Source organism: Lactuca saligna, chromosome 3 (assembly GCF_052625555.1).
Source record: "Lactuca saligna cultivar CGN05327 chromosome 3, ASM5262555v1, whole genome shotgun sequence".
Taxonomy (NCBI): domain Eukaryota; kingdom Viridiplantae; phylum Streptophyta; class Magnoliopsida; order Asterales; family Asteraceae; genus Lactuca; species Lactuca saligna.
In genome coordinates, this window is record NC_136419.1 from 21,914,267 (window position 1) to 21,986,355 (window position 72,089).

The 72,089-nt window shown below is 35.7% G+C and overlaps 3 protein-coding genes across 5 annotated transcripts; 1 reads left to right on the top strand and 2 right to left on the bottom strand.

The window, feature by feature from the left end:
• Positions 1-10,822: 10,822 nt before the first annotated feature.
• Positions 10,823-12,909, bottom strand: LOC145034726 (Fumarylacetoacetate (FAA) hydrolase family). Of its 2 annotated transcripts, XR_013678191.1 has the most exons (8): positions 12,753-12,909; positions 12,502-12,667; positions 11,927-11,979; positions 11,691-11,753; positions 11,528-11,578; positions 11,337-11,454; positions 11,014-11,203; positions 10,823-10,982 (listed from the first exon to the last, which is right to left on the bottom strand). XR_013678191.1 is itself a non-coding variant. In XM_078983228.1 (7 exons), exons 1-7 carry the CDS (start codon positions 12,843-12,845, stop codon positions 11,091-11,093), a joined length of 657 nt encoding a protein of 218 aa, XP_078839354.1. In that variant the 5' UTR covers positions 12,846-12,893; the 3' UTR covers positions 10,911-11,090. The 2 variants fall into 2 exon arrangements, 1 of the variants encoding a protein (XP_078839354.1); XM_078983228.1 differs by having other exon boundaries at positions 10,911-11,203; positions 12,753-12,893.
• A 773-nt stretch (positions 12,910-13,682) lies between these two features.
• On the bottom strand, positions 13,683-16,888 carry BCE2 (2-oxoacid dehydrogenases acyltransferase family protein). Its single transcript, XM_078983229.1, has 8 exons — positions 16,369-16,888; positions 15,632-15,778; positions 15,423-15,548; positions 14,966-15,348; positions 14,628-14,875; positions 14,435-14,523; positions 14,107-14,334; positions 13,683-14,014 (listed from the first exon to the last, which is right to left on the bottom strand). The coding sequence occupies exons 1-8, from the start codon at positions 16,552-16,554 to the stop codon at positions 13,901-13,903; spliced, it is 1,521 nt and encodes a 506-aa protein (XP_078839355.1). The 5' UTR covers positions 16,555-16,888; the 3' UTR covers positions 13,683-13,900.
• A 28,074-nt stretch (positions 16,889-44,962) lies between these two features.
• On the top strand, positions 44,963-50,713 carry LOC145034728 (cullin-1-like). Of its 2 annotated transcripts, XM_078983230.1 has the most exons (18): positions 44,963-45,082; positions 46,415-46,583; positions 46,645-46,744; positions 47,168-47,353; positions 47,444-47,491; positions 47,596-47,799; positions 47,885-47,962; positions 48,048-48,137; positions 48,219-48,299; positions 48,398-48,496; positions 48,601-48,687; positions 48,776-48,929; positions 48,996-49,047; positions 49,119-49,239; positions 49,310-49,471; positions 49,541-49,903; positions 49,979-50,146; positions 50,301-50,713. In XM_078983230.1, the coding sequence occupies exons 2-18, from the start codon at positions 46,447-46,449 to the stop codon at positions 50,400-50,402; spliced, it is 2,232 nt and encodes a 743-aa protein (XP_078839356.1). In that variant the 5' UTR covers positions 44,963-45,082; positions 46,415-46,446; the 3' UTR covers positions 50,403-50,713. The 2 variants fall into 2 exon arrangements, with proteins under 2 accessions (XP_078839356.1, XP_078839357.1); XM_078983231.1 differs by lacking the exons at positions 44,963-45,082; positions 46,415-46,583; positions 46,645-46,744 and adding an exon at positions 46,914-46,930.
• The last annotated feature ends 21,376 nt before the right edge of the window (positions 50,714-72,089 follow it).

Sequence of the window (72,089 nt, forward strand, 5' to 3'; positions counted from 1 at the left end):
GGGCTGATTTTATGGATTCACGTCGTGAATCTCAAATATTCACGTTGTGAGTTCAGTTGTCATCGCATGCGTATCACAAGTTGCGTCTGTCAGGCTCCAGAAGTCATAAATATTGAGTTCACATCGTGAACTCTGGCAGTTTTGGGGTTTCGCGCCCCGAACTTCAGAAATTCATAACTTTCACATACGAACTCCGTTTTCGATGTTCTTTATATTGACGCGGTAAAAGCAAGATCTACAACTTTCTTTTAGACTTCGTCGGCTAACTTTGACTTTATTTTTATTATTTAAATATTACTAGATTATGACCCGCGTAAAACACGGGGAACATATAAAAAATACATATAAAAGTATAAAAAGTTGGCACAATAGTTAAAAAGAAAGTAACAAAAATAGAATTAGTTTTATTGGTAACATTGAAAAAACATTGAAATGTCTGAATATCTATAACCGATGAAGGACCTTTTGTAAACAACGTTTTTTGTTTTATTAGTTAGACGACCTTGTCACATATGAGTACCTTCAATACGATTTTTTTAATTTATACTCTTCTTAGGTTCGGGAACCAATGTCAATTGTCTTTTTTCTTTCTTTTTGATGTATCAATTAATGAAATACAAATTGGCGCTACATTTGGAGCTTTTAGTGCTATTAGTCGATTTGTTAATGATCTTCCAGTAAGTTCATATGTTTTTCAAAAAAATTACAACTTTTTATATTTTCTTCGAGTTAATGTTTTATTGATTTGTAATAATAATAATATGATTGGTGTAGGAGGGTCCTCAAACACTTGTGGGAATTACATTTGACTCATTGCAACAAGTTATTCTTTTTTTTTTAAAAAAAAAATAACCTTTCAAAAAGAATTATTCCTTCAAGCTCTTTTGCATTTTTTATTGCAGCCATTGATTTTCTTAGTTCCAGACATATATGATGTTTACACTCCTCTCCCCTCTGATGTTATTGTTTAACTTTCTAAGGTGATGAAGTTACCAAAGACTGGTGTTGACAATCATTGGACATTACCAAATAACATAAATGCTTTTTCAAGAATCCTGTAAGTAAATCTACTTATAACTCAAGTTACGACAACACCCTTGTGTTTGTATGTCGTGTATTTATCATAACATTATTTCAGGGTATAAGTATCAATGTATACGTATCTCCAAATATAAGTCAATTTTAATCAAGGGGCAAAATACTCCTTTTTCTTGAGCTGACAAAAAAGTTTAACCTGGAGAACACAAGTGCGACCTATATGAAAACTGTCAAATGTCCTCTAGAATCTGAAATGTTATAAGTTGTCTTTGTAGTTGAATTATCTGTTATTTTTCATTTTCATTCAAGTTCTTTTTGGGATTAAAGAAAAGGAAAAACAACATAATTTCGTTGTATGAAAAAAATTCAGAGTACAAGGCTACAATTGGTATAAAACCCTAAAATGATAGCTCATAACATTGACCTAACTCATCTAATTTTGTATCATACACTAAAAGAACAAATAAAAGAATAAAAAACAATTGCAATGAAAACCTTGTTTTGTGTACCAATAAGTTGGCATAAAACTCAACAGTTCTTGAACATAGGAATAGTCTACTCTACAAAAATAAATTGGAAACTATAATAAGGAACCAGTTCGTGTACATATGCAGTCCATATTCAAATCCAACTGTCAGAGTATACCTGAAGGGCTAATTTTCTCATGTAGAGCATGACAAAATCACCGATGAGAAATTCATTTGGTGGCAAGTTAAAAAGATTTTTGAATGTCGAATTCCTATGAGGTGACTTCATATTGAGCTGTCAAAAAGTTACAATAATTCGTATAGATGTGCAATTCATAATCAATACTCCTATAATGCAAAAGGTAAAAGATTTTACAAACAAAAAAAATGAAAATAAAACGCCCTAAAAAAGAAGTGTAAAAGGGTCATTTACCAAACTTTAGATGGCTGCAAAAAAGCAACACTCTTTGTTCATACTTACTTCACACATACATCATTTTAATAATGCAAATGTCAATTTACCTATAAGGAAATTAAAAATAAATAAATAAGCCAAAACTGAGATCCTTTTTGACAACATATGCATCCAACTTAACTATATTGGATCTTGGAAAACAAATGTATTGGTTAATGCAAGTGAAGGATATGAAATTGATTTTCCAACATCCATTTTTGGGTAACATCCACTTTCATATCCCTTTTACACATACTTCGGCTCTCCTCATATGCGATTCTTGCTTCTGTTAAAAAACACAAAGTCATACAACCATATAAATCATATAAGAATTGCACTTTTAAAAAGCATGCATATTATGAAATAAGGTTAGAACACGTGTGGTATTCAAATGTAAGAATCTTAAGAATGACCTAACTACAAAGATTCCCAAGTATAGTGTCTCACGATTGGTTTTTTATTCCAATGAAGGGGATTGTATCGCATTACCTCGATGGTATATTATCTTAGAAAGTAAGAAATAAGGCCAAATGGAACTTGATGGTAAAACACCATTCTTTCGTTGGTTATACTGAAAAATATATAAATTTTATAAATTCTTAGAAGTGGATATATTTTGTTTTGATAATCAACCTTCTATACATAAAAATCCCAAATCTTCTCGATGATAAACTTTGATAGTACACGGTCATTACAATTTTTTTTTTGTCTCAATAGCTTAAGCATCTAATAACGGCTTAAGGATATGAATATAAACTAAAGAACTACATACAGTACATACCTAATAACCTCAAATGCTCCAGAGCTTCAAATATTTTTCTCACACCTCTTCTCTCAACCTTTTCATATTGACGGCATGTCTCCAATGGGTTGAAGCGCTTCAAGACTTATGAAATTGTTCATAATCTGTAATAATAACATAATATTTTAATCTTAATCCAAATATAAATTCTATTCAAGTACCTAAAAAACTACATTATGGTGTCCCTGCTTTACAGTATTAGAGAAATAAATAAATAAATTCATACATTTTTTGCAACTTTTTCATAATTTGCATGAAAAGATCTATCAATCTTTTTCTGGTCAAGGATTTAATCTTCCTCATCATACAAAAATCATAGCATATTAATAATTCATGATTCATTATTCATCCGAGCCAATTGCAAGGTTTCTAGGATGAGGATCAACATGAAAGAAACTGGTTGCTATCTACATAAAATAGGAAAAATATATTAGAAATTCAGTAAAAAAATAAAAGCAATTTTTATTTTTTTTAATAAGCGTGTTCATCCGAGTGCTGGGCGTCTTATTTTGAGAGTTTTTCTATACTCTTTTTTAGTCCAAAAGAAAAGTTCCATCTTATTTTAGAGGCAAAATTATAAAATTATCTACTTCTATTTTTTATGATCATACAGACAAATGTTGACCACTTTTTTATATTATTTTACCAACTACTCAATCAATCTGAACTCTGGATAACTCACCTAATATCTTTTGACGACAACTTCTTTGTCTATTCTATCGTTTTCTACAACTAAAAGCAAATACAAAAAAGAGATATATTTAACTCTCATATTACTTGTTCCATCACTAACAACAAAAAAATCTAGCAAGAAACATATTTGAAGATTGAATTGTTACCCGATGCAAATCAACTCCTTTTTTATTCCCTTTTTTTGTTTATCTTCATTTGCTGATACCATAAAAAATGGTATTTGCAAGATGGCGATAGATATTCTTAAGGTACTGAGTGAATGCCAGTCAGTTAACATCAAGAACACATATCATAATTGTGTTCAACAAAAACCAAAATCAACATCAAGATAGACCTGAAGAAAAAAGTAAGCAAACAAAAGCTATATATATATATATATATATATATATATATATATATATATATATATATATATATATATATATATACAAAATGGTGAAAAAAATGAGGGAAAAGAAGAAAACAGTAACAAAAATCGTATAAAATGCAAAGCAAGAGGTTGGAGTGGTGTAGAAAACAAACCTATGAATAAATCAAAAAGACAAAGGCGTTAACTGTGTGTATGTCATCTTTCTAGTTTCTGCAACAGATAGAAAAAGGGAGGCAAAGAAGGAGCGGCGATTCCCTTAATTCCTGAAAGCAAGGGTAGAAATTAGGTTTTTTCATCAAAAATGAGAAATAAACACCATAAATCCAAAACATAACAAATCTTTTATAAGTCATCGTGTGGAGAAATAAATAATTAGCTGGAAGAAGGAGAGCCCTAAGGTGAAACGCAAGAAATATAAAGAAATAGAAGGAGACGAAATGATGAGTAATTGCGGTTGTGATCATAAGATGAAAGGGATTCGAGGTTACATAAGGAGGAATCAAAGAGATAAGATTATGGATTGTCTACACATAGAGACATGGGATGAGAAATTGTATATGGATTCGAGGTCGTAGAAGAGATAATCGATTGAATCATTGTGAAAGAAGTGTACGCATCATTGAAATTAGTGGGAAAATCTTTATTATGTATCTTCCAGCACCATTGTTCTTTATATTTTCTTCCCTGCAATAAATTGAAAAGAAAATAATGACTGTGTTAGTGATTTTCAAACCAGAACAAAAGAAACGGATAATGAGGGATGAGGTTGACCAAATGATGATGTCATTAATAAATTTCTTAATTTTAAAAATAATTTTATTTTTGGTGAGATTTAATCGTCATTAATAGATTTCCTAATTTTAAAAATAATTTTATTTTTCGTTAGATTTAATTGTAATTAATAGATTTCCTAATGTTAAAAGTAATTGTCATTAATAGATTTCATAAAATTAGTGGATAAAAAAAAAGTTGATCAAATGATAATGTCAGCATAACGATCTAATGGTAGAAAATATATTATGAAACAAATCAATGACCATGATTGTTGAAACTGATGTCACAATGTTTCTCTTTTAATAATATTTAAATATTTTTAGTAGGCCGAGACAGGAAAACTACGTTATAAACTCGTAACTTCTTCATCTGTCGTCCATTTTCGTCTTTCTTTTCACCATTGAACTACAATCGAAAAGATCTTCAATTCTCGTTTAGATTGTTTCAGCTAAATATCGTTCGATCTTATATTCGAACTGCGGGATGTACACTGCTAAGCCGAAACTTCGAAAAATCATAACTTCCTCATACAAAGTCAGATTTGGGCGTTCCTTTCATGCACACTCTCGGTTTAACATATTCTACGACTTTTGTTTAGATTGCTAAATCCAAATATCGCTCTATCGTAAATTCACTATTTATGTCGCGCTTTATCGTGTCGGTGCTGTCGCAAAACTTTGAGAAGTCATAACTTCTTCGTTATAACTCGGATTTCAGCATTCTTTAAATGTACGAAATCCTTGTAACATATATTAAAGCTTAGTTAAGATTACTCCTTCTAAATATGGGTTCTATTTATAGGGTGAAAAATGGCTGAACTTGGTGCCACATGTCATCATCTAGTGGCAAGACTTGGAGAGAAAACAATGGCCAAGATTGTGCCACATCAACCATTTTCGCAGAGCACACTTCCGACTTCTAAAATCCGTAACTTTCACATACGACCTCTGTTTTTGACGTTCTTTATATCCACACGTAGGTAAAAATAATATCTACAACTTTCATTTTGACTCCGTCGGCTAATTCTCGACCGATCTTAAATTTAATAGTACGAGGAGATTATACTGTTAAATGTCCGCGTAAAATTCATAACTTCTACATACAAATTCTGTTTTCGTCTGTCTTTTTACCGTTGAGTTCCTATTAATGAGATATTCAATTCTCATTTAGGTCGCATAGGCCAAAAACCGCTCGATCTAAAATTCGAGTTTCGGGTCGTGCACTGTCACACCCTAAAACCATAAATGGCGGAAACATTCTGGGGCGGAGGACGTCATGTACAATATCACAACAATGAATAATAGTAAACAAGCAACAACATCATCCATTGCATTAATATTATAATTTCATACATGTGTGTTCTGTCAAAGTTATAGACACCAAAAATATACATATCAAAATAAAAGATGAGTCTTGAATGAACTCCATCTTCTCAAAAGTCTGGCACCTGTACCTGTTTAGTGGTGACCTGAGAATACAAGTTATTTTGAAAGCAAGTATCAACTTAATGTTGGTGAGATCATAAGTATATTAATGTCTGAGTTTGTATGAAAACGTTTGAAAGTTGTTTCTGTAAAATGTTTTGTACAATGTTTTGTATAATGTTTGAACTCTCCTAGAAAACCCTATGTTTCCTACTAACTGTAGCCTTCTACCAAGGCATCTCATGTTCGTATATATGTCTCTTGTTAGAGTGTGTGTTTCCCAAATTCTGACTATCATTAACCAAAAATATAGTTACCACATTACCGTGCATCGTGTTAATATTCACGAAGTGAATGTAAATGGGAAAATATTATCGCACCGTAGTATTTGTAATAAGTGACTACTGTGGTACTAACTACCTTAATACAAAAAGGTGTTTTCAAATAGCATGTGATCGACCTGTATCCTGCTACTAACTCTAGTAAAACGACGATGTAAGACGCTATAAGAAATGACATTTGACACCCGTAGACTTGCAAGTCCCACTGTAGCGAGCAGCAAGGTGTAGGATAGTCAATCCAGTATAGAACTATACGCAAACTCATACACTCTCCAATTAAGGAGATTCGGGATACAAGAACGGTTGTGGCAGGAAGTGCCATGACCCGCTCAATGGTTCACATAACTGCATAAACGTATATGTAATAAATGTGCTAATTGAAAGTGTAATCTTCCTCTATCTAGCCTGTGTGTACTGAAATGTTCTGCGTGTGCTAGCTGTAATGTACATTCTCTCTATCTAGCATGTATAGTAATGTATTGTGTGTACTACTCGAACTGACTCATGAATGAACTGACTCATTGTATGTTTCTTTGTTCTAGTTATAGTCTGTGCTACCCCTATGGTAACTTACTAATGATGTATCTGGTACGTATAAACCTGGAAGTGTACCCTTGCTACCCAAGGGTACTGAATGAACTGGAAGGACCTTTATGACTACATATGTACACATGATATATAATTAATATTTAAATGACCTTCGGACGGATACCCGATATCCCACCAGACCACATCTCAAGCGCGAAAAAGACATAGGGCGGGCAGGCCTTCCTAAGCCTTTTAAACATTTATTATATAAGTATACATACATAGACATGCAATTGATAATAAGTATTGTAGAGTTTAAATGAAAGTATTTGATAAGTAAAACAGTTTGTAAAACAGTTTGAAACAATACGGTTTGATAAACAGTTTGAACAGTAAGAAATCACTGGTTTTGTAGTTATTAATCACATGTGATTGATGTAATAACTATAAGTATTTAACTTGTATTCCCCCCATAAAACATTTAAAAACATTTAAATCATTGGTTAAGGGGTATGAACTCACTTGTGGTGAGTGGATTGGATTGAAGTGTCGGATACTGTGCTAGGTGGCAAACGGAGACTTGTTCACACGCACGAGCCTAGTTATCATATAATGAGCATATATATAACTAATTAGCCAAATAATAAATAATAAATTAAGTTGGGACACTCTAGAACATGAAAATACTTTGTATAAGTGTTATAAGTCCTAAGGGTTGCCTCTAAGTTGTTGTGGGACAAGGCTAAAGGGGTTTAGGGTTCCAAAGGCCCCTATATATGTGTTTACTCTTCAATAAACTCCACACAAGGAGTTTATGGTCGTAAACCCTTGAGTTTACGGCCGTAAGCTCTCAAACATGTTGACATTATTTGTTTTGAAGTGTTACTTGATTTCTAGAATAAGTTCTACTTGGTGGTTTAATCCTTTGGGTAGTTTAGGGCATTAATACACTCCTTTTAGGAATTTTCGGCCCAAAGACCATTTCCTTTAGATTTTACTGCCGTAAACGCTCATGGGATGGGTATTTTTATGCTTTCAAGTCCCAAGCACATGTAGGATAGTTTCTAGGCATTTGTTTTAAGGCTAATGAAGTCCCTAGGCACACTTTGGTGCCCTTGGTTGATGTTCACGGCCCAAGCACAATCATAGGGCCGTAAACTCTCAAAAGTGGGGTTTTTGGAGGTGTTTAAGTCCTTAATTTATCTAGGAGTAAACCTAGGTAATTGTCCAAAGCCTTAGGAGTGTTAAAAACACTTTTTGGTCCTTGTTTTTGGAGTTCACGGTCCAAGAACTCCTTGGGCCGTGAACACCTAAACTTGGGTGTTTCTTTGGTGTTTTCTTGTCTTAAATACACTTACATACCATCCTAAGATCGTTATTTAACATGCGGAAGGGACTAGACATCATATAAGCCTTATATAGGAGTTTACTCCCCAAGATGTTCTTGGGCGGTAAACTCCCGAATCTTGCAGTTGTGCTATGTAATCGAGGTTATTAAACATGTTATAAGCCATATAATGTAACTAGAGAAGGGTACTCACGATTTGGGATGAAAACCCGAAGATCCGTGAGAGAGAAATGACTTTTCTCTAGTTGGAATTGTCAATAATGAATGAATATCGCTCAAAATTTTATATATAGTCTTGAGATTTTTGGCAGAAAATATTTTATTCCCGTAATGAACTCTAATGTAATAGAGTTTTGGAATAATAGTGTTGCACAAAACCCTAGTGCGTCCACTCTCCTGATATCTCCTTAAGTGATAAATCCCGAAATACTCAAACTTCTACAGAAAAGTCTGAAAATTTACTGTGACTGTTAATACTTCTATTGACCTTATAAAGTTTGTACATAATGGAAATTTCAGGTTGTCACATGCACTGCTATGCAAAATCTTAAAAAATTCATAATTTCCTCATACGAAGTCGGATTTGGGCGTTTTTTTTTTTTTTTTTTTTTGATATTCTCGGTTTAACATATACTACAACTTTTGTTTAGATCGCTAAGGCTAAAAAATACTTTATCAAAAATTCACTATTTACATCTCCCGATGTCGTGCCGGTTTTGCCGTTAAACTTCGACGGGTCATAACTTCTTCGTTATAACTCGGATTTCGGCATTCTTTATATATACATAACCCTTGAGAAATATTCTACAACTTTGTTAAGATTATTTATTTTAAATAATCTTTTGTCGAAAAGTCGTTTTTGACCCCTAATATCTCTAAATTCACTAGCTCGGATCTGCGGGCGTTACAACAGATCCACATGATTAAGATAAAAAATCTTTGGGACATAACATATGTTATACTTAATGTCCAATCAACCACACTATAATGAAATGAGGTCTTTCACTCTTTTTTTATGATTACTTTAAGACAATTTGCACATACAAATAATGTTACTTTTTCATTCGGACTTTAGATTGTTTCCTTTAAAAACTATAAAATACAAAGCCTTTTTGTTTTTGACTAACATGGTATCTGATCATTTACTTGTGTGATTTTACATAACCATATTTTAAAGAGTCTGATTCCACCACCCTGTACACAAGAATATGCAAACATCAACTCCCAAAATTGAATCCACAAATACAAAACCCTACCATACATATACAATATTTAGGTACAAATTTATTTTTTATCAGGTTAATTCTTCCAACATTTTATTTCCAATCATGATATTTGAATCAAGACTTCATTGCAACTTTTTAAGAAAAAATTAAAAAATAGCAATGTCTTTAATTTATTTGTGACGTTGCGTATCAGATCATATTCCTTCCATATATGTGTTTTCCATCACATCATGGTGTTTTCAACTTTTTCTTATAAAGAGATTGCATCTTGAAAAGTCCTAATATTTTACCCTAATTTAAGAAAAATTTCAAAACTTAAATTTGTTTACAAAAAAACATGAATTACATGTAAAAATGACGATTTGATCAACTTTTCCGGTTTACCGATTTCATTACTTACCTGGTTTCATTAAAGTCCTATATTTTACCCTAATTTATGAATAAGTCTCAAACTAAAATTTAATGATGATTTCACAATTTTCTCTATGTAACACACATTTATCGGTTTCATTGTTGACTTTGACACCTATCATTAAATTAGTTAATAAGATGGATACCATGGATTATATAATGATAAATTTACTGTAAAATTTAATATTCATCTCATCGACTTAGTTATGACTATATATCTAGGTCAACAATGAAACAAATAAAATGTGTGTTTTCAAGAAAAAAACAACAGGAAATGAGTTGATGTCTGATGAGATGGATATATTGGGTTACATAAATTTAGATAGATAATTTGAAATTTCTTATAAACTTAAAAATGACAAAGTTGATGCTGGTTTATGTAATTATTGCAATGTTCGTTGGATGGATTTTATATTCCAAAAAATATACAATGCATTAGGATAGCAAGTTTTGTGGTAAACATATCATTATATAATCCAACATATCCATCTCATCAGCTCATTTAATAACTAAACATCTAGATCAACAATAAAACCGATAAAATGTATGTTACAAGGAGAAAATGGTCAAATCATCACCAAATTTTAATTTGAGGCTTATTCTTAAATTATGGTAAAATAATATGATTTTAATGAAACCAAATAAGTAATGAAACCGGGAACCGGAAAAAAAAAAAAAGGGCCAAATCACAATTTTTATGGTAATTCATGTTTTTTCTTAAACAAATTTTAGTTTGAGACTTTTTCGTAAATTAAGATAAAATTTTAAGACCTTTTCGAAGATTTCCCTTTAAAAAATCTACCAGATTATAGCATTCTGTTTTTTTACTTTGAAAAATCTTATTTATTTAGAGCAAAAAATTTGTGTTTTTTTATAACTGTTTGTATGGTGGATTTTTCATAGTATGATAATGTAATAGGAAAAAAATGGGAAAAAAAAAAACAAATCAATGAAAGTACATTTTTATTTCTTGTATTTAACCTTATTTCTTGACAGCACAAATTCCGTTTGGAACCTCCAATCAAAGACAAACAAACAAAATTTGTCATGAAATTAGTTTAAAGCCAAGTAGATGTTTATTCTGAAGCCATCATCATCATCATCATCTAAATGTAGAATAGATGTTTATTCTGAAGCCATCATCATCATCTAAATGTAGAATAGAAGTATCTGTTTAAAAGTTACAGAAATGGCATATGCACTACAAACTTGTTTCAACTTATGGTCTTTTGACGCCTTCCAACATCAAACTGCACATCCAATATGCCTGTTATGCCAGCTTCTATCTTTTGACCAACTTTGACTGGGCCAACACCTTTTGGTGTTCCTACTCAAATAATTCATTAAGTTTAGGTAACTACATTTCCATATTTTCTAGGGTAATTAAATGTGCATTCATTTATGCAACAAAATGATTTTTTTTTTTAAACAAAAACTCAAAACACGTTTAGAAATTTTACCTGTGAGTATGACATCGCCTTCAAGAAGTGTCATAATAGAACTAATGTGACTGATCAGAAACGGGATCTTAAATATCATATCTTCTGTTGACCCTTTTTGTCTTATTTCTCCATCAACCTGAGGGGTAAAACCGTAAAACACTAATTTCAACATATAAAAGTGGATTATTATTATGGAATGGAGGGGCTACCTTTAACCACAATTCCAAGCTATGAGGATCTGGCACCCTTGACAAAGAGAGCTGCAAATTATTTAAATATGTCTATTAATTATCAACTAATATAATAAGATAACAAAATCATAATCAAATTAACAATTTACCAGAAAAGAGTGTAGTTTCTAATAATTCTTACAATGGAGCTGATAGGTGTGAAAGTGTCCTGTCCTTTAGCAACAGTCCAGGGAAGACCTGCAGACTGCCATGTAATTACACAACATATTTAGTGAGAGTTTTACAACTTTTGTCTTAAAACTGTATTCCTGATAATTTCTTCCAAGTTCCAACTATGTTTGACATTCTTATAAAAAAGATTGCATAAACACATAGATAAGAATCCTGATATCAATAAGCTTGAGAATAACTGATTACCTTTGCAGAAGCCTGGATTTCCCTTGCAGTCATATCCAGTGCAAGTGCATAACCTAAAATGAAACAAGCTTCCAGCTATGAGACCTTTAAAATTCTAGAAAATTGAAGCAAGGTTGACATTACTCCATTGTATAAAGAATCTTCTTTTTGCTCCTTTTTTATTGTTTTGAAATTTGAATTGATTCAAAATAAAAGATAATTTAGTTTGGTTGCTGATACTTGAAAGTATGAAAATTTTATGAAACTGCAGGGTAAGAACAAGCATCAATATCACTCACTCCCTTTGTCTTACGCATTTAGACTCCCTATCTAGTGGCTGGCCTAGTTGATTCTTCTTTGACCACGGAATTTCTTTAAGGTCCTCTCTCCAATTTCTTGGATTAATTTTGTTCTATAGTGTCACCAATTAGTGTATACCCATTCTATTATGCAATGTACTGTACTTATCTGGAGCAGTCAATTTGTAGGAGATATAAGAAGAAGGGAGGCAAATGAACAATCGGAGACCTAAAATCTATATATAAAATTCTAGAAAACTGAAGGAAGGGGGATATAAGTTAATAAAAGCGCGTTACCTCCGATGTAATTCATGGCAGAAGCTTCAGGAACATCGCGAGCCTTTTTGCTAATAACGACCGCCAGCTCCACCTCGTGATCCAGCGATTCCAATGGATGCGGAACTTCGATCGTTCCCCCATTTTCCAAGTAGGAGGATGTAGGCTTCAAAAACAATACCGGCTCCTAAAAACACAAACACACACAGAATCACAATAATTAAATCGCATATCAGCTTCAACAAGGAGATGCAGAACCACATTAAACAAACCTTAGGGACGGCGTTTCCGAGTTCCTTTGCATGAGCGGCGTAATTACGGCCGACGGCGACGATCTTAGTCCCGACGCTTAGCAGTTTGTCCATACTTGTCAATACTTCTGCTTCCCCAACACGGATACAACAAAAGATATACACGGCAAATCGGCATCTTCAACGATCAGTGACTCGGTGGCAACTCAAACTCGCAGGTAGTCAAACTTTACTTGCTGTTTGGGCTTTGGGCCAACCCATGTTAAGTTTGTAAAAGCCCAATTTGAAGTTAAAAGTTGAACTATTGAGTCTGAGGATGATGGCTATATTTTCTTTTTCTTTTTTTTTTTGAAAGAAAAGTTCGTGTAGAATTCTTTATTTATGAAAAAATATGTTATGTTTACATAACTAAATGAACGAACACAAATAGATTTCTAGTTTTTTTAATTTATTTTCATGAACGTTTATTATTTAGTTTGCATTCATTTATTCTTGTTAAAGTTGGTAATTAAAATGTTTTTTTTAAATGTCTCGTTAGGAATTGTTTAGATATGAATGTTATAGAAGTTTGGGTTTGCAACATTTTATGTCTGTAAATATACGTATTCATTTATTGGTTCGTGAACATGTCTCGTTTCTGTTTGTTTGGGCCTTAATGAATGAATATAAATGAACAAAAACAAACTCATTTTCATAGTGAACAAACATGACAATTTACTTTCTTGATATCAAACACGGATACAAAAAATGTTACTTTATGATTCATATTCATTTATTTGTGTGATTAAACTTAAAAGAACGAATACAAACAAGTCTTGATAATATTTCATAAGCTGCTGCACCCTTTCGTGGAAATTGCAGAAATTTAGTTATTGCAAAGTACATCACATGTTCAACAGGAGACTTCCAAGAATGGAAATTGTATATCATCTTTATTAAAAACAAAACGCATTAAAAAAAGTAAAAACACACTTTTTGATTCAACAAGTTACAAGATTCCCGCAATACATTCATTCTCTTTTTCAGTTTTGAAGCAAGAAAGGTTCACACACAACACAAGAACATTTAAATTTAGCATACATTTATGTTAACTTACAAAGATGTACTCCACACATAATCTGTCTGCATATCTTTCTTTTTTTTTGGCCTAAAAACATGATTATGACAGATCATCGCATATGCAGCAACAACAACTCTGGTTTTTCAATGTACATCTTCCACTCTTTGCAGAAAATCGCAACATTTGCTCCATCAAGTATTCTATGATCAGCTGCTATATTCACCTGAATTTAATTCAATAAAAAAAAAAAAAAAAAGTTAATTTACGCTAATTGTCAACATATAACTTTTAAACATTATCCAAACAGGGTCTTACTGTCATAAGAGAGACAGGGTAAATGCTTCCATCTTCCCCAAAAGATGCAACTTTCTGAATTTTTCCAAGGGCAATTATGGCAACTTCAGGAACATTAATCAAGGGTGAACCAAATTTCCCACCAATTGATCCGATATTGCTTAGAGTTATAGTTCCACCAGCTATATCTGCAGGAGGAAGCTTGTTTGCCATTGCTAACTTTATTAGACGCGATAGCTCCTTAGTTATCTACAAAATAAACATAATATCATATAATAATATATTCAGTTAACTGATGTAAAAAATAACAATACTTTCATTTTTGCTTAATTGTGTAGATTTTTCTAACCTCCAATATGGAAAGAGATTGAACATTCTTGATGTTAGGTACAACTAGTCCAGAAGGTGTAGCCATGGCAATTCCAATGTTGTGAGAGCCTTTTAACAAATAAACAAACCACTTGACAGATTAATCAATTGAAAAATAAAAGCTAAAAAGAACATGTGAAATGGGAGAATATACACTATACAGAGTTACAGACCTTTTAGAGTGACTTCATAATTTTCCAAGTTGAAGGTGCTGTTGACTAATGGATGTGTGGTCAATGCCATGGATAATGACTTTATTAAGACAGGAAGGAATGTGAATTTAATATCTGGATCAGTATTCTCTTTCTGGAAAGCTGATTTAAGTTTCATAAGCCCATCACAGTTTATTTCTTCCACATAATGAAAATGAGGAACACTAGCAGCTGCAGTCATTGACTTAACCATTGCACGCTGATAAGCCCTAGCAACAAAGAACTTGACAACTTTAATAACATGTTTACTCCAATCAAATTCATGAAATTGTTTATTGTTTATATAATAATAATAATACCTTAGAGAGAATATCTTATCATGATAAAGTGATTCAGCCATCTCTTGAAGTTGTTCTTCAGGTCCAGACATGGGTTCGATAGAAGTAGGATTAAAAGCAGGTTTATCATCGATAATTCCTTTTTCTACACCATATTTTAGAACATCTTCTTTCAATATTCTTCCATGTTTACCACTTCCAGTGACATCAGCTAAATCAATACCATGTTGCTTTGCAAGACTTTTAACAGCAGGGGTGGATAAATTGTCATTTGCAAGACTCTTTCTGAGCTCAAGCTTGTGTTCATCAGACTTTGATCCATCAGAACCTACTGATGCATCATCAGAATCATTAAATGGAACAGCAGAATCATCAACCACCAACTGTAATAGAGTTTCTCCAACCTGAAATCAAAGTCAGATCAAAATTACTTTACCATATTTATGGAAATTGTTAATACTACTACTGGTGTTTTTACCTTTATAATGTCACCAGGAGCATGCAGAATCTTGGAAACTTTCCCTTTATAGCGGCTTGTTATTTCTATAGTTGCTTTATCACTTTGAACTTCACAAAGAGGTTGATATTCTTCAACATGGTCTCCCTGAAAAAAACAAGTTTAGTTTGAATGATTCAATTAAAGGAAAGGAAGATGTATTTATTGTAAGACCAAATCAAATCACTCACATCCTGGACAAACCATTTGAGGAGTTCACATTCTGCAATGCCTTCACCAGTTTGTGCTAAAGGTACATCTATAATGCCACCAGCTTGTTGACTACCCACTGCATTACTTGAAAAGTAGTGCCTCTTGACATTGTACAGTTTGTTCAACTACATAATAAAGTACAACCAAATCATTACCTTTTATGATAATTGTATGAAGTTTTATCAAGATTCAGATGAGAAATACCACTAATTTAATGGAATGCACCCTTGTTCACATAGAAACATGTAAAAGTTACTCCAAAAAGGTAATAGAAACATCAAATTAGAATGGGATGCACCCTTGTTAACACGTGTGTAGAGTTTAGTCACTAAAAGTGACTCATTTGACCAAAAAAGGTAATAGAGACATCAAATTAGAATGGGAGTGATGAATCTTTAGGAAAGATACAATCTGAAAAAAGATTATTAAGCGAATATTCTTCATCAAAAGTTCAAAACCATAATCCTTTTGGAAACAAAATCAAAACCTAATAGTTTCCTTGAATCTAGTGAGAAATTTTGAGAGAAGCAATTGCATAAATGTAGTTTCTTGTTCGATTTCGATATCTATGAGATCGAAAGAAGCCTATGCATGCACATAATTTAGATCGAAAACACCCACCCACACGTAGATGTAAGTTATGCCTGAAGCAATTAAATATTAACCTCTTAAAGCATATCAAATTTGTAAAAGGAAATTTTCAATTTATACTAACCTTGTAAGACCCGTCGAACTTTAACTTGGCAGAAGTTGGAGCTGCGGTTGAGAATTGGGTGATTGTAGGAGGCTTTAGCTCAGTAGTGGCCACCGCCGACGTTGAAGATGTAGAAACGAGATGACACAAGCAGCTCCTACCGGCATTCAAAGACCTTCCACGAAGAATCCGGCGAGATAACAGCATCTTGTGAATGATCCGACCCGATCGACCGGCAAAAATCGTCAAATAGGTTGTGAAAATATATCAATCGAGAGGTAAGAGATTCGATCAAAACATCGGAAGTTTAAGCAATACGAATTGCTTCATATGAACAAGATGTGAAACGATGAAAAGATGGATCGGAGTGTGACAGTTGCGTTTCCATAACAGCTCTTATATGGTCAACGAGCTCATGCCCACCAGGCACCAAACACCTTCTTATGTTTGTTTAATGGCACGACTTTGATAAAGATGGAAAAAGCTTTGTTAAACAACTCGAACGGTTCCAAAAATAAAATAAAAAATCATCTTGTTTTAGAGCCCGGAGATGCGCCGAATCCAGAAAAATGCATATTGATAAAATCAGATAAAAAAAAAAAGATTTGTAACCTGTGCTACGTCGATTCCAAAAAAAAATGGTATATGCCTTATTAAACGCTAAAATATGTCCGACCTAATTTTAGAATTAGAATCTTATACTTATCGAATGCCTGTTATGAAATTCTGTATCTCTTAGTTTTTGATCACCTTGATGGTAAAATGAACTTAGTAAATGAGAATAACTATAGCTTTAGTAACCACAATGAAGCAACACAAAGGATAAACTAGGCCTCTCAAATCGGGCCGTCGTGTCGTGTTTTTGTCTGACACGACACGACACGACAATATTTTTTGTAACACGAACACGACACGACACGATGTCGTGTTTTTTTTCACTAACACGAAAACGAACCAATTAAAAAACGACAACACGACACGACACGACAAAGATAATAGGGAAAATGACTTAAAAGTCCAACGAAGTTTCCAAACCGTTTAAAAAACTCCAATCATGTTTTGTCTGTTCAAAAAAACCCAACAAACTTAACATTTTATCTAAAAAGTCCAACTAAGTTACACTTTCTCGAAAGTCAAATAAGAGAAACAGATGACATGGCTTATTACCGTATCGGAAAAATAACTTGTTAGACCAACAAAGTTTGCAAAACGTTTAAAAAACTCCAATCATGTTTTGACTGTTCAAAAAAACCCAACGAACTTAAACAAAACAAAATTGAAATTTTCTGAACGGTTTGAAACTTTGTTGGACTTTTTAGACAAAATGTTAAGTTCGTTGGGTTTTTTTAAACAGACAAAACATGATTGGGGTTTTTTGAATGGTTTGGAAACTTCTTTGGGCTTTTAAGTCATTTTCCCAAGATAATATTACATAGCTATTATTTTATTTAATTCATATTTAATCATATATAACACGATAAAAACGACAAACACGACAAACACATGCTCAATCGTGTCAATTTCGTGTGGATTTTTAAACACGAATACGACACAACACGATATCGTGTTTTTAATACTTGACACGAACACGACACGAAAACGAATTCGAATTTTGATTTCGTCCCAATTTCGTTTCGTATCGTGTATTTTTATCGTGTCGTGTCATAAATTAACACCCCTAGGATAAACTCTAAAAAAAACAAGAGGATATATCTTTTAACCTATGTATAAAGCGTGGCTTGTAAATTGATTAATTAAACAAGCTTCCCTTTTGGACATATCAAAAATGAAGGAATTAATAAAGAATTTCACTAAGAAAGTCTTAAAATTTCGAGATATTAACCAATGCCGTATTAAAGAAACAAAATTGTAAGCTACATTATATTTTTAATCGTCAATTTCTATTAAAAACCCGTATTTTGGTCTTTTTTGAATGGCAATGGTAAATATAATTATTTATCTAAACATAAAAATAAAATAAGGTTATATATATATATATATATATATATATATATATATATATATATATATATATATATATATATATATATTTGGTTGTGTTTTTCTGCATATATCCCTTACAAATAATAGATGCCCAAAATTTTAATATCCAACTACCATGAAAACAATGAACAATATTATGAATCGTTAATTGAGATAGAAAAAATCATTTTCCTACAATTTCTGTTACGAAATATGGGGATTTATCTATTTATCCAACAAAGATCATGTAAATGAAACCTATAATCATATATTTGAACACGGGGAAAATATCAATAAACAAAAAACTATTTTCATTCTAGTATTAAGACTATTTCCATTACTGGAAAAGTGTCAACAATAGCATGTGTCTTTGCGATCTTCGTCATTGTAACAACCAAACTTATTTCAACAACTCAAATCTAAGATATGAAAACTGAATTAGCATGATCATCTAGGGTTCAACGTAATCCACACGTAGAAATAGAGAATTCATCACCTGAAACAACAAATTGGGGCCAAACGTTGTACAAAGAAATTGTTTGAAAATTAGAGACAATGCGGAAGCAACAACCAGAAAAGTTAAAATCCAAAGTGAACCTGAAGAAGAAGGCAAAAATAATGTTGTCATCTGATAGTAGAGTAGAAGGCTGAAGACAAAACGCATATTACTTACAAATAGCAATCGGCAATGAGTGGGATTAGCATGAATGCGTCAGAAAATGAGAAATCCGGAGGAGTCAGAGGATAAAGAATACAACAATGGGCATTGTGAAAGTAAAATTGTAACATCCCGAGATCAGGTATATCTCCTTGGCCCTTCTTCTTTCCTTGAGTTGTTAGTTTTAGCCCTTGTGTAGTTTGTGTGATAATCGAGTACGTTGGGCGTAATAGGGAGTACGTTGCTCGTACTCGTGAGCGTATTCATGACGCGGAGGTTTCCAGGTACGCGGGGCGTACCAAGGTGTACGTGGGGTGTACTAGGCCCAGAATGAAACCCTAATTCTAAATGAACCCCCTATTTAAAGAACGTTATGGCCTCATTGTTGGCCACCATTTCCAGAGACTTGTCTATCCAAACCCCTAATCCTCTTACTTATAGCTAGAGAGTGCCCTTGAGAGCTTTTTGGTGTGTTCTTGAGCCTTAAGAGTGGAAATGAAGCTTTGGAGAATAAGGAGTAAGAGCCCAAGCACTTGGATCTGAGCTTAGCAGTGTGAGAAGCTTCATTTGGAGGTATAAAGCTTCAAACTTTCTTCCTTTTCTGTTGTGTGTTCTTATATGGGATGTTTTAGGGTTATTTTCCTAAAAGTTGATGGCTTTATGAGCTGATGAGCTTTAAGAACCTAGATATGTCCCTTGCTAGTGTATTTCGTGTTATAAGGTCATAAAAATCCAATCTTGGTCAATAAGAACTAACCATGCATGGGATATGAGCTTAAGGAAGAAAATGGATGATGGTTTTGAGTGTTTAAAGCCAAACTAGCCATGCAAAGGCGTAAAGTATTTAACTTTATGGACTAGGAGACTGTAGGGGGTCTAGATCTGTATTTTGAGCCAAGTTCTTAACTGATTAAGACCATAAGTGAGAAAATAGTGAAACTGGGATGTACGCTGAGCGTAAATCCTAGTACACGGGGTGTAAGGTTCGATCAGTCCGATACCAGCAAAGAGGACGAGTACGCCCAACGTAGGGATTTGTTACGCGCAGCATACTCGCAGGCGTTGACTTTTGTTGACTTTTAGGGTTCGGTCAACAAATGGACTTTTGGACTCACGAAGAGGTAAAATGGTCTTTTACCCTTCTGAGAGAGCATAATGGGGGGTCTAGCTTAATGAGTGATGTTATTAAACAAAAATTTTTGTTTATGTATTAGACGGAGGCTAGACCAGAGATTTGAGTCTGAGATTATTCCGAGATAGTTCGAGGTGAGTCTTCTCACTATACGTTACTTAGAGTGGAATTTATATGTGATAGGAAGGTCTTATGTATTGATATGAATTATGTGAACTTATGTGATATGTATATGTCGTATGTTTTGGACCGGAAGGTCTTATAGAGTTATAGCATCGAGTGGCTAATTTATATGCATGTGGTATTTTGGGGGACTCACTAAGCATTCGAACTTACTGTGTTATGTGTTATGTGTTTTAGGTACTTCCGAGGATCGCGGGAAGGCACCGGCGTGATTGTCCACACACTTTGGACATGGAGCTATGATTGTGGATCCTGGATTTGATATAATGTTTTGAAAACTTTTTTTGACTATTATGATGTTTTATATAAAATGACATGTGTTTTATGAAATTAAAAATTAAAATTTTATTTGAAAAATTATGTCGTTACAAAAACAGGTGTGACGGAAGAATATGAAAGCAGTAGGAGACAATGACCATAATCAGCTCTATGTAAGCATTTCATTGGACAATCAATGACGGTGTAAGGTGGAAATATGTTCGACTTTAAAATTTAACACAAGTCGATGAATAGTAATCAGCTCGGCCTGTTACTGTTCATAAGCCTAATATATTATAATGTTATATATAATGTGTGAATAATATAAAATAGTAGAATATAAATTAATTTGTAAAATAACGGACCACATGTAACATTTATTTATAAACAAATGATTGTTTATATTATGCAACAACCCGATATTTCAGGTCAATATAATGTAACACCAGTCAAATTTAGGTCAAAATTTAACATTCCTAAAAGCTTATTTGGGTTGAATGAAGTGGTAGATACCGTAACAAGGTTTTTAGAACTATAGAGAACACTAAAATCCGAGTTATAACGAAGAAGTTATGACCAATCGAAGATCCGCGACAATACCGGTAAGACACTGTTAAGCGTAAAATGCGAAATTCCAATAAAATACTTTTTAGCCTTAGGTATCTAAATGAAAGTCGTAGATATCCCAAAACCGTGAACATACATAAAAAGAACGCCCAAATCTGACTTCGTATGAGGAAGTTATGATTTTTCGAAGTTTCGGACGTAGCAGTACACAGCTAAAAACTCAAAATAGAGATCGAGCGACTTTTTGCCATCCTGACCTAAATGAGAATCGAAGATCTCATCAATAGTATTACAACAGTAAAAAGTCTGACGAAAACGGACATCGAATGAAAAAGTTATGGATTTTTAACGGACTTTTCCTGTCTCGGCCTGTTAAAAATATAATATTAAAAATAAAGTCAAAATTAGCTGACGAAGTCTAAATGAAAGTTGTAGATATTGTTTTTACCTACGCTTCAATATAAATAACATCGAAAACGGAGTTCGTATGCGAAAGTTATGACTTTCTGAAGTTCGGGGTGCGAAACCCCATGTTGTCAGGTGACTCACGAGGTGAGCATTAGTGGCTCACGAGGTGAACAGATGATGGACGTCTTCTAGGGCAAGTAGCCATGACGAACGCAATGACTTATCGAGCTCACAAGGTGAACATATGTAGTTCACGAGGTGAGCCTAGCTCACGAGGTGAACATTAGAAACTCACGAGGTGAACCCAGAAAATTCACCCTATAAATAGAATTCAAGGGGCAGCCGAGTTTGGTTGCTCATCTCTTCCTCTCCCACTCCCGATACTCTCTTTAAGCCCTATTTTAACCCCCCCCCCCCCCCCGATGCCCCGGTATCATCCGGAGACACGATGCAAGTCCGAAGTCCCGAGATTTTCGAGAAATCGACTTCTTTCCAGTCGAAGTGCTGCCCGAGCAAAGCCTCATTTTCATCAAATCATCACTCCTAACAAGTGAGTTCATACCCCTACAACCACACTATAAATTCTTTTTAAATGATTTTGAAACACTTTTAGGGGGGGGGGGGGGAATACAAGTAAACACACAGTTAAAATCGTGTGAAACATCAATCTTTTGCTTTACTTTTCGTACTGTTAGTTTAACTATCATATAAAGTTGTTATCATGCTAAACACCTCACAACACAACTTTACCCTCTTGGGATACAATATGTTTTATAAATAGAAATATATTTTATTTATACATTTCCATACTACATCATATCAAGGGTAACCATTTCAACTATAACATGATACTTTTACAAGAAAACTCAACTCATCATCACGCCTTTGTAACACGGTAGAAAAGGAAATCATTTCATACAAACGATTTTTCATCATATTACTCGTGAACTTGTTGTTAGCAATCATGTGATGTCATATGGATTTGTTTGTACCAAACGAAAGTCCCCACCTATAACCAGATTCTCTTGGAGGGAGGGCGTGACAAGTGTGTATAGATCTATACGGGGCTTACGACTTCGCACCCTGACTGTTAGCTACAGTCCCCGGGGTGACAAATGTCAACATTAGGTACTGCATCTAGTATGGTTATGAGGAACTCACAACATGCGGAAACAATGACTCATGCACGTAGTAATACACAACTTAATCATGTTCGGGGGTAATAACTATATTCTAGCGTATTATCGGCATGTTCAGAATTTAGGATAAACACTTCCACAACTAGTTTTATTTTAATACTCCTTCCGTCCCAAATTGATAGTCCATTTATGACTTTTGAAGTCTTTTTTTTTCAACTTTGACCTTAAATATTTTTATTTATGTTATATATTAGTTGATAAAACTTATAAAAATGAAAAAAAAAACATTTAAAATAGAATCCATTCATATATTTTGCATCAAGTATTATCTATCAAAAAACAAAAATATTTAAGGTCAAAGTTGAAGAAAAAAGACTTCAAAAGTCAAAAGTGGACTATCAATTTGGGATGGAGGTAGTAATAAAACTATACATTCTCAGTTTAAGTATGACATATTTATTTACATTCATGGTCTTGGTTCATATCAGACTACACCTCACTATTAGGAAAATATAGAATTTTCCTGGGTTCAAACATATTCATTTGGTACAATAACGATTTACAACATCATTCTTGTGAGCATGTCATAGTTGCTTACAGGTTATGGTCTTGGTCATTTGAGATTGCATTTCACTTTTAGGAAAATATACGATTTTCCTGGTTCAAATACACACAATTTATACAACAAACACTCATAGTCATTTCATACACTCATAAGAAAATATCGGATTTTCTGGAAAACGAACATGAACTTTCGAATGGCATACATTTTCTCAAAATATTATTTATGAACTCACCAACTTAAATGTTGATACTTTTTCTTTGAAATAACTTGTATTATCAGGAAATCGCTAAACCAGGTTAGCAACAGCTTTTGAAGACTTACGCTCAGGCGTTAGTTTAGTCTTTTGGACATCATATTGTAATTGACTTTTGCAAACATGTAATACTACAATCATGTAAACTTTTCAATTATGTATATGATGGTTGTGTGTAATTTCTTAACTATTTATTTGTTATGATACTGTACATGACGTCCTTCGCCCCCGAATGTTTCCGCCGTTCGGTTTGGGGGTGTGACATATTAAAAATACAATGAATCAAAATATGTTATAATAGATAATATGAGAGAATATATATATATATATATATATATATATATATATATATATATATATATATATATATATATATATATATATATATATATATATATATCTTTACTACTTATAAAAGAAATCTAACTATTTCTATAAATAGATTGAATATAATAATATTATTTTTTTAAGACGTCCAAACTATTAAGCTTGAAGTACAACCCATTTATAATATAATAATATTAAAACTTTAACCCTATCTTTTATCCCTTAAAAATCTGGTATCAAATTAATATAAGAATTCATTTGTAAATTGAACCCACCAATCTCAACACTTCAGCCATTTAAAGCGGTCAATGTCAACAATTTATAGAGGATCTCTTCTCTCACATTGGTAACAAGCCATCTCATAATATCTATCTTCGTAATTCCTTCAAAGTAAGAAATATACGCACACTCTCTGGAAGAACCCTAACCAGTAACCAAGACAGTATAACCACCACCACCACAGCCGCTCTGCCTCCTTCCGCCTTCAACTAATAACTATCATGACTACCGTCCTTCCTTTCACCCACGACATAAACTTTCTTTTGGAACATAACATTTTTCTTTAAAAAAAATATCGTTGAAAGAAGCTATTTGTCCCCGCTACTGTGCGCGGGTAACGGCTAGTGTATATATATATATATATATATATATATATATATATATATATATATATATATGGAATTATTCAAATGAGAACCCAAAAAGGTTAAAAACCATAAAAACCATTCTATAAATAATTTCATTAAAGCCATTTTGGACAAATCAAATATAAATATTATATTAAGCAAAAATTTCCATTCCCTAGTTTACAACTAGTTGTCGGACCACCGTCGGTGTAACGACCCAAAGTAGTACTAAAAATTTTCATTTAAAAACCGTTAATTTTCATTCATTGATTGTATCAAAAGTCATCATTCATTATAGTATTCCAAAACATCCTATTACAAATAAATCAAGTGCGAAAATCATGTGAGGAGAATGTTGTGTCATCATGTCGGGTCATTCCCTTTTGAGCTGGAAGTACCAGAAAACATAAACATAAATTGTAAACATAAAGCTTAGTCAGCTTTCTAAATTACCACATACAACATACATATAATATAACAGCATGTGGTTGTGTCAAGTCCGTATCAACCAAAAATAACAGCAAATAATTGTGTCGGGTCTGAATTAACCCCCGAGTTTGTATCAACCCAAGGTCTGTAATGACTCCAAGCCCATATAGCTCAATACATAAATCATACAAGTACATCAAACAGGATCATAAGATATCATATAGTTCTACTCATATAATACTATGGGTCGGCCTAGGTGCCTTCGGTGCACTTAAGGTGGTAAGAAAACTCACCTCACAGACAAACGAAAAGCTGAACTGACACGTTGCTCTGAAACTCATGCTACTGGTCATCTTTACAAATAACAGTAACCAAAACTAAGACTGCCATTCAAATACCTAAAATATCCCTAGGTCAAACCCTAGTCAAAATCAAGGTCAAAGTCAACTTGGTCAACTCGATCAGTACACAGGGAATACTCCTTGTGTATGTAGGGCGTACTTCGCAATTGACCAAGGATCAGAAATCTAACCACGTATGCTTAGGGTACCCCTCGATATGCCCTGCGTACACGGTTGCTTACCACCCCTCTTATTAAGTGCTTAATCCTTTAAGCACTTACGTCTAAACTTCAGATATAGGAAACAAAAGATGTTCTTAACCATAATGTTTACAAATTTATGGTCTAACATGGCTATAAAGTCCTTAACTCCAAAAACCCTAGTTTATTAACCTATTAAGACCATCTAACACTAGCATGAAGGGAAACTAGTGACCAAAAATCCAACTTTATGACTTAACACCCATTAAAATCTCTGAAAGGCAACTTTGAGCTAAAACTAGATCCATGAGATTTCTACATCAAGGTTGAAAGTTTTTACCTCCACAAGGTGCACAAGAGGGATAAGATGTTGGTTCTAAAACCATTAGTGAAACATCACCGCCTCAATGCTCTTCCTTCTACTCCAAAAGCTCCAAATAACATCAAAAATGGCTCAATAAGCTTCACAATGCACAAACACTCTTTAGGGTTTCGAAATTATGAGGGAGGTTGAAGATAAGAGGCTGCATGCGGCCATAAATGTGTTTAAATACGGTCCAAAACCCTACAATTTAGGGTTTGCACCCTGGCTGCGTACGCCCGACGTACCAGTGTACGTGTTGTGTAATAAGCATTGAGCATTAGACTTATCCAAGTGGGAGACTATTGGATTAGTTGTCTAAGCGTATAAATATAATTGGTACAAACTTGAATTGATAGTAGCAATGTCCTTTTGGGTTGCCTTCAAACCTGACAATGGAATAGGATGACTGTTAGAGAGAGAAGAATGATTTATTAATTTATTACTTGGTTGATAAATTAATTTGAAATAAAAAAATGATTTAATTAATGTATTATGGGAATAATATATTAATTAGTAATCATATAGTTTAATTAATATTTAATCAGAAATTAACTTGGAGTTAATTTTGGGATTAAAGGAATTAATTGAAACAACAGGGACTAAAGGTGACAATGTTTGATAGTTGAGCATTGAGCATTCTAGAACCTCCCTTAGAGGGGGGGGGGGGGAACAAAATCTAGATGCTCCCAGGATTTCCTTGCGCTCTAATGATGCCTTGGAAGCCTTAGGGAGGAAGTTAAAGGATTAAGGTTATCTAAAATACACTGCCTTATCCTAAACCTTCTTTATCACCTATATAAACTCCTATAGGGTTGGATTTCGTCTCATGCACTCCAAGAAAGACTTAGAGCCAAATTTTCCACATCCCTTCGCTCTCTCCATAGTAATCCTTGGTTGCTAGATTTGTTTGTGAGCCATTAGAGGAGCGACATTTGTGGCGCTTGCTACCAAAGTTTATTTTCAATCAAGGTTTTTAGATTGTTATTACACTATAACAATCAAGGTATGTATATTAATCCCTATTGTGTGGATTTGATTATAATACATAGAACATAGGGTTTCTTGTTTTGTGTTCAATACTTGCATGTTCAATAGAGAAATCATAGATCCTAAAAATTAAGGTTGCATGATCACATAGGAACAAGGTTCTAAAAAGCTCGCCATGGCTACAAGGCTTGTATGTGTCGTCAAGCTTTACTAAAACGCCACATTGACTCATATATGTGTATAAACATAAATAATAGTTGAAAATACATATAAAATATGAATTATATACATAATTTTCGCCTTAAGTCACGCCTTACAAAGGACGTAACTCACCAAGGCTCGAAAAAACTTGAGGTTTGACATTGCCGTCAAGTCACGCCTTACGTTATTTAGAACCTTGCATAGGAATGTAGATATGCTCAAAACCTAACAACTAGTTCTTCCCGTGAAGAGCTCCAAAAGTTACTTCAAATAATTCGCCAAACTCCATCAGTTTCTAACGATTCTCCAAAATATGTAAAGAATGAATTATTTCAAAACGCTCAAGATCCTTTTGATGATCCTTATGAAGAATAAATAAATTAATTAATTTTGGTGTTAACCGTTCAAAATAAGGTATTTTTTTATCAAAAGTGTAATCTTCAAATATGTGTGTGAGTATACACTACGTAAATACACCATGTAAAAATATCCATTATCAAAATTTTATCAAGAAAATTGTAGGAACATTATTCATACTAATCAATTATGATGAGAAGACAAACGATTTTAGAGGTTATTTGATCATTACAAGATGACAATCTGACAAGTGATGATTAATTCCACTATCCATCGACGGAGATAGTAGGGAGTTGAATGCTTTGCCCCCTAAATCTCATTTTAAACCATCAAAGTATTATATATATATATATATATATATATATATATATGTATATATATATATATATATATATATATATGTATATATATATATATATATATATATATATATATATATATATATATATATATGGAGATGATCAAATGAGAACACCTAAAAGGTTGAGAACGCGAGAACAATTCTGGACCAATCAGTATATAAGGGCATATTAGTAATTGTATATTTTAATCAAAATCCCTTAAATTTAGGATCAGTTACCAAAAAAGAAATAAATATTCAATTTTTTTATTTTTCTTATTAATGGAATATAAAAACCATTTTTACCAAAACTTATTTTAAAACTAAAAAAAAATCTTACAAAAATCAATTTTTTTCTCATATTTCACGTTTATTATTATTATTATTATTATTTATTTTTGTGTGTGTGTTCAAAAAAATGAATAGAAATTGAACACCAAATTAGTGCATTTGTATTCATAAATGATTTTTTTTTTCAAATAACCTGATACTATTCCGATCACAAATAAATACACATCAATTTACAAGTAATTTAATTTCTTTTTTTAATCAACTGAAAATAAAAAGAGTGTAAAAATTATCATTCTTCATAAAAAATACCTCTAATCATAAATAAATATACTTATTAACACATGCTTACCTTGTTATTCACAAATGAATACAGTGCTATTAAGAAATAAGTACCGTGTTATTCAGAATTGAATAAATGAATATCTCTAATCATAAATAAATACATTTATTCACTGTTATTCACAAATGAATACACTACTATTCACACATGAATGCACTGCTATTCATTCACTGTTACTAAAACATGAATGCACTGTTATTCACAAATGAATACACTGCTATTCATAGATAAATACAATTTTTTCATTCTTCCATTTCCTCTCACACTCCCTTCTTTTTCGCCTGTCTTCGAGGTGCAACAAAAACACCCCCACCAAAGGTTTTTGTTGGTGGTTTCCAGCGAACCAAGGGCAGCAGCCCCCTCTGTTTTCTCCCACTTTTTTACGACACACGAAGAAACCCAAAAACCCCTGTTGTCGTTTTCTTTTTGCCTTCCTCCCCCTCTCATCGACAGTAAATGGAACAAGAAAACAAAGTGGTGGAGGTGCTCCTTATTCTTATTTATTCGCTCCTGAAACAATTTCATACTTCATCATTTCATGTTCTTGATAGAAAACCCCAAAATCGGAAAAACAAAAAGTTAAAAGTGAAAGAGATGGATTTGCGACTCAAACATCGAAGGGTAAAGGGTATGATTAGGGCATCTCGATTTCCTCTGCGTACCGTCAAGTAAAGAATTAAATACAACTAACAACCAATTAAATGAAGAGACTAAACAAAATATAAAATACATATGAATTTCTATAATTGTAATTATATTCATAAATTAACATATATACCATTAATTAAAAATGAATACACTTCTATTCATAAATGAATACACTTCTGATTTGATCAATAGAATGAAAATGAGATGAAAAGGTGGAAATGAGTGTAAGGTTACCTTTGAGCTTAATGGATAGGGGTTTTTTCCCAAAAAAAAAAAAACAAAAAAAAAAAAAAAACAAAAACAAAACAAAACAAAACAAGAAAAATCAAAGCTTCCAAAAAATAGCCAATTGATCTACTCAATCCACAATCATGCTCCAGATATCCCTTACCCATCACTATCCCAGGTTTGTATTTCAACTTCATCCCTATCAATTCAACGAGTAAATCATTTTCAAACTATCGTTCACTTTGAAGGAACATAGAGTTAACTTCAACTACAATACAAATTAGCCCTATATTCTCTTCAATTTCTATTTTTCTATTACGTAAACAAGAACATTCAAAAATTTGGAACATGAAATTAGAAAAAGAAAGAGAAAAACTAGGATTACTAGTTTCGTTGATTTCGACATGACAGTCATCGGAGATTGTCTCGAGAAGGTGGGGAAATGAGACCTCATGAGGAAGGAGTCCAAGCCAGGTGGCGTCGGCATGGATATCCTCGATTAGAATCGGTGTTGAAGCGAGAGTTGATAGAAAAGACTGCGAAAATGGATTGTGCGTTCATCTGGTCTCATCGGCGCCACTTCTGGTGACCGGTAATGGGTATGACGATGGTGGCTGCGGCGTGAGGTGAAGATGCTGAACAAATCTTTCATGGTAGTATGTATATGATGGAGCCGGATTTGTTATAAAACCCGAGAGAGAGAGAGAGAGAGAGAGAGAGAGAGAGAGAGAGACGAGAGAGACGAGAGAGAGAAAGAGAGAGACGAGAGAGATGGGGGAATACGAGAAAAATGAGAGGAAATAGGTGAGAGGGTGAGAAATTATAGGAAATAGTTAAAGTTGCAATTCCTATTATGCCCTTCTGATCATTTCAAAGTTACACTTTAATACCATTAGTTTTAGAATTTTTCATAAATAGTCCATTTAATAATAACCTTAGATCTAAGTATTTAAATGGTTCAGATCTGTTCTTACGTTCTCGACCTTTTAGGTGTTCTCATTTGATCATATATATATATATATATATATATATATATATATATATATATATATATATATATATATATATATATATATATATATAAGCAATGAGCCTATGATTTATTTAAAGCCAACGTCTAATTTTTGTGATGCCAAGGCCTCCCAATATCTTTAAAAATTCACTTAGGTTATAGGGAGTGGTCACATCCACCCCACCGGAAAAGTGTTGACACATGTGCGTCATGTCAGCTTCACATCCAACCCACCACTAACCCACTAAAGACTGGAAATTGTTACCACTCCACAATATTTATCTTTTTTTAACATTAAATTAAATAAAAAAACATAATTAATAAAAACATAGATAAGAATCATAATAATAATAATAATAATAATAATAATAATAATAATAATAATAATAATGCAAAAGTCTAGGGTGGAATTTATACATTTTATAAATTACTTTTGAGGAAGAAAATTAAAAAGGTTGTTTCTGCTTTTGACCCAAACTCAAGGGACTATAACTGACAATTGTTTAAAATGTGTCTCCTTCTTCATGATCTAAATGACGTCTCCATTCCTCCATTTCAATACCTGCAACTGTGATTTTTCTTTTAAGTCTGTGGGGAGTGAATGATTTTTTTTATTATTTTTTTAATTTGTTAACTGTGAAATGGTGCCCCAAAACGGACGAAATCAATTTCCACCAATTAAAGCCTCCGTCTTCTTCCGTCTTCCCACTCACGCCCACTCACGCCACAACCAAAGCACCGGCCTTTGTGACGGTGTTCACGTGTCTTGGGACTGCCAAATCAGCATTCACGCATCTTGAAGAAGCCCCATACCGGATAGCCTATTATAAAGTAATGCCCAGACTAATCGACTAAAAATGGAGGCTCACAATTAGAATTTCATCCGTCACCCTATTTATTTTAATTATTGATTTACTTCCATTTATTTTAATTGGTTTTATTATTATTTTTTATATGTCCATTAATTGGTTTGCCCTTTAAATGAGTTCGAATATGAATGATTGTTGAATTGGTGCGAGGAGACTTCTGCTTAATTCGTTTGTCATTTAAAAAAAATTGAGAAAGCAACTAACTCTTTTATCTTCGTTTGTAAACTGGTTTCAATCAGCCAATATATTACCTAACTCCTATTTATACAATTTACTTATTTTTTCATTTTTTTACTATCGTCGAAGACCTTTGTCGGACACAATTAAACTCCCCTTTATCTTCAAATTTTGGCTCCGTCTCTACCACTATCAACTATTTCTACAATGATAGATTGTTGTTGATTGCAAACGATACAAAAACTTTTCTAAAAAGTGATTCAAAGAGTGACAATAGATCATTAATTTCACTATCTTTATAATAATTGAATTTTATTATTCTCAAAAACAGTAAACTTCCGGTTTTAGGTTTTAAGACTCCAAGACTAATATATATATATATATATATATATATATATATATATATATATATATATATATATATATATATATATAATTTTATAGTTTTAGTCATTGGGAAAAAAACATTTAATTGTTCAAATGTTTAGCTTATGTCTAGAAAAACACCAAAAATCTCTTTATCAACAACTAGATGTTTAAACTCTTAAGATTTTTAAATAATTGTTTCTCTAGATGTATCTACTGATTGTTCTACAAGCATAATCAAAGAAGGTATTTGATAGAACTTTATTCAATTACTGTTATTGCATTTATTTTCTATGATAATTACATTGCAAGTTATTTTAACCATTAATTCTACAATATTTGAAATGTTTATAAAAATAGTATTTACTCTTAATAACCAAGCTAACCAAATTCATGTTAGATTATTTAATTATGCCTAATAAAATCTGAATGAATTGTATCTCTAATAGAGATATTTTATTAAGAATACAACAAATTCAAGAATTTATTAATAATTCTCAGCAAAATCTTAAAGATTCTTACAAACCTACCCATCTAAGTACAATTTAAAATAATAATCATCTTAAATATTCAAAATTGTTATAAACAAATATGTTATCTCAAAACTTTTTGTAATGACCATTTGGAGTAAAATGGTTAGTTTTGAAAGAAAAAAATTGCAATTATTATTTGGGACAATCACTAAAGTAGCCATTTTGATTAATTATTTTTTGTTTTTAGTCAAAATTAAACTATTGGCCGAAAATAGCCTCCAAAATTGTAGACTAATGAATTATCTATGGTCAACGCACATTTAACTACGGGCAAAGGCTCTTCGACTACGAATTTAATGGGATTGTAGACTAATGAATTATCTATGGTCAACGCACATTTGACTACAGCCAAAGGCTCTTCGACTACAAATTTAATGGGCTGCCTACGGTTGGTGAGCCGACTACTGTTTCGCGGCCCATTCTCCAACATATATAAAGCTAAAATTTTTATTTTTATCATTTTGTGTGTTTCGAGTCCGAAATTCTCTTTCAACAGGACTTTCAAAAAACAATCATGTGTGTCTCCGATTCTAGAAATTTTTTTGTTTATCTTGTTTATTAATGTATGGTAGTATATGCATTTTTTTTCGGAAAAGCGCAAAAACAAAATTTAAACTCTAGGGTCCTAAGAAACATACAGTGTACAAGCGTTCAATGTACAAAACGTGCATTGAATACTAGTAAACCGTAGGTTTCATCTGCACCTATGTTTTTCTTATTTTCTTATTTTATTTTTTATTTTTATTTTTTGTTTGTAGCTTGTATAAAGCTTTATATATAATGCAAGGTTCTAAAAAGCTCGCAATGGCTCCGCCATGGAACACCACAGCTCCAAGGCTTACACCTGCCGTCAAGCTTTGCCAAAACACCGCCTTAACTCATATATGTGTATAAAATGAATAATAGTCGAAAATACATATAAAAATATTAATTATATAGAAAATTCTCGCCTTAAGTCACGCCTTCCAAACGTCACGACTCGCCAAGGCTCGGAAAAGCTTAAGGCTTGACATTGTCGCAAAGTTACGACTTACGTTATTTAGAACCTTGATATAATGCATTGTTGTGATTTTTGTTAAAAAAACAATAAAAACTACCATTTAAGATCTACAGTTTGGGAAACCGTATAATTTTCAGAGGATACCGTAGACCATAAAATGGTCTATGGTTTTGTTTTGAAAAAATGAAATATATATATATATATATATATATATATATATATATATATATATATATATATATATATAGTTGGGATGAAACCATAGGCGAAACAATAGATAATCTTAGAGGGCTACAGTTTTAATGGCAATTTCCGGTTAATGGCTTAATTTTAGCTAAAAACTGAAAAGTAATAAGTGAAACTGGTTAGGTTAATAATTATCCCTTATTATTATGTAACGACCAAAAATTTCAACAAAATTTAAACTTTTCAAAAACAACCCATTTCAATAATGTTATTACAAAAAGGTTTTCAATACATTTATTATCAGAGTATTCCCAGAACCATGTCATAAACATAATCACGAGGAGTGGTACGATCACGCCTTCGCCTTGCCACGGTCTCCTGAAGAACATGAAAAACATTTAAACCACAACTGTAAGCCCGAAATCTTAGTGAGATACCCCCAAATTACCAACCACATATACGCCCTTCCAGGCTACGACCTTCCGGTCCAAAACATATTGCCTTCCGACCCATAACATAGTGCCTTCCGACCCAAACATAAATAGCATACATAACATAACAGAACATAGAACATCCATGCATATCGGGTCTACTGTTTGACTGGTTCGCCGTATCTGGCCTTCAGTCCATCGGGTCCACCCTCCGAGTCTAGTCATGTCCTTCGAGTTTGCAGTGTGGTTGGTCCGCCCGCACCGAGCCTTCAACTCACCTGGTCCACTCTCTGAGTCTACAGTATGACTGGTCCGCCCGCATCGGGCCTTCAGTCGGTCTGGTCCACTCTCCGAGCCTTGGCACGTCTGGTCCGCCCTCGTGGGGCCTACAGCCTATCCGGACCGCTCTCGTGGGGCCTACAGCATATCCGGACCGCTCGTTGGGCCTTCGGAACAACCGGTCCGCCCTGGGTATCTTGGCCTACAACACAAAGCAGGACCCGCCTTAACCCAACTCCAGTCCAAACATCCATTTGCACATAACATACAATCATATAACAGTTCATAGTCAACAAGCCAATCAAGCAGATCACATAACATATCATTACCCTAACCAGGATACCGACCTAACCGGTCACTAGCATAGCATCACCCTACATATCAGGAAACCGACCTTAACCAAGTCTCTAACATATACCGTCCTAGCTACCAGGATGCAGACATATCAAAGCAATAACATAGCAACAAATACCCGAATCTCAATCTGATAAAGGGTCGGCCTTGGTGCCTTAGACCCTATTGATATAGTGAGGATAACTCACCTCGCAACTGCTGACTGAAAAGGATATGATCACGCTGCTGCAACCTCCGACCTGAACTCCACAACTGTCAATACCCAAAAGACTGAATTCAATAAATACCAATAATTACCAAATTACCCCTGAAAGTCAACTGGTCAACCCTTGGTCAAAGTCAAAGTCAAAGTCAACCTCCTGACTGACTCTACTTGCCGAGTCAACCCAATGACTCGTCGAGTCCCCATGCTTAGAACTTCCCCAATCCGCGACTCAACTCGCCGAGTCTCGTAACTCTGAGTCCCCTCGCACTCAACTCACCGAGTCCTCCATTGACTCGCCGATTCATGACTCAACCAGAAGAATATTAGGACCTCACGACCAGACTCGCCGAGTCCAAGAACAAACTCGTCGAGTCCGAGGCTATCTTCAACCTACTCGCCGAGTTGTTCTTCCAACTCGCCGAGTTCCAATCAATCTTCAAGCAACTCGCCAAGTACACATTTGTGACTCGCCGAGTACTCCTAGTTCTTAACCCATATATAAGCCTTCCAGGCCATGCAATCGATCCAAAACATAGATCTATGTGACATCCCCAAAATCTTAGCCAGAAAAGACCGATTTCATTTATGCTTTTTAAAATAATTTTTAGAGTAAATCCTTTTAATTTTAAAAGAGATGCGGAATTCGTTCCCAAAAACAAAACATGATAAAATAAATATTTATCAAAACGTTTCATAAAGAAATATGATTTCATTTCATAATCAAAAGTTGGGATGTCATGTTCCGATACAGATCATAAAGCATAAACGATAACATTACAAGTCGTTCAACAAATATATACATATACAGACTTGTAAACAAAAACAACTTGATGATTCGCCCATCTTAAGCTCTTGCGCCACTTCCTGTAATACAAATAAATCAACTGAGTGGGTCAGGCTTGGGAGTCTGGTGAGCATATAGGGTTTTCAACCCACAATAACTATATTTAATTTCAACAATCAACAATAAACCCGATTACCCATTCCCGTTATCCTCACCTTACGTTCCTAAAAATAATGTCTATTATAAGGAACCTATTTCAGGATTTTTCATCGGGACGGACATCACTGCAGAGGGGCTTCCTCAACAATAAGTGTCCTAAAGGCAACCATGTGGGGGATAGAGTACACCGGTGAACACGTCGTTCACAACACCTACAGGTAATGAGCCTGCTAGTGTTCCACATAACAGTCTAGAATAGTCCGTGGTCGTCATCCATACTCTTCTGAATGACTAGAATAACACCAATAACACCGAGGCCTCTCATCTGTTTATTACACACCAATTACCTACCCATGTTCTACCCAACATATTAGTAGATAAAAATATACATTTTTATACATTGTTTAAAAACCTGTATAACATGCTTTAAGCAATACATATTCCACATAACAGATGAGGCATACACACATAACACGTATTTCATAGAGAATACATCAGATCTATAAGATAGAAGAGAGTGAATATACACTCACACGTATAACAACCAAATATATACACATAACACGTATTTTATAGGAAATACTTCATAATATTGCGTTGGAATGAAAATAACTACACACTCACTTGATCAGAAGATGATCGGGCAGCACTACGGCTTGCAGAAGAGGTGTTTCTCCGTAGATCTGGAAGATCTTCACAAAACCGGGCTCCTCGCGGGCAGCATTTCGGCTCGGGAATAACGCTCTTCGGGATCCTTGGGGCTTCAGATCTTGCTTCGGGGCTCGGGAATATTACCGGGGCTTCGGGGTATAAACAGCATGCAAAACGAGGCAAAACTTAGAGAGAGGGAAGAGTTTGAACAAGAGAAAATGGTTGAATTCGAGTTCTATTTATAGGCTGAGGGTCTGGGATTACGCGGGGCGTAATCTCAAATTACGCGGGGTGTACTCGGGTTACGCGGGGCGTACTTTGACGTCACTGCGTGCGTCGACTGGTGGCGCTCGAGTATCGGTCAGACAAGTTGCATCCGACTGAGTACGCTGGGCGTACTCAAATTACGCGGGGCGTAATTGACTCGTCGAACTTCTAAATTGCGTAACTTTCGCATACGAGCTCTGTTTTCGACGTTCTTTATATCCACGCGAAGGTCAGTCTATACTCTACAACTTTCATTTAGACTCCATTGGCTAATTTTGAATTTTATTTTTATTATTTATTTTTAGAAGGCCGGGACAAAAAAACTTCGTTATAAATTCATAACTTCTTCGTCTGAAGTCCGTTCTCGCCTAACTTGTCATCGTTTCGCTACTAACAACGAGATCTTCGATTCTCATTTAGATTGTTTCGGCTAAAAACCGCTCGATCTCAAATCGAGTATTCGGGCTGCATACTGCCACGTTGAAACTTCAGAAAATCATAACTTCCTCATACGAAGTCAGATTTGGGCGTTCCTTTTATGCACGCTCTCAGATTTAACGAAATCTACGAGTTTCGTTTAGATCGCTAAGGCTAAATATCGCTCTATCTTAAATTCACATTTTACGTCACTCGGCGTCGTGCCGGTTCTGTCTTGAAACTTCGACAGGTCATAGCTTCTTCGTTATAACTCGGATTTTGGCATTCCTTATATCTCCGAAATCCTTGTTTCAACCACTACAACTTTATGCAAAGATGTCGGGCTTATCTCACACTTTAATTTTGATGCTTATTTTATTCTTAATTCATTAAATTTTAAAAATTAAGAAAATACACACATAAATCACATAATTCAAATAATTCAGAAACAATACATTCTTATTATTTCAAGTTGAGTTACAAGGTTAACCTAGACTATTACATTGCTAAAAATGGCAAGCCTAGAAACACGGGCGTTACAATCTACCCTTATACAAACCATCCATCACGTAAAGTGGCAAACTTTACGTGAATCCAAAGAGATCTATGCATTTTACACTCTAGGGCTAGGGTTTGGGACAAGATAGCTCCACCAATCACTCAATAACAGGGACTTTAATGCACTCTAGACCTTCTCCACTTCAGATCTGAGGTAGCAACCTCAGATCTATCCTTCAAACTCAAGATACTACAATCTAAGCTTCCCACACAACCCCAAGATGATGAATCTAGAAGAACACAACCCAAGAGCGAGATATTACCTCAAAATGAAGCCCCCAACAACAAGGAATCCGAATCTAAGCAAATCCCCTTGCTCCAAGCCTCCTAACTCTCCAAGATCTTCTTCCAACTTTCTTCTCCAAGGCTCCAATGCACTCAAAACCTTCACAAACGCGTATCTAGGGTTTCTGGACTTCAAGTGAGATCAAGGAGGCTGGGGAGAGGGTATAATGTCCTTTATATAGGGCTCATCCCCCGAATTTAGGGTTTTCCTCGCACAGTGCCTACTCACCAAGTCCAGCTCTGGACTCGCCGAGTTGGCCACTTAACACGCGACCTGAGTCGCGACCCTACTCGCCGAGTCCACCCATGGACTCGCCGAGTTGCCCTTATACATTTTCACTTTTAGCCCTTCAACTCTACTCTTGATATTCTGGGATGCTACAATTCTCCCCCACTTAAATTAGGCTTCATCCTCGAAGCCTGTGGCAACTCAACTCTAGAAATTATCTCGCATTACAACTCCTAGCATTAACCCAACAGGTTCCTCAAAGCACAACCATAGAAACCATAAACTCACTTTCTCCTTTCTTGTGGTGTCCTGACCACCGTCACAAGCCGGCCACTGGCTTTACCCTCTGATAACCACACCTAAAAACTGAGTACCACCCATGATGCAACACTGCTCCAAATCACAACCATCACTCGACCCATATGAGCTAGAAATAACCATGCACCATCGGATTCCCGATCCGAGTCCAACTCTATCCATTCCATGCTGGCAGAAAGACACATTCTTTAGAGCAACTCCCATGAGTTCTCCTCTTGCAATCACATGCACATGCTGAACTAGCTTTAACACCCTCGGGTTAGGAAAACCCATCACACTGACGACCCTCAAAACATCCCTCAGGATGAACCACTACTACATACACAATTTCTTAACCAAAAATCGAGTTGGGAATCCAAGACTCCATCTCTGCATCCCTTATGAGCCTCTTGACTTTACACCCTTGGAATTTCGTTCCGCGACCTCGGCAAACATCCCAACCAGATGTGATTCCATATCACCACCGCACACACTGCATAATAACCATAATTGAAACACTTCAGTCATAACTTCACACTACTGATTTCACTTCCGTGACTTACACTCCCTCTCGGAGCTACATTCATTTCCTTTTTCCTTACCAAGGAGATCCACTTGGCTGCCTTGACACTACCACAAGTGCCATGGTGCTCACCCAATACTACACCATTTCCTTATGGCATAACCGCCATCCCATGCACCATACATACTCTGAATCCACTCGCGAAATTCTCAAGTCCATGCACTACCTCCACTAATCGTGATCAATATCCAAGGTCAGACCTTTTAACGCTATCATATCGCGACATACTCATCCATTTCCTCGCACCGATCTAACAACACATGCAAAGTCTTCAACATGATTGGACCACCTTACCCGGCCTTCAGCCAACTGGACCACTCTCATAACCTTCAGCAGAACTGAACCGCCCTCCAGGGCCTTCAGTCTAGCTGGACCGTTCTCCGAGCCTTCAGCCTGACTGGTACGCCTACTGGCCTTCAGTCTATCCGGACCGCTCAACTAGCAATCAATATTCCGAGTTACTCCTTCGGGAAACTCCTCCCATGCATACTTTTCTAGCCCTCTAGGGTTCCGAACTCTACCTCCATCCCATATACTCAGTCCCGGCCTAATCCTAGGCCTTCCACAATCAATCGTTAATGGTCTGTATCCCGCCCCGCACGCCTGCCATTTACTCATACCAGCCTATGCCCTTGGCTGACCAAGACACTACTGAATCCCATGCAGCTAAACAACCTTTCGTACTCGTCGATCCTCCAGAGAATTCTCCAATTCTCCCCCACTTAGAGCACTGACTATAAATCACCGGTCGCCATCACCGACCTCCCTCAACAACCCTACACAACACAAACACTTGCACGCGAACTGATTCCCACTAGCACTAGCAACCTTCACCAAAATCACATTTCCACACTGATCATCCTGCTCGAAAGAAACTCAATCTTCAGCTAACCACTCCTCAGACTGCAGATGCTACCCGACATTCAAACCAACGCCAAATTTCCACTAATAACCCTCCTGAATGATGACTAATGAAAACCCGAAACACTAACCCATAACCATACCAAACCCTCAAAGAACAATAGATACCAAAACGAAAAACCACACAATGAGACTAGCAGATAATAATACTCCACAATAATCACAAGATAACAAGATATCAAGAAAGGAACATACCCGCAGTTGCATCCGATACTGCTCTGACCTCCTCTGCTGAAAGCTGAAAAGCACGACCCTGAGCCCTTGGGGGCTCCGCTCCACCCTCACCTCCACCTGTGATCCTCAAAGTGGCCGGTGCTGGAGCATGCACCGGTCCCGCAACAAGCTGTGGACAGTTGACCATCAAGTGCCCAACCTGATGCCAATGATAACATATCCTCAAATCCCGACCCGGGACTGCGTGCCGACAATCCCTCGCATAGTGCCCCTCCTTTCCGCACTTGCGGCATGTACCACCGGACCTACAAAATCCGATGTGATCCCTCCCACACTTCCCACAAACGTGGCTGCCTTGATCTCCCACCCTGGAATCAACGGTCTTGGACCGTTTTGACGCCGGCTACGACTGCACCGAAGCTTGCCTCACCTCACGCAACTGCAACTCAATCTCCAACTCACGCCGCCTGGCGGCCTCCTGCAACTCCAACAAAGTCTCGCACCTCTGCGCGGATACAACCTGTCTGATATCTCTCTTTAGCATACTCAGATATCGGGACATCTGAGCCTGCTCCGAAGCGAACTCAGGGCAAAACATCACCCTCTCAGTAAACATCCTGGTGATCTTCGTCACCGGCTCCGAATCCTGCTTCAGTTCAAGGAACTCCTGAGCCAACCTCTCCCTCTCGACCTGCGGAACATAACGAGTGCTGAACATCTCTCTGAACTGATCCCATGAAACCGCAGCCCTGTGCACATCCGAGTATGACCCCGTGGTCAATCTCCACCAATCATTTGCCCCGAGCCTTAACAGGTTCAGAGCAAACCTCACCCTCTGATCAACAGGGCATGAACACGTGAAGAAACACCCCTCCACGTCAGATAACCATCTCATAGCAACGATGGGGTCCTGAACTCCATCAAAGGTGGGAGGCTTCGTATTACCGAAGTCCCGATACTGAAAACCTCTACCAGCTCCTCCCCCTGCCGCTGCTACAGCCGATGTAGCCACCGCGGCAGCCGTCTCAGTAAGAGCCGCATAGCGCTCATCAAAATACTCCACCATGGCGGTCTTGATCGACCCAAACAATTCCGGAAGCTTGGCCCGGAACAACGCAACAACCTCATCATGCCGGATCTCACGAATCCTCGCATCCAACTCGCACGTGCTCATCTGACCGATAACCTCGGGCGGTACTGACCCGCCCGAAACTCCCTCTCCTGCTCCCGATCCTGACCCGGATCCACTCCCAGCATGCCTCGAAATCTCCATACTGAAAATAAACCACAAAATTCAGACACTTCCCAGTACCCCGGGGACCAACTCTCAACCCAACACTAGAGGTCATGGTTTCCCTGATACGCGTATGGGTCCTGTGCTTTCAGTAGTACGGGCCCATACTGTCTTCCACACCTACCCATATTTGTATGAAGTACTACCACAACACCCTAGTGACAAATATACATAGCAAGCGCTCAATCCTCACTCCTAGAGGAACACTGGAAATCTCATACAGAGAGAAACCCTAGGCTAACAGGCATCATAAAACAGACAACATTATCATGAAATCCTGAAGATCCCTAGCCTAGTACTAGCATGTTGTTCTATCAAAGCTCGAAAACAAATATCATGTATGGTATTTTGGGGTTACTTACTGGCTCCGGCTGATCGTACCTCTGTGTCCTCCTTTTACTTAATTTGAAAACCATTTTAAATTCTCTTTTAAAAACTCTCCCTGATTCGAGACTGGATTCACACGAATGTTCCTCCAATTCACTCAAACCAAGGCTCTGATACCAACTTGTAACGACCAAAACTTTCAACAAAATTTAAACTTTTCAAAAACAGCCCATTTTAATATTGTTATTACAAAAAGGTTTTCAATACATTTATTATCAGAGTATTACCAGAACCATGTCATAAACATAAACACGAGGAGCGGTACGATCACGCCTTCGCCTTGCCACGGTCTCTTGAAGAACATGAAAAACATTTAAACCACAACTGTAAGCCAGAAAGCTTAGTGAGATACCCCCAAAATACCAACCAAATATACGCCCTTCCAGGCTACGACCTTCCGGTCCAAAACATATTGCCTTCCGACCCATAACATAGTGCCTTCCGACCCAAACATAAATAACATACATAACATAACAGAACATAGAACATCCATGCATATCGGGTCTACTGTATGACTGGTCCGTCGTATCGGGCCTTTAGTCCATCGGGTCCACCCTCCGAGTCTAGTCATGTCCTTCGAGTTTGCAGTGTGGTTGGTCCGCCCGCACCGGGCCTTCAACTCACCTGGTCCACTCTCTGAGTCTACAATATGACTGGTCCACCCGTATCGGGCCTTCAGTCGGCCTGGTCCACTCTCTGAACCTCGGCACGTCTGGTCCGCCCTCGTGGGGCCTACAGCCTATCCGGACCGCTTGTTGGGCCTTCGGAACAACCGGTCCGCCCTAGGTATCTTGGCCTACAGCACAAAGCAGGACCCACCTCAACCCAACTCCAGTCCAAACATCTATGTGCACATAACATACAATCATATAACAGTTCATAGTCAACAATCCGATCAAGCAGATCACATAACATATCATTACCCTAACCAGGATACCGACCTAACCGGTCATTAGCATAGCATCACCCTACATATCAGGAAACCGACCTTAACCAGGTCTCTAACATATATTGTCCTAGCTACCAGGATGCAGACATATCAAAGCAATAACATAACAACAAATACCCGAATCTCAATTCGATAAAGGGTCGGCCTTGGTGCCTTAGACCCTGTTGATATAGTGAGGATAACTCACCTCGAAACTGCTGACTGAAAAGGATATGATCACGCTGCTGCAACCTCCGACCCGAACTCCACCACTGTCAATACCCAAAAGACTGAATTCAATAAATACCAATAATTACCAAATTACCCCTGTAAGTCAACTGGTCAACCCTTGATCAAAGTCAAAGTCAAAGTCAACCTCCTGACTGACTCTACTCGCCGAGTCAACCCAATGACTCGTCGAGTCCCCATGCTTAGAACTTCCCCAATCCGCGACTAAACTCGCCGAGTCAACCCGAGTCTCGTAACTTTGAGTCCCCTCGCACTCAACTCACCGAGTCCTCCCTTGACTCGCCGATTCATGACTCAACCAGAAGAATATTAGGACCTCACGACCGGACTCGCCGAGTCCAAGAACAGACTCGCCGAGTCCGAGGCTATCTTCAACCTACTCGCCGAGTTGTTCTTCCAACTCGCCGAGTTCCAGTCCATCTTCAAGCAACTCGCCGAGTACAACTTTGTAACTCGCCGAGTATACTAGTTCTTAACCCATACAGAAGCCTTCCAGGCCATGCAATTGATCCAAAACATAGATCTACCCTTATACAACCCATCCATCACGTAAAGTGGCAAACTTTACGTGAATCCAAAGAGATTTATGCATTTTACACTCTAGGGCTATGGTTTGGGACAAGATAGCTCCACCAATCACTCAATAACAGGGACTTTAATGCACTCTAGACCTTCTACACTTCAGATCTGAGGTAGCAACCTCAGATCTATCCTTCAAACTCAAGATACCACAATCTAAGCTTCCCACACAACCCCAAAATGATGAATCTGGAAGAACACAACCCAAGAATGAGATATTACCTCAAAATAAAGCCCCCAACAGCAAGGAATCCGAATCTAAGCAAATCCCCTTGCTCCAAGCCTCCTAACTCTCCAAGATCTTCTTCCAACTTTCTTCTCCAAGGCTCCAATGCACTCAAAACCTTCACAAACGCGTATCTAGGGTTTCTGGACTTCAAGTGAGATCAAGGAGGCTGGGGAGAGGGTATAATGTCCTTTATATAGGGCTCATCCCCCGAATTTAGGGTTTTCCTCGCACAACGCCTACTCGCCGAGTCCAACTTTGGACTTGCCGAGTTGGCCACTTAACACGCGACCTGAGTCGCGACCCTACTCGCCGAGTCCACCCATGGACTCGCCGAGTTGCCCTTATACATTTTCACTTTTAGCCCTTTAACTCTACTCTTGATATTCCGAGATGTTACATATTATAGAAGATTCTAAAATATGGTTAGATTAGTTAATTTTCTAAAAGAAAAAATTAACTGTATAATAGAAAGTCTTATAGAAAATTACAAATTTAACAATTTTCCTTAATCTCTTTGTAAAAAATAGCCAAAAAAATCCACCATTACAAAAATAGTCATCACAATCGCTGATGGATTAGAGCCATCTGTGATTTTAAGTGTTGCTCTGCGAAGGTACAACATCGTAAAGGATGATCATGCATTGTTGACTTGTACGTTTGTAGTTAATTTCATTTTTTTTTGCTTTTTTCGGGTATAAATATATCTCCCTTCCACACACGATTCGTATATGAAGTGAAGTGAGTTCATTTGTGATTTTCTCTCACTTCATCTGCGATTTTTGCGGTGGTAATGTTGTTGTTGTTGTTGCTTTTTTTTTTTTTAATTATGATTATGAAAATTATAGGTTTGATGAATCCATGAGGTAGTTATTTGTGGGACTTCACATTCGATGATCTTTATGAGACTTGGAATAAAATAAATATGTTAGACATTTGTATAAATATGATTTATGGTATGAAAACGATTTCTGATGCATCTTCATGTTGTATAAGTAACTTTTATAATATGTTTTTTGTATAATTAAAACTTGATTTGTGAAACCTAACTTTCTCAAGGCTTGGGAAAGTTTTCCTAAAGAAAAATCAACAAAAATGAGGGTTTTAAAAAAAAGTATGAATTTATATTCTGAAAAAGCTTAAATCGTAGGTGGTCGCAGATGAACACTGTCCATCTACGTACAACACGTAATGCACAAACACGCTTTGAACATTTGTATGTTCGCATCAAAATTGCAGATGACTCTAATCCATCTGAAATATTGATGGTTATTTTTGGGACGTTGGGTTTTTTTGGATATTTTTTATAAATAAATTAAAAAAATGTCTAAATTTATAATTTTCTCTTCTTATTTTTGTTCTTTTGTTTCTTATAAAAATAAATGAAATTTAAAAATAATTAACGATCTGCTCATCGGCTTCGAGAGAAAACAGAGCAGACGGAGAGAGAAAGAGGGGCATCTCTCTCTATCTCTCGAAACCCCATCCTTCGATTTCAGGAACTTATTAGGTACATATCACACTTCTCAGTTATGCCTTTTTCATTTATGAATCATCTCTTACCTATTAATCTATAATATTCCATGTATCTTCGTTGTATTGTTTTTGCATTTTACGAAAATGCCCCACACAATCATGATCAGAGTTTCCGGATCATATTCATATGACGATTTTCTATGTTCAATTATAATCCTTGTTGTTGTCGACATGTAATGTGATGAACTGCTGCTTATGTTCACATATTCGGAATTTAGAGCTGAAACTGTTAATTACTTAATTGTTTATGGACGATCTTGCCTCTTGGATTTCCTGTTTGTCGTTTGCTAAGGTTTATGCCTGAATTTTGTTTCTATTTTAGTTTAAATTCTGTTATCAGGGTTTTGTATCGATCCTTGGTAGGAACGACATTGAGGATTGTTTTAGTTTTGCAATGCAATATGCCCTTGTTGACTAATTCTATGGAACTTCAGTTAGATTTTGGATATTTGGGTTCATTCCTTTTAGTTGAATGTTGACCACTGTCAAAGAACCAGAATGCTAACAAAGTCCATTCTTGACATAATTGATTCAAGTTATCCGAATCATTTTTCTTTAGTTCCCTGTTTCTTCAATTTGTAGCGTGGGTCATAAAAGTTTTTGAATAATGATCAAGTACCTAAATTACCCATTAATAATAATTTAACAATGGAAAAAAAAACTTGTGGGCCACTCACCAATACCTTGTAATTATTGTTAATGGACAAATTAGTAGATTTGAAACTCAAAAAATATGTTGCATTCATTGTTGAATGCTGCACAATTTGGATGATTGATGATGATTATCAAGTGATATTCTTTTGAGTAAAAGTTGGACATATGTATATAAGAACTTGAAAAGAATGGACTTTTTTTTGTATGCTTAAAGTCAACCTTCATGTATTGAAGAATATTAGTAATTGTGTCTTGGTATGTTACTCATCATTCTTTGGGCCAAATGGCATTACTAACCCTCCATAAGTTCAACAAAGACTCTCAACTTTAATTTATTTCCTAGACATACTTTTAACATGCTTATCATGAAAACATAACAAGAAACATGTGAAATGAGCATATGTTTATTGTCATCAATGACCTAATAGATTACTAGATCCTTCTTAGTTTTAACTTGCCTTATCCTTATCAGCTAAAACTTTTCAAGAAAGTTAACCATGTGCAGCCTCTTTTTTCCATCCACTTTTCATTCTCCTTTACATCCCTAATGTTTTTTGTCATTAAAGATAGTGTGTAGTATATTTACTTGTACTCTATGCATATGTATTTGTATTCTATATGCAAACTATTGATGATAATATTTCTGTTTCAGAGCTGTGAATTGATGCTACTTTGCATATCAAAATGAATAATGAACGAAAAACAATAGACTTAGAACAAGGATGGGATTTCATGCAGAAAGGCATAACAAAGTTGAAGAATATCTTAGATGGTCCAACTGAGCAACATTTCAGCTCAGAGGACTATATGATGCTCTATACGTATCCTTATTTCATATATTATTTGATGCTATATTTATAAAAGTCCTTAACTTTCTTCTAGAACAATCTACAACATGTGCACACAAAAACCACCACATGATTACTCTCAACAGCTGTATGAAAAATATCGCGAGTCTTTTGAAGAGTACATTACTTCAACGGTAGAGCAAGTCACATCTTTTTTTTTTTTTTTTTTTATGCTTTTGAATACTTTACATGTAAATGCTTTTGAATACATTTTAAATCACCAAAAGTAACTATTGATATACTATATATACAATTTCATTTCATTTCCTCATAAAAAAAAGGCTTACTTTATGTACTTGATAGAAAATTGAATTTATTGTGTAAGTGATGAAAAACACATCTTGAATGTCATTCATATGATTAGCTGAAATTGATCTTTACTAGATGAAAGTTTATAAGAGGAAAGTATAAAGTTGTAGACTGTAGTTGGTTATCTATCCTTAGTAATAAATAAAGAAACACAATAGATGTAAACTTTTCTTAGAAAAGTTGTGAAAAATCATATGTGTTTTAGTTTTGGTTGGATCTGAGTTCTAAATCCAATGTCTCTGCTTCAGGTTTTACCTTCTTTGAGAGAGAAACATGGTGAATTCATGCTCAGAGAGCTTGTTAGAAGATGGTCAAATCATAAAGTCATGGTTCGATGGCTTTCTAGATTCTTCCATTATCTTGATCGATATTTCATCACCCGAAGATCTCTTCCTGCTCTAAAAGAAGTTGGGCTTACCTGTTTTCGTGATCTGGTACTTCTTCATCTATAAATCATACAAAAAAAATGTTTTTTTAAACATTAACTAATTGTAAATATGTATTTCTTTAATAACTTTTGCTAGGTATATCAAGAGTTGCATGGGAAAGTGAGGGATGCTGTAATATCTCTGGTATGTTATTTTTTTCTCTTACAAATGTGGTTATCTTATTATTATTTATTTATTTTTTTTTCTGTAGAAATAAGTCAATGACTAATTATTTGTTCAAACACCAGATTGATCAAGAGCGTGAAGGAGAGCAGATTGACCGAGGTTTATTAAAGAATGTGTTGGATATATTTGTTGAAATAGGAATGGGGGATATGGAATATTATGAGAATGACTTTGAAGCATTCATGCTTAAAGATACATCAGCATATTATTCACGCAAAGCTTCAAGCTGGATTCTAGAAGATTCTTGTCCAGATTATATGCTCAAAGTAAATTTCTACACCTATTTGGTTTTGAAATTTTCATCTTTTCAATTCTTCTTATAAATTATAATCACCCTTTTTGGAATATCAGGCAGAGGAGTGCTTAAAAAGGGAGAAAGATAGAGTTTCTCACTATCTTCATTTTAGCAGTGAAACAAAGCTTCTTGAGGTTTGCTTTTTCACTATTTAAATTTGAAAAGAAAAAAATGGTGACTTTATTTTTTATACTTACTGTTATTGACATTTGTGTTTAGAAAGTTCAAAATGAGTTGCTATCCATGTATGCAACCCAATTGCTTGAAAAGGAACACTCTGGTTGTCATGCTTTACTTAGGGATGACAAGGTATGCTGTTGTATTGTACTAAATTACACTTTTGGTCCCTGTACTACATTTGTTTCTTCCCTTTCTACCCTTCACTTGCAGGTTGATGATTTGTCAAGAATGTATAGACTATTTTCCAAAATACCCCATGGATTGGATCCTGTCTCTAGTATATTTAAACAGGTTTGTAATTCTGGAGTTGGATTTTATTTTTCTAAAGTAAAATGCATTTATCTGTATATTTTATCATCTGTTTTCACTTTCTTTTTGACATAATGTAGCATGTTGCTGCTGAAGGCACAGCCTTGGTGAAACAGGCAGAAGATGCTGCAAGTAATAAGAAGGCAGAAAAGAGAGATGTGGTTGGCTTGCAGGAACAGGTAAATTTTTTAAAATTTTGAACTTTCACAATTTTTTAAAAAGAAAATTAAGTTTTTAATAATAATAATAATAATAATACAATTGCTTGTGGTCTGGTTTCCAGGTTTTTGTGAGAAAAGTGATTGAGCTGCATGACAAGTACATGGCTTATGTAAATGACTGTTTTATGAACCACACCCTATTTCATAAGGTTTTGTATATTTGCATTATTAATTTCACTGAATTATAACTTCTTATCTACTATTTTATTCCTTATATTATGCTTATTTACCCTCTAGGCGCTTAAAGAAGCATTCGAAATATTCTGCAACAAGGGCGTTTCCGGAAGTTCAAGTGCAGAATTACTCGCCACATTTTGTGATAATATTCTTAAAAAAGGTGGAAGTGAGAAATTAAGCGATGAAGCCATTGAAGACACACTTGAGAAGGCATGTTCCTATATAACTCCAGAAACTTATGTCTGAAAATTATTTAATATTCATTTACATTTACAGGTAGTTAAACTGCTTGCTTACATCAGCGATAAAGATCTCTTTGCTGAATTCTATAGGTGAATAAATCACTTATTTCACATATAAACAGTTTTTGCATTTATTTATTTTATTATGATTGTAATTTTAGGAAAAAACTTGCTCGAAGGCTGTTGTTTGACAAAAGTGCCAATGATGAACATGAAAGGAGTATCCTCACAAAGCTGAAACAGCAGTGTGGTGGTCAGTTTACTTCAAAAATGGAGGGAATGGTAATTGTCAAATTCATATTCTTTTTATATATATTATATTATATTATATATTTCATATATTTTTTTTCAGGTAACAGATTTAACATTAGCAAAAGAAAACCAATCCCATTTTGAAGAGTATTTAGGACATAACACAAATGTGAACCCTGGGATTGACTTGACTGTAACTGTATTGACTACTGGTTTTTGGCCAAGTTACAAGTCTTTTGATCTCAATCTCCCAATAGAGATGGTAATTTTTTTTATATATAAGTTAAAAACACCGTTTTTTGTGATATCTAATTGTATTTATTTAATTTAGGTTAAGTGTGTTGAAGTATTTAAAGAATATTACGAGACAAAAACAAAACATAGGAAGCTTACGTGGGTGTATTCATTGGGTACATGCAACATCAATGGAAAATTTGATTCAAAAACTGTGGAGTTAATTGTGACAACTTATCAAGCATCTGCTCTACTTCTATTCAATTTATCAGACCGATTAAGTTATCAAGAAATCAAGACACAGTTAAACTTATCAGATGATGATGTCATCAGGCTTCTTCATTCCCTCTCTTGTGCAAAGTACAAGATTCTTACAAAGGAACCAAATACAAAAACAATATCTCCAAATGATTACTTTGAGTTCAATTCAAAGTTTACAGATAAAATGAGGAGGATCAAGGTAATGGATACATTAATAATACCCAAATACCCAATTTTTTAATTCGTTTTTTTGTTTAAATAAATAAATATGTAGATCCCTTTGCCTCCAATGGATGAAAAGAAGAAGGTGATTGAGGATGTTGATAAAGATAGAAGGTATGCAATTGATGCATCGATTGTTCGGATTATGAAGAGTAGAAAAGTTTTGGGTTATCAGCAGTTGGTTATGGAGTGTGTTGAACAGTTGGGACGCATGTTTAAGGTAAAAAGTTTAAACACAAATTATATATATATATATATATATATATATATATATATATATATATATATATATATATATATATATATATATATATATATATATGTATTTTTTATTAAAAAAAAATCTAAATTGAATTTTGTGAATGTTTGTGTAGCCTGATGTAAAAGCAATAAAGAAGAGGATTGAAGATCTGATTACTCGGGATTATCTTGAAAGAGACAAAGATAACCCAAATTTGTTCAGGTACCTCGCATGATTGCATATAATGTCTCCTTTGTTGAGGAAAATTTTAAGATGTTTGACCTATATATATATATATATATATATATATATATATATATATATATATATATATATATATATGTTTGACATGCAATATATGAAAATATTTAGATTTAAAGGTTGTGTTGGTGTATATTATATAATATAAGGGTATTTATGTATGCCAAGTGACAAGACTTTTTGTCGGTTGAATTTTTTCGTCGGTTATGGTTTTGGTAGACAAAGAATTGATGGAATTTTCAAATCAATAAATGCTTGAGCCTTGAGCCTTGAGCCTTGATGTGATGATTGTGATCTTCATATTCGGTTCTCATTTAATCCACTTTGAAAAATCAAATTGTACCACGTTCAAAACCAAAAGTGCTTTGCTTGAATGATTAAACGTTAAAGCCCAATTTCAAGAAACCATCTAAGGATAGTTTATAATTATCACATGTTTTATCCCTTTGTTTGTGCATGCAATAGTTTGAACCATGGACCTTTTATGTGAATTAAGCACCTTAACTTTCGGGTACTCATAAAAAAGTTAACTTATAAGTTATAATTTATTATAACCCATTTTAATAGTTTTACCAAACAGTAAATTGTAATAATCTAAAAAAAAAACTAGTATATAAGCTTATTATATACGTTAAACACAATCTAATCTAACTATGGTATATATATGTGGATGGTAATTGGTTGAGTGTCCGACGAGCCATCATCATAATAGTGGACCCATGGTGTATTTCTATCACGACAATAATGTCTAGAAATTGTGAAGTTTGTACCTTTTGTTAATTAGGTCTATCTCTCTGGTACGGAGGACAATAAATCGGATTGGTATGTTTAATTAAACAATTTCGGTCTTAATGTATTTAATGAAACATGTTTGAGATTTTTAATACAATCCAACATTTTTAGGTAAATGGGTTAAGCTCATGTTATACCATTTGTGTTTTTCAATCCAATCCAATCCTAGTGCAACATATGATTGGGTCATCGGATCTTTGTACGTGATATTTTATTATACAGATTTTCTAATATGTGTCCTAATGGCACATATAAGAAGCATTAATTGATGATATATATTATCATAATTAATTATAAAATACATTAATTATAAGAAATATTACCATAATTAAATGTGAAGTGCATTAATAATTTCCATAATAAATGTATTTTGAATTTAATTATGGTAATATTTTTCATAATTAATACTTCTTATATGTGCCCTTAGAGCACATATTAGAAAATCTCTTCATTATAAAATCAAGTACCATTTGTTTTAAATATAACTATATCATAATTTAAAATATATATATATATATATATATATATATATATATATATATATATATATATATATATATATATATATATATATATATATATATATATCATATCGACATATACTAATACACCATATTATAAATATTTGACTTTGAAACTAATATAACAAATTTTCTTGTGGCATATCATATCATAAAACAATACTTTTTTTTCACCAAATTCAATCTTTTGCTCGTTAATAACCATCGAGAAATTAAATATTCTCATATGTTTTTTTTCTACTATCTTCCCATCCATATTAAATGGTGATAAGTGGATTAAATTATTATTAATTTCATTAAATGCGTCATTAAATGTGACGCATGTTAATATTTAATATGATAGAAGGATAAGTAAGAATAAAATGTACGAGGATATTTAATTTCTCATAACGATCATATGATAATTGATGCATTTGACATTGTTTTGTTTAAAATTTGTATAAATCACATAAAAAAACTATCTTGATATGTATTTATATTTTTAAAAAAAGGAAATATTAGTTATGAAGAGTTTAGTAAATTGATTCATAAAAGAAACATATTTATTATTTGATGTTGATAAACCTTAAATTGTTACAATTTTATATACATTGTATAGCTCATTTAGTTCATTTATGTATAACTCTTTTATAATCAATGATTTAGAACTATGAGTCTTCTTCAAGTTGAAGCATACGATGATGTTTAACCCTCAAGTAGTCATTACTAAACCATTTTACGATTCATGCATTTGCCTATTTATTGAGATCACAGAGATAAGTTTATTCACAAGTAAATAGTATCTTATATGAAATCGGAGTGTAGTACTCTCTTTAAATCTCAACATTCACTATCACTTTCTCCTTCTGTTTCGACAACTTCCTTCTCTAACCCTAGCTCTTGATCTCCGATTATGATAGGCACCTCCAATATTGGAAATCATTATAGCATCACAAATGTAAAGTTTTACATACTACTCAGTCTTAACCTAGATTGTTTGAGTTATGAACCTTGTGGGTTTTATTTCAAACACACTGCATGAGCTTTGGTGTCGTGGATTACCAATGAAAAGTCTTCTACTAAATGTGATTATATCGGATGAAACCATATCGATTACCAATGGAAAATCTTCTACTAAATGTGATTATACCGTATGAAACCATATCTATTCTACTGTGAAATGTGGATCTATGTAACAATTTTGCAATTTTTGTTATAGATAATTTTAAAGAATAATTTACATGTCTAAAAAGATGGGAAACCCTTGAAACCCTCTTTTAATACAATAAAATGTCAAGTGTAACGTCCCAAAAATACCAAGTAAATTTTTTTATTTTAAATAAATCAAAACCATTCATTCATTATTCCAAAGACGATCAGAGTCAAACTATTCTCAAACATATAGTAAAATCATAAACAGTCAATGCAGAACAATTCTCTAGGGGATGTAGTGCGATCAAGCCGACCATTCCTTTTGAAACTAGAAGTACCTGAAAACATTTTAAACTTAAACCGTAAGCACAAAGCTTAGCGAGTTCCCCAATTTACTGCATACCATACATATACGTTAGCTCAAAGTTGTATCAGTTCTTATTTCACCCTCGAGACTATTTCAACTCAAATGTCAACTCAAGGTTGTACTTGGTCTATTTTACCCCCGGGCCTATTTCACCCTCGAGTCTATTTCAACTCAAATGTCAGCTCAAGACTATACCAGGTCTATTTCACCCCCGAGTCTATTTCAACTCAGTCGATATTTTTCAACCGTACAGGTCTATTTCACCATCGGGTTTATTTCACCCCACATACATATAGAAAACAAGCATACAAACATACAACAAGAGTCACAAAGACAACATGCACATACAACCCTAGTGTCCTACAATATAGTGAGCAAACTCACCTGAATTACTCAACAGAAGTCGATCAGCTACCTCAGCGTCTATACAATGAACCAAAACTTCTTAAAACCAAACTGAGACCAATCCTTAGTCAAATACTCAATTCTAGCCAACTAAAGTCAAACTGGTGAAAAAGTCAACGGTCAGCTTAGTCAAAGTCAACGTCACGTCGTGACCATTCCTTGGTCACGTCGTGAGAATGAAATGACAAAAAAATTGCGACTGGACACCGTCACATTGTAACACATCCTATGCCACGTCGTAACTTATAATCAGAAGGATAGAATCTTCATTAAGTGCTTAATCTCTTCAGACCAAGGCCCAAAACCTCATATCTAGTTCTTAAATATCTTCATAGTGGATAAAGTTTCCAACTTTATCCATTAGGATGGTCCAAACAACCAAGATCTAGTATTTAAGTCTTAAAGGGACCAAGAATGCATCTTTCTAAACTAAATCCATTAAGTCTAAGTCTCCAACCTTCAGATCGGAATCAACATGATGTTTAGATGGATAAAGTTTCCAACTTTATCCATAATAATGTATCAAGCTTTAAATATCTAAACTCTAATGCACCAAAATGGCCTAAATGACAAAAATAAATTGCATGGCTAAAAGGGAAATAAAAAGATCAAAACTTTCCTAGTCTACGAGGTCCGAGAAAACATTCTAAACTGATGAAAAGGTGTTGGAGTCCAGATTTGAAACATACAATGTTCTTAGGACCTTGGAGAGTAATAAAGTTGAAAACTTTATTCCTAAATCTCATTCAAAACTCATTAAAATGGACCAAAACACCAAATACACTTGGATCCAAAGATAAAATGCAATAAAGCTAAGAACTTTATAACTTACAAAGCTCTAGAAGGTAGATGAAAGATGAGATCTTCCATTTCCAAGGTTCAAGGATCAATCTTGCATGAAAACATTGCTCTAAAAACTCCAAAAATGGATGAGAGGGGATAGGGGAGGCTCAAATCTTGAAAATAGAGGCTAGGGTTTCTCCCAAGAGTTTCTAGATATGATGGAGGGTAAGAAAATACCCTAAAACATAAATCCTTACTTTTAAATACCTTGAAAACCCTAAAAATTTTGTGAGATTTGGGCTGCACAGTTCTCATGTCGTGAGAATATATTCTCACATCGTGAGGGCTCTCATGTCGTGAGAATGACTTCTCACCTCGTGAAACGGGTTTTCACCTAATTTCACTCAAACTTCAAACAATCATAACTTCTTCGTTTCAACTCCGTTTTCGAATTTCTTTATATGCACGTAAAGGTATTGACAAGCCCCACAACCATATCTAATTAATTTTGACTTAAAACACATCAAAATAAAATCCTTAATTCATAAAAGAAGTCTGAAACATCACTTTTCCCATTTTACCTTTTGACTCCAACACACAAACCAAGGCTTTAATCACTTATCCAACACTATCATCACCCAATAAGGTGTAAACTCTATTCCCTTGAAGCCCAATGCCTTTACTTGATCAGTTTATTACCCATGTTCCCGGTATAAGAAAGTTCTCGGAACAAGATGTTACACCAAGGTTATCCAATTGGATATTAAACTGCAAAACATCACTATTAGTGACTGCTCCATCATGGATTATTGCATGGGGATCTAAAGGATTGTTTACATGCTCAATAAATCGAGATGCCTGTTCTTGAGAAAACCTTATTACATATACCATTAAGATCTATCTTTGATATTAGATTATGTTGATATCCTTATCCGTCATAGCTCGTCGCATCCCACCTTTTTAGAGACTTGGTTTTTTCTCATTCTCAAAGAGAAATTAATAAATCAGTTTTGTTCTTTTCAAGCTTCACAATATAACAATTCTTCTTCCATAATTATACATTGATCATCAAATAGTTTGGACATGATCATGTATCTTGCGATGGAAACAATTGCTCGGGTGACACTCCAAATAATCAAGGTGGCAAATGATCTTTGAATAATGGAAATTTTATGTTAACCACAACGCTACCCTTGTAGACATCATCAAAATCTATTTATAGATAAGAGTATGAGTAAATGTCATGGGACTACCCCATATGAATATGTCACTCTTAGGTCTAACCCGCATCAATAATCCATGTACCAACATCGATGAGCCAACAACCCATGCTTAATCAATCCTTCTACCAACATCGATGAGCAAACAACCCATGCTTTATAACCAATTATCCCAACAATGACTAAAAATCCTTGCCCACAACTCAATTCATTCATACTTAAATAACAACGGGCCTCAACCTCATGATCAGTTCATACATCCATCAAACCAATCCAACCCAACTTTACTTTGGATCTAATTCGACATCAAGTAATCTCTTTAACATATATTTTAATGCCATGTCACTACATAATCCTAGCAGTGTGACATGGTACATGAATTTAGGTGCAATGTCTCACCTCCACAATGATTAAGGTATTCTCAAATCCAATTGTAATATATGCTTATTTATGTATTAGTTGGTGATAGATCTAAGATTCATGCAACTAAAATTGGCAACACCAGATTACTGTATCTCATCTATGCATTACCCTTCACCTAAATAGTGAAATTATTACCCAACAAATTGTTAAAAAATCTCATTCAAGTTCGTTTTTTCCTAAAGAAAATAAATAGCCCATTGAATTTGAGAAATTTGCTTTTTTATGGATTTTTAAACTCACCAAACAATACTTCGATGTGCTAACTCTAGAGATCTTTATTTCGTCATTTCTCCCACTCCACGAGATTTTATCTCATTAAGATAATCTCTTTGGAATCACCTTATTTGTTATCTTGGTCACCATGTGTTGCAACAATTAGTTTCGTGCCATTTAATTCCTTATACCAATATAGAAATTTAGCATTATATATCCAACTTGTTAGTTAGGAAAACATGCCAGTCTTCCACATAAATTTTCTATTATGTCTATGTCGTTTCCTATTGAAATTCTACATTCAAATGTGTGGAGTTATCATTACAAATTTATAATGGTTTTAAATATTATATGTTATTTTCATATATCATTCTTGCATTTTTTTTAGGTGCACCATTTACTCTCTCTCTCTCTCTCTCTATATATATATATATATATATATATATATATATATATATATATATATATATATATATATATGTGATGTGTTTAAGTGTTTAACAAATGTCTCCTCTTTTGTGTTTATACTAAAAATCATTTTGATCTTGACATCTAATATTTCCAGTAAATAAAAATTATCATCATATATTTTTCATAGTATTTTTATTCAAATAAAATTCACATCTATATTTCAAGTCCCCAAAAATTGGAAAATCTGAATGAATATTTCACACTATCAACTATGTCATCTTTACCCACCTTTATCATGCTCACTTACCCTAACTTATTAGGTTGAACCAGTTTACTTAGCTTCACACCTAGGCCTAGAAGTTTCACCCGACCCGATGGGGAACGCAGTTAACACACCCGAATCGGGGACAGGGTATTCCCTGTAAAAATGGGTACCGTGTATAGGGTCTAAGATCCTTGTTAGGCTAAAACCGAGGAAGAGTTGGGGCTGGGTATACAAATCCCTAACTCTTCTCGTTCCCTCTTTGATGACGTTATATATATATACTAGACGAATACCTGCGCGTTGCGCAGAATATAAGTATATAGTTGAAATATTTATATTTATAAATATATATTTTTTTTGTTAATTATAACAATGAGTTTGTTGTTAATTTTGATATAATAATTCTTATACTAAGTTGTTATTAATCATTGATTATTTTGAATGATGTTACAATGCAAGACACCTATAAAAACTATATAATATTCACCGTCTTAATGAGTTCTACCCGCAGCTTACTCATAAATAAAATTAAAAGTAATATTTGGTTTAATATTATTTATAATTGTTGTTATGATTAATTATTTTTTTTTTTAAATTTTCTATTTAATATTTTAATTTCTATCATTGTAATTATTTAAAAACATCAAACATTTTTTTTTTCTTTTTAAAGACTATTGTTGTAAATTATTTTTAACCAACTTATTTAGAAATTCTTAATGATTATAAAACATTTTTAGAATTTTTTATTTATTTGGGGTTAAAATTTAGGTTTTACATTCAAAACTACAAATTATATTTTTTAATTATTTATAAAATAATCTATGGATTTTATTTTAAGTTTAATTAAATTTTCGATTTAAATAAACTTTTTAACGTTATATTTAAATTAATAACTTAAGTATTTTATACTATTTAAACCAGTAACTTTAAAATGACAATGATTCTCATTAAAAAAAATATCGAAAATAATAAGTTGTATATAATATATTAAAAAGTAAAGACATAATTTCATAAATAGAAATAATATTCAAGTTTAGTTAATTTTAGATTAAAACTTAGGTTTTTAACTTATTTAAGATTATTAACAAATTTATAATCATTACTAGCAAAAATTGTAAAGTCATGAAAATTTCAAATAGATGTGATGCTTGAAAATATGCTTCTTTTATAAGTATATTAAACGAATATCCGCACGTTGCGCATAATACAACAATATATTTGAAATCTTTACAAATATATGTTTTCTAAATATATCAATGACGTTATTCTTAACTCTTATATAATAAATCTTATAATAAATTGTTATAAACATTGTTCATTTTGAATAATATAATAATGTAAACATTTTTTAAAATGTTTACATTATTATAATATATGATATCTACCTGCGGGTTACTCATGAATAAAATTAAATATAATAATGATATTTATAGTTGTTGTTATGATTGATTAATTTTAAAAAGTTTATTTGTTTAAGATTTTAATTTTTATCATTGTAATTATTTAAAATATCAAACATCGTTTTTGAAAGTAAAAATATAATTTTTATATATAATGTTACTTTTAACTATTGTTGTTGATAACGAGCCCTAGCGAGCACAAAAGAGACGCATCCAATTCATGAGGCTGGCGCACTCGACAGACCAGACCCAGCGGGCTTAGCGCTTGCCAGTGCCGCTAAGGGCAGGACGTTCTAGAAAAAGGATAAGCGCCCGCCAAAGGTATCCTCGCAAGAGGCTCGCGGCTGGCAAGGGCTCCCTTAGCTCCATGACAAAAGATACAGTTAGACGACAAGGAAAGGGATCAGAGCATTACTGGCAGTGTAACATCTATAAAATTCGAGCTAATTTAAAACTTTTTAAATCATTTAAAATCATTCAGCCATTACAGTCTGTTTTCAAAATAGTTTAAACACCATAGTTCCCAGAAATCATAATCATCAATCGAGGAAGTGTATAGTTACGCTTCCGCCTCCCGCGGCCATCTGCTGAACCTGAAATAATAAACTGAAACTGTAAGCGCAGAAGCTTAGTGGGTTACCCCCAAAATACCTATACACACAACAATACACATATAATGACAAACTGCATACTATGGGTCTAATCATCCATCAGGATGGAATACCCTAGGCCCTCAACCATCGGGTTGGAATGCCAACATACTACGAGTCCAATCATCCTCAGGATGGAATACTCTTGCCCACAACCATTAGGTTGGAATGCCCACACACAATACATATATAACAGACACTATGGGTCCAATCATCCATCGGGATGGAATACCCTAGGCCCTCAACCATCAGGTTGTAATGCCAACATACTATGGGTCCAATCAACCATCAGGTTGGAATACCCCAGGCCCACAACCATCGGGTTGGAATACCAACATTCTATAGGTCCAATCAACCATCGAGTTGGAATACCCCAGGCCCACAACCATCGGGTTGGAATGCCAACACACAATACATATATCACAGACACTATGGGTCCAATAAACCATTGGGATGGAATACCCCAACTACCAATCAATCATGTGCTCATATAACAGGTAATTACATAATAGTCTATAGACAGACAAACCGATCTAACAGATCATAACAACATAAAAACATCCTATTTACCAAGATATTGATCTAACAGATCATATCAACATACAACATCCTATCTACCAGGAACTCATCTAACGGATCATAACAATATATAACATCCCATATACCAGGATATAGATCTAACGGATCATAACAACATATACCATCCTATCTACCAGGATACCGATCGAACATATCATAACATCATATAACATATCAGGATAACAATCCGAAAAGGGCCGACCTTGGTGCCTTAGACCCTTGAGTACAATGAGGATAACTCACCTCGCAACTGTCGACTCGAAAGATAAGCTCAAACTCTCGGATCACCACCACAAACTCCACCACTTATATTCACCATAGAACCATACTTAAAAATTTCCAATTTCCCAAAATGCCCCATAAGTCAAATAGTCAACACTTGGTCAAAGTCAAAGTCAACGATCAAGGTCAACAATCCATGTTGACCCGACTCGTCGAGTGCAGTCACTGACTCGTCAAGTCCTTCCAGAACTCGAGTAGTCATGGAAAACCCCCCACTGACTCGTCGAGTTTCCCTACAACTCGCCGAGTCCAACCGCGTCCAAATGTCTGGAAAACCCAAGTTGATTCGCCGAGTCACCCCACTGACTCGCCGAGTCCATGCAAAAGTCCTTGCACGACAATTTTCATTGGAATCGCGGAGTTGACCATGCAACTCACCGAGTCCCTTCAGTTCATTACCCATTCAGATGATTTTTAAGCCATTTTAAGGTTCCATATTGCATATCCATCTTCCCAAGGCATGTTTATCACGTAAAGTTGCAAACATTACGTGCATCCAAGGCTTTAAAGTCTTATAATATCAAAACCAAGCTTGTAATGGAGTTTTACACTTAAGGAGAGGTCCATACATGTTAAAGTTGAAAGCTTTTTGGACTTAGAGACCAAAGAGAGTTCAGATCTGAAGTTATAACTTCAGATCTTAGATCATACCCAAGAATAGCTTCATAATATGCTATAAAAACCCTAATCTTTAACCAAATGAGATATAGAAGGAAATAAGGTCAAGGTAACGACTTGATACCTTCCAAAAGATGCTAACTGAGGTAGATTTCAGATCCCCACACATTCTTTGCTTCCAACCACTTGCTCTCCAAGCTCTTCTCACTAATATCCACATTCCAAGCTTGAAACGCACAAGAATGAAGCACACACTTGTATTAAGGTTTGTTGGATTCTCAAGAGGCTGTAAGGGGGATAAAGGAGGCTTATGATCCTTTAAATAGGGTGTAAAACCCCGAAAATTAGGGTTTCATCATCCAACTCCTACTCGTCGAGTCCTATCCTAGACTCGGTGAGTAGGTAAATTAAACACATGGCCCAATCTGCTTCTACTCGACGAGTCAGGGCATCCAACTCGTTGAGTAGACCTCACAATTTATGAAAATTAAAGCCATAAAATTATCACTTGAGAGTCGAGGCGTTGCAGGCAGGATCAATGGCAGCGCTCTGACAGGTAGAGGAGCACGATCCTCCAATCAACGCCCTAGATCCTATCGGCCCAGGCGATCCTGTCTCATACGGACAAGCAAGAAGCATTAGGTATAAAAGGAAATGTTGATGACCTCGTCAGGTAAGACGCCTTCTCCAAGCTACACTCATACACACTCACAAAACGCTACTGACTTGACCGTCAGAGCGTCTTTCCGGGAGCCTCTTCCCGGGAAACGACTGTTGGCCTTTTTTCTCTGTAATCTTGCAGGAGCAACTCAGGAACCGTTGCCGAAACCTAACCAGAACGAGAGCAAGGTCGGACGCGGTTGTCGGTCTTTTTTCTCTGTAATCATTTGGCACCATCCAGACGTGTGACGAAGAACGGAACCAAAAGCACATAGTTCAACGACAAAAATGGCGTATGACAGCACTGGCGGAACCAACATGGCTTCAGATAGTCCGATCCGATCAATGGCGCGGTTGGACGAAACACCACCGCCCTTAGAGACAAACAGAGAAGTCCTAGACGAATGAGGTTCAACAATAATGGTCGAACCACCAGTGGGTTGAGAACCACGAGGACATTTTCCGCTAACAACCGCCTCCATGGCAATCATCTCGACACAACCACCATAGCCGTCGCCCATGCCATCGGTGGCGAACGCTTATACCTCAACGTCGAAACAACTTGAAACAACAGACGTCGGTTCAGATGACAATACCACTAGTCACACCACCCCAAGCACTTCCATTTGGCCAACCAACACCGACACAACCGACAATACCCCAAATGCCACCATGCTTCAACCCGACGATGCAAGGGCAACCGCTAATCCCTAAGACAATATTGTCATTAAAACAAGCCGTTGGCACCCAACCGCTGCTCTAAACACTGATATTCACGCAACCAACACTCTCCCTGCCACCATTGGCCCAAGGTATGGCAGCTCAATCACCGTTTTTCTTCTCTTCGTCGTCCATGATGGGCAAACCCGTCGTTACCATAAACGCCCATCTCCAGCAAGCCACTACGAACAACTTTCAAGCCCAAATTCAACCCATAACCTCCAGTCATTTGCTTCAGCTTCCATTTCAGCAACAAACATTCTATGGTCCTAATCCATGCTATCATGCATCCTACAGTAACCTAGGTACGCAACTGTACAACATGTTTCACTAGTACATCATGTATGGACCGCTAAGCATACCGAATCAAGACTGTCTGTCACGAAGTGTTACATCACCATTCGCTAAAGAACTGCTAGACTACGAGATACCAAACACGACCAAGCTCCCCAACTTAAAAACCTACAATGGAAAAACCGACCCCGATAGCCACATTGACACCTAAGAGTGGAAAATGACCTCACTTCAGCTGGATGAGCGATTCTGGTGTACATACTTCCCAACAACCCTTGGTGTAAACGCAAGCATGTGGTTCAAGACACGCTATCCAGGCAGCATATACAACTTTGGTTGACTAAAGTACTTGTTCCTCACAAACTTCATGCAACTTTGAAAATACAAAGGCGACTCCCACTTAATCATCGGCTGCAAGCAGAAAGAAGGAGAAATAGTGAGGGAATATTTCACGAGGTTCACAAATGTCATGCTAGACGTCCCAGGTCACGACGAAGGTCTGATAGTCTGGGCCTTCACATGGGGACTCTTATCGGGCCTGCTATCCCAAAAACTCATGGGAAAGAAACTGCAAATGTGAGCCGGGTTAAAAGAGAAAGTAGAACGGTACTTGAGGCAAGAGGAAGGAGAGGCAACGAAGCAGGCATAATTAAACGCTATGACATCTCCCACGAAGGCGCTATAGTCCAACTCGTACAGAAACGTCGGGTGGCAGTAGGCACTTCGGACAAAGGAAGCACTTGCAGGGACGTTTTAGACAATTCACTAGAGTTGACAGGCGAGCCCGCCGGCGAGACGTCTATGTAGTCACGGACAAGTCACGGCCGGCGAAAACGACAAAGGGACGGTACTGTGAGTACCACAAGAGCAAAACCCACGACACCGTTAATTGCGCGGTCCTGAAGAATGAAATAGAGGAAAAATAGTTAAAGGGGAACCTCATTGAAATAGCGCGGAGCCTTCGAGCCAAATTCGATGTCGAGAATGCCAAGGACACAACAATAGAACATGCCCAACCTAAGGGAATACTCATGGTGCATGTCAAAAGGGAAAGGCGGGATGAGCAAGGTGATCCGACATGCATCATGATGACAACCCACGGGCTCACGTTCTTAGCAAGAGACCCCAGTCCTAAGGGATGGAAGGGCAACAACTCACTCATAATACAAGCATCCATAAAGAATGTAACCATTCATAGGGTATATATCGATATATGCAGCTCGACAGACATAGTCTACGAACATTGTTTCCGCCTCCTCCCTAATAGGTGGAAGGAGAACCTCCGACCCACCACAGGAAGGCTAGTGGGTTTCACGGGACACAACATATGGCTCCTAGGCACAATCCACCTGCCTCTCACGCCGACCATCCATGACAAACAACGAAGGAAGACGACCTTGATCAATTTTGTGGTGATCCGACACTCTGCAGAGCACAACATCATACTAGGGAGGACGACCCTGCTCAATATCGGGGCGATCCCATCAATAATGCATGGGATCGTAAAGTTCGATACCACTGAAGGACCGGCCACAGTCCTTGCTACACCACCAAAGGAGTTGCAATGCTTCGAGGTCATGAAACCGGTAGAAATAGCGTAGAAGGCAAAGAAGGCAAGGGTCGAGACGGCAAACGATAAAGAGGTAATTAATGAAGAATACCTGGATCAACCAATCAGAATCGGTGGTAACCTCCCGAGATGAATCAGGGGGAGCTAATAAGCCTACTAAAACAATACAAACGTGTGTTCACATGGACTCCCACCGACTTGGTCGGCGTAGATAAAAAAGTCATAGAGCACAAGCTGATGATCAAACCAGGCACAAAGGAGGTTAAGCAAAAGAAGAGAGCCCAGGGAGGGGATCATAACAGGGCAATCAATGTAGAAGTATCCTAGTTAACGAAGGCGGGAATTTTGAGAGAGGAAATTTTCCCAACTTGGATCGCCAATCCCGTGATGGTAAAAAATCATGACGGATCATGGTGCATGTGCATCGACTACTCTGACTTAAACAAAGCATGCCCCAAAGATTGTTATCCTTTACCAGAGATCAACCAAAAAGTAGAGTCGCTACAGGGTTTCAAACTAAAATGCTTCATGAACGCATATAAGGGGTACCAACTAATCCTGATGAGCAAGGAAGATGAGGAGAAGACAACCTTCTGCACAGACCATGGCGCCTTCTGCTATACCAATATGCTATTTGAATTACAAATGGGGCGATATACCAGCGGTTCGTCGATTCTATATTCGCCAAGCAGATCAGAAGAAACATCAAGGTATACGTTGATGACATGTTCATCAAAAGCCTAAGTGAAACGAAAGTGCTAGAAGACATCGAAGAAACCTTCAAGACGTTGGAAAAAGTAAAGATGAAACTAAACTCGATAAAGTGCACCTTTGGAGTAGAAGAAGGGAAATTTCTAGGATACTACATGACTAGGCAAGGAATACAGCCTAGTCTGGTCAAAGTAGATGAATTCATGGAAACCCCGCCACCAAACACCCAAAGAGATGCACAAGGCCTAAATGGAAAGCTCACCGCACTTAGCCATTTCATCTCAAAATCAGCTGACAAGGCCATGCCACTTTTTCATATACTTAAAGGATGCATTGAGAAAAGCAACTTTCAATGGACAGTGGTAGCAGAGACGACGCTTCAACAAATCAAAGAAGCCTTGCACAAGCTGCCCACATTGGCCAACCCTATCCCGGGAGAAACGTTACATATATATCTATCAACTTCGGCCGAAGCCATCTCAGCGGTACCGGTTGTAGAAAGAGAAGGAGAGCAGAAGCCAGTCTACTTCGTCAGCCGGGCACTGCAGGGTCCTGAACTCAACTATCCTGCCCTGGAAAAGTTGGTGCTCGCGCTCATCTACTCCGCAAGATGACTAAGGCGATATTTCCACTCACATCAGGTCTAGGTCTTGACAAACTACATGATCAAACAAATATTGCTTAAGCCGGAAACTTTGGGTCGACTAGTAAAGTGGGCAATCAAACTGGGCGAACACGACATCAACTATCGCCCACAAACAAGCACCAAGGGCTAGCCACTTGCATATTTTTTGCTCAAAATCCAGCCGGGGGGGGGGGGGAGGGGGGAGGCATGACTCAAGGAGAGGTACCCAAGGCAGGAAAAACCACGAAGGATAATCAGAAATGCACGTTATATACGAATGGGGCATCTAACAAGGAGGGCTCAGAGGCAGGTTTGATCCTAACTAGCCCAAAAGGAGAAGAGGTCACGTATGCCCTCCGAGTTGATTTTCACACCTCAAACAACGAAGCGGAGTACGAAGCTTTACTCGCCGGCTTACGACTGGCCAAGCAAATGTGAGCGGAAGTAGCAATGACGCTAACGGATTTAAGGATGGCTGCCAACCAAATTGATGGGATTTTCGTGGCAAAGGATAAAAGGATGGAGAAATACATCAAGGTAGTGCAACGGCTCACTAAATCCTTTCAAATTCACGATCAAACAGATACCAAGAAACGAAAACAGGAGGGCGAATTGTCACGGACCAAGTTTCTGGAAAATTCCACGATCGTCTAGAGAACTCCGGAACGATCAAGTATATTCGAGAAGTCCCCGGAGAGATCATGAATGCTCTACAAGGCCCTGGAAGATGCTAGAATCTTGTAGATGTCCTTGGAAGAAGGAGAATGATCCGGAATAATCAAGAGGATGCTAGACGAAGCTAGAACGACCCGGAAGACTTTGGAATGGTCTAGAACACGCTAGATCATACAAGAGCAATCCGCATAATGTCGGAACAACCTAGAACCTTCTAGAGCATCGTAGACAATTATACTATTTTCTAGAGTCATGTAAAGGCCATGTAAATAATAAGAAGAATCTAGATTAGTCAAGAAAGATCGGGACCTAGAAACTTTCATTTGAGGAGGTGTAAGGTGCCTATAAATAGGAAGGATGTCTCATTTGTAGGAATCATTGGAAAGTTGCCTTGTAAAGTAGTCGAGTCTTATATATAAGCTTTATTTCTTACTTCGTAGCATTCCTTATCGCATTGCTATCTTAGTCGTTAGTACATCATAAGGAAGCGTTCCATGCCTGAATTAGTCGAAGAAGCACTAAGTGGCACATGGTATTGACTAGTCTAAAAGAGTCATCTCGTGACAAGTGGTATCAGAGCCTGGTTCGAGCAAGCAAGAGACCATTACAATGGAAGGAGCAAGTGAAGTATTCAACATTCCCTTGTCGTCGAGGAGAAAGGAAGGAAGTCCAAGAAGAGGGATCAATCGGTAGATTCCTTAGCAAGCTTAGAAAACAAGCTTACAAGGACAGAGATTAATATCGGCGAGATCCTTGAATGGAAGGATACAGTCGATCAATTCATTGCTGAGATAAGTGATACAAGTGATGGATTGATGGAGACCATCGGTGTCATTAAGGAAGAAGACCTTGGACTTATCAACACCCTGCGGGTGAGTTCCGTGAGAAGGTAGACGCATTACAAGCCGAAGTAAACCTGTGCAAGGCAACAATCGCCGGAGGGACCATTGCAAGAACGTTTCCGCACACAGAAGCACCCAAACCATTGAAGTATGGAGGTAAATGTGACCGCAAAAAACTTGATGAATTCTTTTGGTCGATGGAATGCTACTTCAATGCTAGTCAAGTGAAGGACGACAAGACGAAGGTAGATACAATCGTACTTTATCTATACGAGAGTGCAACTCTATGGTGGCGAAGGAAGCACGGTGATATTGAAAAAGGATTATATACCATAGACACATGGGAAGAATTCAAGAGGCAACTTAAGAAACAATTTTTCCCACATAATGTTGAAGACATAGCGATGAAGAAACTTCGTGGGCTAAAGCATACAGGATCCATCCGAGACTATATAGTCGAGTTCACGAGCTTGATGCTAGAGTTACTCGACATGTAGGAGAAGGACAAACTTTTCTATTTCATGGATGGACTACAATATTGGGCCTACAACAAGCTCAAGAGGAGAAATGTCAAAGACATCGACGAAGCTATTGCCGTGGCAGAAGATCTAATGGAATTTCGAAAAGAAAGCACGGTTAAGAAGAATGGTGGGGGAGAAAAAACTATGACGGAAGCGGAACCAAAACAAAACACACCCCAACCTTTAAATATGAAAGGAAAAGAAATCAAAGGAAGAAACCGAAGAGAAGAGCGAAAGGAGATCAAGTGCTACTTGTGTGATGGTCCTCACTTAATCCGAGACTGTCCGAAGAAAAAGACCTTTTATGCGATGGTTTTGCAAGAAGAAGAAGACGAAGCACAAATAAGCTCAATGCGTTTTCTGAACTCAATATCGAAAGATGAGATAAAATTATCTAAGGGAAGAAAATAAATGAGGGAGTCTCATGTTCGTCGAAGTTAAAGTGAATGCAAGGAACATTAAGGCGCTAGTAGATTCCGAAGCAACACATAGTTTCATCGCAGAGGAAGAAGCTAAGAAGCTGGGTATTCACTATACAAAGGAGTTAGGTCGGTTGAAAGTTGTCAACTCTCCATCCAATCCGATCCTCGGAGTTTCTCGTGGAATACCCATGAAGATTGCAGAATGGGAAGGGACCATCGACTTAATAGTGGTTCCGATGGACGACTATCGCATGGTACTAGGAATGGACTTCCTAGATATGGTATGTCCTTGGTCGTTTAAAAGAGACAACACCATGCGTATAACCAAGGGATTAACTATCCATATAATTCTCTTGGAAAGAAGCAAGACAAAAGCTCGAACCCTTTCAACTATGAAGTTTCAAAAAGGCCCCGAGAGAAAAGGAAGTGTGCACATGTGTTATTAATTTCCAGAGTAATATGATCAAGAAGAATATGAAGCCAAAAAGGGGAATTCAAGTAAACAAGGTATACATGAAGGAACAAGGATCCATATCCCCCTTGAAGATTTACTCAAGAAGTTATGAGGCTGAGAGAAGAAGTAGGATTCAAGGTACATTAAGAAATAAAAGCACACCTTACTCGAAGAAATACTTTGGAGAAAAAGAAAAGACACGAAGTAGCTCTGTGATAAGACCAAGACATATGTAAAGAAGACTTGACGAGGATGTCAAGGGTTTAAGTGGGGAGGGTGTCACGGACCAAGTTTCTGGAAAATTCCACGATCGTCTAGAGAACTCCGGAACGATCAAGTATATTCGAGAAGTCTCCGGAGAGATCATGAATGCTCTACGAGACCCTGGAAGATGCTAGAATCTTGTAGATGTCCGTGGAATAAAGGAGAACGATCCGGAATAATCAAGAGGACGCTAGACAAAGCTAGAATGACCCGGAAGACTTTGGAATGATCTAGAACGCTGCTACAAACAAGTCGTGCTTATTTCCTACATTAATTACTAAACATGTGGGGGTAAAACAGTTTCAAGTTCATTGGTATTTCCTACTGATCTTGAGGTTGTAAATTATGTGCCATTCCTATTTGCTATGCATGTAGATAGGTTGTTATTGTTACATAATCAATACAATCCATTGGACAGTTGGACAACATGTTATAACAATGGAATACCGTAATCGCATGCCCATAAGGTATGGCGTTATGTTGCCAATTTTTACATGTACAACTCATGCCATCCATATCTACTATAGAACTCGCACATGAACCTTTTACAAGAAACATTTGTGTCTCACTAATGCATGTTGCCTCCCAATATAAAGACTTGATGATCCTCCTACGCAACCCCGTTTCTACATGAGGAGTGAGTGGTTCAAATAAGGCTCCTATCAAATATTTTTTAGGTGAGGGTGAGCATTTTTTTTAATAAACTTAAAGTTTAATAAATATAAATGTAGACAATATAATTTACCTCTGCGCTCACTCCGTTCACCATAAAACGTTTTATGGCGTCATGGATCTCCACATGGAAAGAAATTATTGGATATTCACTAGCAACGATTGATAAAAGTTTAATTTCATCGAGAACACCAACGTCCAATATATTCATACGGGTTATAGGGAAAAAATCCCTTACCCATTTTGCGTAACCTAAATCATCTAGATATCGTCGTTTATTATATCTGATAACATTATGAATTACATAATAAAGACTAGCAAAATTTTCTCAATTAATTAGTTGCATAACATCTACATCTACATGTACTCTTAGAAAACGCTTCAACAATTACACCTCGACCAACATGTCTTTGATATTCTTTATACACATTTTCACAACCAAAATCCAGGAAGGCTTCACTAAGGTCAATTTGTATGTCAATTTGTATGTGATATAGTGCTAAGTTATGGATGGATGTAACTTTTGTACGGTTATCAATACATTATTTTATTTTGAGGAGGAACCAACACCAACAATTTGTATTATGTTTGACGCCAAACCCATACGCTATTGGCAAAAATTGACGACTTGGATCCATACCAACCGTTATATATAATGAAGAGAAATAGTTGCCTCTTATAGGGATGGAGTGTAAGAAGATCACAGGGTACAAGCAATCACCAACAAATGGTCGAACCTAATTTTTTTTATGAAAAACAATTAGTATTGTAGATAACACAATTCTTAAAGTTTCAAAGATATATTAAAAAAAAACTACTTACAATACATGCTAGGCCCACAAAGCATACTTCAAAAACATTTCGATTGTTTGTCTTGATGGCTGTGATGGTCCCTTCATATATATATATATATATATATATAGAGAGAGAGAGAGAGAGAGAAAGATAGTTAGGTTCATTCGTTTAAAGTAACTATTGTGTTATTGTATACATAAATGTAGATCAATCAAAATTAAACAAAAAATTAAATAATTAATTAAATAAATAAAGGTAATTTAGTAATTTGTTTAGTAACTTCCAAAATTAATCCCTATAATCATGGTATTGACCTAATCTCTCCGATTTAAATCTCGTTCCCGATCTGCAAAATTAGAATGTACTACAAAATTGATCTTGAGTTCCCTCCTCGGCGTGTTTTGCTACCAGACCAGTCAAGAGGCGGTAGGAAACAACCCATCGCCACCACTACCTTTGCCTTCTCCTTCTTAAAAAAATTTCAGGCACTAGAGGTGCTTTTCCGACCCTTCCCGTCTCTGTTTCCATTATTCTTTATCCTTTCCGTTGACTAAATCAGCCAAATGCCCCCTGAATCATCAACCACCGCTGCTGTCATTCCCGATCGGTGGTTGTCGATGACAAAATCATGAGGCCTAGGAAGAATCAACGGCCTTGACGAACCCTTCTCCCTCTTCTCCACGATAGAATTCCCTCATAGAGCCATCCGATTCGCCTATGAATTCCTCTTCCATCCGCTCGACAGATGAGCCATTGGAAGAGTTTGTCTACTTCATTCGTGTCTCTTCTGTTCATTTGTTCCTCTTCCTTGATCAAACCCAAGGTTCAATTTCATTTCTTTCTTTTGGTCGTTCAATTCTTTTCTGCTATTTTCTTTTAGCACCCAAGGAGTTTGTCCGACGCTGCCCTTATCTAAGCAAAAGTCGGCATTTCAGTTAAAGAACCACCATGCACTTTCAATCTAAAAATCAGGGCTTTTGTTTTCCATTCCTCTATGTACCGTTGTTTCCTTCTTCTTTGTACAATAGCGCTGAAGTGATTGATCCAGATGAATTTACTAATCTTGTTGGTGGTTTCGTTGATGGGTTTTGCTCCTGGAGCTCCGGTGAAGATTTCCCTTTTCTTTTGGTTCTGGAACTGAAAATACTAAAAAGTAGCCAGGTGGGGAATAAGATAGAATGGTTAAGTGAGAAAACTCGGATGAAATAGGGGGTTGTCGCCAACTGGTTTTGCTCCGGGGAAACACCCACTTCGGTAGGTCTTGCTCTCAATGGTTGAAAGGTGCGTGGATGGGGGTTACTACGGCAGCTCCCCTGTTCTTTTTCTCTCTTTTTTTTCTTGATCTAGCAATAGCTCCATTGAAATATCAGTGAAATAGATGAGCGTGGCGGTAGCATCTTTTTTTTTTTTTTTTTTTTGGGGGGGGGGGGGGGGGGGGAGGGGGGATAGGAATCAATGTAGGATAAAGATGAATGTTTGGATTTGTTTTTGATAGAAATTGATATAGAGGAACAAAAGAACAATGAAAATTCCTTTTTCTTTGTTTGTTTTGACACAAACTGATGAAGGAATGGATATTTGGTGTTGATGTTTTACAGTGAATTGATGGATGTTTCTTGATCATCCATATCTCACAAAAAGTTTTTATCATTGTATATATTATTTTAGAATGGAGTGTTGATTTTATTTGAGTTTAATATTTTATTGAGTGTTCAGGAGAAACAAAATTTGAGTGTGATTTTGGTCATGGTGAAACTTGGAATAATTCTATCTTTAGCTGTTATATTTTACTTGATTAGCTGCTACATTTTTATTATTTTTCTTATTGTTTGAACATAAATCATTGGGAGGAATTGGTGTTTGATTTTGATTTTTGACAGGAAAATATAGAGGGAAGAGGGGACATCGAATGGGTTATTCTACGGGATGAAGATGAACAATGACCACCAATCTTCCAAAAAGAATGGATTATTCTAGCAGAATAATAGTATATTCAGGCAGAATAATAGTATATTCTGGTAGAATGATTCATATATTTGTATTTATTTGTTATTAATAAGTGTAACATTCTCATAGAATAGTATATAATTTTTTTTTTCTTTTATAAGAATATAATGAAATTTTTTTTAACTTGTATCCAAAATTTTGTTATTCTTCAAGAAGTTCATTAAATCAAAATATATATTATATCAGAATGTGTATTATTGTATGGTTCAATAATTTTTGTTATTTTTCTATATGTTGATAAACATATTCCCTAAGAATTTCCGAATTAGAAGAATTATCATCAATACAATCAGATTTTTAAAATTAATAGAATCTGTTTTCCCTTAAAATATGCAATTTTCCTTAAAATATACAAATTTCCTTTATTAA

What these genes read in the sequence shown, in the direction of transcription:
- LOC145034726 (XM_078983228.1), bottom strand. Translation starts at nt 12,845, where the DNA reads ATGGACAAACTGCTAAGCGTCGGGACTAAGATCGTCGCCGTCGGCCGT. An exon ending in TGCCATGAATTACATCGGAG is followed by an intron (nt 11,980 to 12,501) that starts GTAACGCGCTTT and finishes GTTTCATTTTAG; the next exon opens with GTTATGCACTTGCACTGGAT. An exon ending in TCACACCTATCAGCTCCATT is followed by an intron (nt 11,579 to 11,690) that starts GTAAGAATTATT and finishes AATAATTTGCAG; the next exon opens with CTCTCTTTGTCAAGGGTGCC.
- BCE2 (XM_078983229.1), bottom strand. Translation starts at nt 16,554, where the DNA reads ATGCTGTTATCTCGCCGGATTCTTCGTGGAAGGTCTTTGAATGCCGGT. An exon ending in AGTTCGACGGGTCTTACAAG is followed by an intron (nt 15,779 to 16,368) that starts GTTAGTATAAAT and finishes TTTATTATGTAG; the next exon opens with TTGAACAAACTGTACAATGT. An exon ending in TTATGAAGTCACTCTAAAAG is followed by an intron (nt 14,524 to 14,627) that starts GTCTGTAACTCT and finishes ATTTGTTAAAAG; the next exon opens with GCTCTCACAACATTGGAATT.
- LOC145034728 (XM_078983230.1), top strand. Translation starts at nt 46,447, where the DNA reads ATGAATAATGAACGAAAAACAATAGACTTAGAACAAGGATGGGATTTC. An exon ending in GGGATGCTGTAATATCTCTG is followed by an intron (nt 47,492 to 47,595) that starts GTATGTTATTTT and finishes TTCAAACACCAG; the next exon opens with ATTGATCAAGAGCGTGAAGG. An exon ending in ACCACACCCTATTTCATAAG is followed by an intron (nt 48,688 to 48,775) that starts GTTTTGTATATT and finishes TTTACCCTCTAG; the next exon opens with GCGCTTAAAGAAGCATTCGA.